We start from the raw sequence: 65,942 nt of genomic DNA, 5'->3' as shown, positions 1-65,942 counted from the left end.
TGCGAAATTCAGTCAAGTGACTATTTCTGCTACAAAGATATGCAAAATCTGAGATCTGAAATATGTATAAAAATTGAATTTCATACTTCAGGTTCTGAAGCCAATTTTCACTCCACAAGGATCTGCTTTCTGGTGAGTGAAGATGTGAGTAGTTCAGCCATATGGGACAATTTTCATCTTCAGAGTAAAATGAAAAAAAAAAAGAGGAAAAGAAGAAAAAAAGACTACTCTTTGAAATTTTCTTTCTTCCCATTGACTATTTTTATATGCTTTACCATATAGAAATCACCAAATAAGTAAACTACCAGAGCTCCCATCACCTCACACAGCAGGAAGAACAAATTTGAGTGAAGTATCCCTAGGAAACACCTGCAGCCTTTTCCTTTCAGCCTGACACCTTAAAATAAAGTTGAGATACAATCTGAAAACCCAAACTACAGACCCAAACTGTCAAGCAGTTTTGCTAATGCAAATATTTAAGCTGTTAGAAAACTCAGATTTGGGTCCATGCTTAATTCTGTCTGCAAGTGACTTTATTTGGAAGTGAGCCCTGTGAAAAGTTGAATTTCATGTCAAAAGCTTGGTACTTGGGCTCCTAATCAAGTTATCACAGCTCAATAAAAAATCATGCATAACCTGAGTCACTACAACTCTCTTCCTTGCAAGCTAAGCTGCATTAACCTTGGTTTTTCCATGACTGAAACGAAACAGTCAGTGGATGGTTGAGCTCTTTCTTGAGATGTTCCTGCTAAAGCTGCTCTACAGTCAAATTCTTTTAAACCTAGGATTTCAATTTTTAAAAAGCGTAAAAGAAAAGCTTTCAGGAAACTTATCTAGCGAACAGTGAAGGCAACAGACATCTTCTCTAGTGGCTTCAACCGTACAAATGTGCCCAAGAAAGGCGTGGTATCCAGAAATGAGTTAATAAGCTCAGGAAACCCAGCACATTTTTATCTTCTTTAGATAGTAAACTGATGGCGTGCTTTCTCAGTCTGGGAAAACAATATAATTTTTCAGATGCTGCAAAAGCACTGATCTGATGCTTTTCTTCTGAGTTTGGGTGCGAGCAGTTGGTTGGTTGGTGATTTGTCAGGGTGTTTTTTGTTTAAATGGGGGCACTAGTAATCTGGTTCATATATCGAAGAAGAGTACCAAGCATGAGGCTGCTGGAGTTGCTGGTTGTCTTAAGATAGTTCCTGAAAGATAAGAAGCAAAATATAACTGTCAGAACCCTGAAACACAGTACATTAAAATCATGATCTTGTAAGGGTAGGAGATAATTTGTCAGCTGCTATGTAAGCTGCCATGCAGAGACATTGATTATTGTTTCATTTTCTCTTGTTTCTCTCTGTTAAAAAAATCAGTCAAGCTAAATGCAATGCTCACCTCTTCACATTTGTTCCACCTTTTGTTTCTGACTTGTTCCACCAATTATATAAATATTTTTACAGTTGGGATTTCAAACCAGGAAAGCAATAGTTACTTGGGTAAAGGAATCATGACAAAGATTACAAAAATTATAAACACAAGTTTCTCTAAAGGCTGGTGTTTTCAAAGATGAGTTCAAGAGCTAGTTAATCACTTTAATCCAAATTTCATATGCTTTCATATGCAGAGATTTAAGCTCTACAGACTATATATATGCATATGTATAGAGAGACTTCTATGTTATCCCATGGAGAAAGTTCAGCAGCTTTAATTCTCATACATAAAAGAAATTGGGCCATTGGAATATTATGTCAAGTTGTGAACTAGATTCTGACAGTGCTCAGATACTTGCTTTAGCAAAAAGCTGATATTTGCATGATCTTCAGTTTGGAAAAAGTGTCTAACAAGGCTGTCTCCTTTTGGCTAGCCTTAGATTCTCCTTTTTGCATTTTCTAAACCACTAGGTGGAGACCACTATGTTAATTTGCCTAAATTCTATAGATACAACATATATTTATATGTATGTGTGTGTATTATATATTAAGATATATAACATTTTGATATATAGATAGTATTAAAATATATAATTTACTTTCCTCAAAGGAAGACGAATGGAGTTTTTCTAAATTCTATGGATATATATTTGATTAAACAAATATGATGTAAATACCTAAGAAATAAAATATAAGAAATGATATATTGCTTTAACACAACACTGCTATAAACCAAGGTTAGACAATTTATATTCTGTCACTGGCTGGCTAAAGCCTTATCTTACTAATCAATACACTCACTGAGCTGTGATAGACTGATCATCTGGATTACAAACAGGCAACGAGAGATTTTCATGTGCTTCTTGTACAGCACAGGAATCACCTTGACCCAAATCTGGGGAAATCCTTCTCAGGGTAGCACCAGTTCTGGGTATTGATGCTAAAATAATTGCCAGCATACAGCAAGAGAACCAATTTACTTCCACCAAATAGGCTTCAAAAGGAATTTATAAATATAATTATACTTATTGGTAACTTTGGGGGGGTTTTTTGAGGCATCAAAGAAAAACATTAAAACATTTTTCATCCAACTAAAGAAATTTTTATGTAAGACCCTCAAGAAGCAGGATGAATTAGCATAGTGCTCAGTCTGGGCTAATCCAAATACGCCCTTCATCTAGCAAAACTCAGATGTATTTTGTACACCAAAAGCTCTCAACCTTTTGGAGGGGAGGTCTCATTGCCACCCCTCCCTTCCTTTCCCTCCTCCATCCCCACCTTCCCCTGCATGGGCTGTACTTTGCCTTTCCCATCAGCATGCACCAGGATGAGATGCACCAGCATGTCATTAAACGATATTTTCATCAACTGAGAAATGAAAGACTACTAAGAGGCAGAAAGGGGAGTCACCTCTCAGTGGGATGAAATGATGACACTGTACAACCCATGGCCCTCTGGCAGTCAGGTATGGCTTCACTATTAAACTTCTTCTCGTGGCTTTGGAGAAGGCATGAACACTGCAACCATGAGGAAGGTGGAAGAGACTCAGAATTTGTGAGTGAGAAGCTGCTGACAGATCCATGACTGAGAAATCCATGTCAGACAATCATCCAAATGCTTAGACATTGCTGTTGATTTAATTAGCATAAAACATATAGGAAGGCATCTTAGGTACCACTCTAAGCTAATGATAAAAACACAGCTCGCTTTGCAACAGTAATCAAAGAAAACAAAGGGTCAAAGGGATAGCAAAGGACACCAGAAGAAAAATGTAATATTACAAGTCTGGTCCCCCTCTCTAAAAAGATGACAATTATTTGAAGTTTTCTAATGGAAAATGAGACTTAAAAAAGTTCAGAAGAGACATGACTGAGGAAAACAGGAGGCAAGATGAATGGCTTGTTTTTACAGGGCCTATCCAATAAGCAATAAATTTTAAAGTAATAGAAAAATTCAAAAATGCCTAACTAAAGCTGTGGAATTAATTGGCACAAATTAGAATTCATGAATTTTTGTGAGATTAGGTACTCAAATTTTTTATAACTGTCAAATTTAAATTAGGCAACAAATCAAGGGAAAAGTTACAGCTAATAGGAGATAAGAAATTTCTTTATGGAGCAGAGTAACCTATAATTGGCCATTAGATCACTCACCTTCTCTTGAGATGTACAGATAATTTATGGAGACAAGACAAAGCTCTATCTGGATCAAGAATTATGATAGACTGTCATAACTCTTACAGGTTGGAGTGAATACTATGAGCTGCCCAGAATATGATAGAAGTGGAGAAATCCCAGCAATACCAAAGAAATAAATAAATCAGACTATAAGTCTCACAGTTTTTCCCAAAAAACCCCCCACGCTCTAAGTTTTCTCTGTACAAGGGAGCTTTTCAGATGAGAATTGGAACATTATGCCTAGTGATAATCATTGGGAAATTGTATGCTAAAATTTCTTGGCTCTTTTAAGAGCTTTGGTACATTTTATTAACTCAATTTTGCAAAGCTGTTATATGATACAAGTTTCAGCCTCTTCTGAACATTCACAGTTTTGCTAATAAGCATTATAAATGAGTGTTAGTAAGAGAGAAAATAATGGTAACAATTCAGCAACAGCAGGAATCAGTATGTCTGGCAAGTTTGTGTATTTCCTATGAACTAGGACAGCTGGTTTCGATTATTTAAAATTTAAGAAGCCTAATAAGTAGGTTTCTTAGATATCCTCAAACTCTATTGCTAAACGGGGTCAGCTTTGCAGACCAAGCTAACGACTTGAAGAAATGGAATCCAAATGAAGTGGGTGATGTTGGCTCGTGGGATGTAGGCAGTGCTGAAGAGATGACTCTGGAATGCAAAATTGTTCACAGCTCTAAGACAATTTATTTTTTTATTTAGAAGTGACAGAAAATTGTAACACATCATACATGATTTCACTGTCATTAAGCTACTCAAAACTACTTTAAAAATAGGATTTTGAAGGCAAAGACATTTCTTTTTTCTTTCAAATGAAAGATATTGATAATACTCCCTTCTATACACAGTATTAGACCATGGATGCCTCTTTGATGGCCACTTTTCATCAATTATGCCATGAACAGCTCCACCAGACCAACAGTAGAGAGCTCTTTCCAGCCCCTCATGATAATGAGTTGTCTTTTAGATTGCTCTTACTTCATGATCAAAACAAAAATGGCAAAGTAGTCAAATATAAAAGCCACACAGCTATGGAGTTCCAGGTGGTAGTTCCTGGAGAGGTTTTACCATTAAATATTGTAGATGGGATCTGAGGTATGTAATGTGGGCATTATCCTGAAGGCAGGTAACTGGCATTTTATCCTCCCATTGCAGGTCAAGATTTCACCCCAAACTTTTACTCAGCATTAAATATCCACAAAAATGCTTGCAGCAGTATGGAAGCAATTGATTACCAACACAAATGAGGGCTAGTTGGAAGGTTAAAAGTTACCGGGACTTGGTCCTTCCTCAGTAAACAGCAGATACAATACATATCGTCAATCTCCCCTTTCTGTGGTCCTATAGATTTATTATGGAACTAACCACAATACTAACGCTATCGCCTAAGAAGAGTGAAAATAAAAACACCTCTACAATTTGTTTTCTGCTTAAAGAAACTGCTCTGTAGGAATTAGTACAATGAATGGGTTTGTCCTGGACATTTATCTGTAATATTTCATCTGACCTACATACACAACTCAATCAGCACATGATCTGCCCTCCTTACAACTGCTTGGGTTGGACCGAGTTCCTACACATTGTCGCTGCTGGTAGTAGATCAGAGTTCCAGTCCCCCCACCCTTAGCCTGGCTTGATTTAGTCATTTAACAGTTACTTAAAGGACAAAAACTTTACAACTTACTCATCACTTCATTTGCATACCTCTCTTTCACAGCAAAAGAACTCCAGCCCATGCCTCTTTCCAAGTCACAGACACCTAGGAGATTTGTCTCCTGCATTATAAAACAAAAAAATAATCTTGCATTGTATTTATGATACCTCATCAAATAACATCTTCACAACCCCTCTCAAAGTCTGTGTTTTTGTCAGCTGGATTTACCTATGGGCTATAACAGAACAAGGATGAAACAACACAAGAGCAAATGTCACAAAGGTCCACTAAGGTGTTGAGGTTGGAAGAGTCGCTTCCTCCAGCTGCCTCTATCTTGGAAAAAGCCAGTTCACCTCTCACCTGCAGGACAGCTTTGGGGGCTACGAAGCTCCTGCCACATGTCAGGAGAAGGCACAGCATTGCTCTACCTCATTTCATTTTCCAACAGCTTCTCAGACAAAAACCAAACTGTGAAGGAGATGTGAGAAGCAGAAAGAGCAGCTAAATGCCAAGCTTTGACCAGCCAGGCTCTGCCAGCTGACCTAAGGTGCATCCTTAGTGCATTAGACTTGACACATAGCACAAATGCCTACAAACATTTCTAGTTCAAGGAAAAATCACTGCTTGAAAAAAACCAAAGTGTAATGGTCAAAAGTTTCTTTATCTTCAGGTGTGATAGTCCACTGGCAATGACACTGCAATCACATACCAGTCGGGTTAAAACTCACTTTTATTTGGTGGAGCAAATACAGTTCTGTCACTGTACTGACTAATGGCTCTGCATCACACATATATCTCAATGCAAACCAGAAAGCAAAACATACATTAGACAGGTAGGTATTAGTCAGTTATTCCTTGTATACCTTCAGCAGAGTGTGAAGAATGCTCATAGATGTTAAATGTTTTCTGTTGTTATGATGGCAGTTGACTTTTTTTAATAGTTCTTTGAAATAATTTCTGTTTCCAGATGCTTCTTCTACATTATATTCCAGTAATAGTTATACACAGAGAAACATGCACCTCAGATTGAAGTCTTGCTCTTGGGTTAATAGTGCGGGTCTGTGATTAATTTTCGAAACTGCAAATGCAGAGGTCTTTTTATTCAGAACAGAGAACGTGTACAAAAAAGGCCTGTCATTGTAACAATTGCATTCAATTAACAGATCCATTCCCAGAATAATGGAAATCATATGCCTACTAGGGGAATAATTACATATTTATCTTCATGCACAGAGTTCTTTATACATATATGTTTATATATGTATGTCTAAATACAACTTTATCTGCCTTACAAGATTTAAAAAATATTTATTTCCATATTCTAATAGCAGTAATCTATAGAATCTAGTAAACTGTATCTCCTTGCACATGTTGGATTAAGCATGACTTTATTAAATTGCACAGACTGAAGTGCTTCTCCAGACCAATTCACTGATTTTAAAATGAAATTATTTATATATTTGTCAAGAGTTTAGTAGTTTGCTTTCTTTAGTTAGAAAGGAGAAGTTTTGTAAATCGACATTGGAATAGTTCTAGTGCTGGAAATATAAACAGGATAGGACAAAGGGGAACGGCTTTAAACTGAAAGAGAGTCAATTTAGATTAGATATTAGGAAGTAGTTCTTTATTGTGCTGGTGGTGAGACACTGGCACAGGTTACCCAGAGAAGCTGTGGCTGCCCCATCTCTGGCAGTGTTCAAGGTCAGGTTGGATGGGGCTTTGAGCAACCTGGTTTAGTGGAAGGTGTTCCTGCCCATGGCAGGGGGTTGGAACTGAATGAGCTTTAAGATCCCTTCCAACCCAAACCCTTCTGTGATTCTGTGAAGTGCAACTGGTACAATTAGCAAAGAGAGATTGCAGCTCCCTGCCAGTTTGGGGTTTTCTACATTCATTCCCGGTTACTGATGCAAAGCTTGTAATAACTATTAGTGTGCTTCCATGCAAGCTGTCTGTACAAATCTATGGCCAAATAATAATAGGCTGCAAATCATAGCTCTTGCAAACTTAGAGCAGCTTAAAAAGTCACTGAGAATAAGTATTTGTGAGTTATTTTCAGACTAGTCCTGTATAAAGCATATTCAGAAATTCTCACACAGCTTAACTAGCAGCTTTGAATGCCTCATGATTTTTTATGATCTTGTTAATACTGAAATGGTGAAGTTCTTTCTGTATTGCTTAGTTTATATTGGCAGTAGAATGGGGAGTTATATTAATCTATTGATTCCTGTATCTTTTTATATACTCTAGCATGGTGTTTATAGGAAAAATATGTGTGATAACATAGGTTCAGAGTCTTTGGGGTCTGACAGCTAAAGCCTCGGTTTACGCATGACTAGATGGCTCAGGTACAATAAAACAATTTGTATTTTAGTCATCCAAAGCAAAATCCACTTTTTTTTTTTTTAAAACCTGGAGTTGTTTTCCACGTTTGAACTGGCCAAATAGCTTCACAGGTGCTCAGGATGTGCTCACAGCCTGCCTGACCAGGTCCAAATTCCTGCTTCTGGCAGATGCTTTCAAGGGAACTGCTAAGAATATAGAGGGAAAATCACATTATTCAGCCTACCTGGTGACTCCATTTCAAAATGACATTAATGCATGAGAACATCCTTTTCCTTAGTCTCGGCTTCTTTTAAGCACAGTTCCCACATCACCTTCACTCCTCACACAGTTCCAGCCCTCTCCTTGTACTGTCTATCACATTGTTTTCTGCTACCAGGTGAAACCCACCACACTGAAAAAACCCGTATATGCAAGAGGCTGCTGCAGAAATGGAGGGCATAAGCTGTGCTCTTGCTGGATGCAACAAGAACTAGCGGGGTTCAATTACAATTTGATTTTTTTATAACAGTAAAGATAGCATGATAGTAGAGTAGATGGCTATGGGAGCTGGGAAAGGTTCTTTTCTGGGTTATACTAAGGATAAATTGTACAAAGGTGGTTTAGATGCAATTAATCCCTCTCTGATGAGGTGCTGGGTGGCTGCCATGGATCTCTCATGGCCTTGTGCAACACCTTCCTGGGGCTTAGAGGTTCAAACTTCTGGAGTAAATCATTAGCCATATGGTACAAGGCAGTATGAAGCAAACATATACACAACACATAAAGTATCACAACAAGGCTATGAAGAGACAGAAACCATTTAGTGAGCAGGAATTCAGTGACAATTTCTCTTACTCTTTGAAGTGCCCCTGAATGCCCATGGCCCTGGCTGAGGGAAAGCTGCAAACAGACAATGCTCGAGCCATGGCTCAGATACAGATATTTCTAACCACATGTGAAATAGCCTGTGTTTCAGCTCCTTTAATCTTTCATCCTTTGCTCTTTTTCCACAAATCAAAGCCTTTGGCACAATTTTCTTAAATGACAGAATACAAGAGATATTTGTCAAATTTTTGAGTGACTTTACCCAGAAAAGCCTCTCTCCTGTTAATCCATATGTTTCAATCTCCAGCAGGAGCAGCCTGTAGAGCTGGTCATTTTTTTACTTGCTCAGAACTTATTTTACCCTGAAATTGTTTTACAGTGCAGCAGGGGAAAAGGTAGCCATAGCCATACTGATTGTATCACTTCTAGCTAATGCTGCTTCAAATGCTGCTAGCTGCTCTCATCCATACATTATCCACAGAGACAGGGTTTGACAGTGTTCCTCCTGACTGTGATGGAAAAAGTCAAAAAAGGAAATCAATGGGAACAGGAAAAACGTTTTAATTAGCATCTAAAATTTAAAATGCTGAACATATTGATTTGGAAAGTCTCTAATAATTACAGCTGAACCTTACAATATAGAAATGGCATAACAGTCAACTACACTGTGCTTTAAAACTGTATGGGGGGAAAAAAATCGCTCGTGAATAATTTTGTTCTCTTGTCTCACCTATAGTGGCAGCAGAGATTTGTGTTGATATTCTGGAGTGGGAGACTCCAGTTTGTATCGTCCAGACAGGTCCAGTGGGTGCCATAAATGCACTCCTCATTAAGGCAGTGTGGGTAAAGGAAGGAGCGAACTCTGCCATCAGCCATCAAGAACTTCCAAGGCACCTTGCTGTGCACTAGGAATTTGGTAGGCACAAGTTTAATCTTCCCAAATAAATCACAATAATATACACTCAAGCAACAAATATCATTCTGAAAATAAACACAAAACAAAGTCTTTTCAATATATATTCCAAATCCCAACATCTGCTTCACAATAAACAGTTGCAGAATATTAGTCCTTTCATTAGCAAAGGTAATCAACTTCAAATAGCTGACAATCTACTTGCAGTAGTTACATAGTGCTTTACCTTAAATAGCTATCTTTTGGAAGAGAGACACCCTATGAAATATGTTTTAAAAATCACCTTTCAACAGCATGCCTACTTCAACTTAGTAACAGTTATAATGTCTGTGTCATGGATGAGCTATGGCCCATGACCTCTCAGCATCTCGGGCATCACTGTGGTGCTGGCTAACACCACACAACAAGAGGTGGAGTCGCACTCTTATGAGAGCTGCCACGATGGGAAGTGGAGAAACATGCCTGCGGGGAGGCTGAGAAAACTCAGGGGCCCACCTGCAGCCCCTGCTCGTCCTCCTCTGAGAGCAGAGCAGTGACACTCCAGAGAAGCTACACTCATCTCTGCTTATCATCTTCTCAAGGTCTTTTTCTCCTGTCAGAGACAGCATTTGGAGTCATGGGTGGGATCTGATGATTCTTTTCCTTACAGAGATTGTGAGATGAAGCTGAGAGGAGACAGGGAAGCTGGCCATCCCTATCACAGCCAACGCAAATCAGAATGCTTCTGAGCAGCAGGGTAAAACCAAATGCAACACAGTTTGCTCAGTGACAGTAGTGGCTTGAGGCAAAAAGGACTATGTGTGGCTCTGCTCCCACTCTTAACTGGGAGTGTAACACCCAGGATGTCACCAGTATGTCACCAGGACATACCCTACCCACTTTTTGCCAGGTAGTGAATCCCACCATAATCTGCTCTGAGGTGCTAGAAACTGCTGATGGAGGTATTTTATTACAATGGTCAATTTTTAATGACATTCAGAGCCAGAACTCACTTCAGTACCAGTGAACCTGGGAATGGAAAGGTCTCTCTTTATTATGCTGTCATTTCTTTTCATTATTACTACAATAAAAGGCATTTTGTAGTGCAGCTGTGGCCAATCCACACTTCATGGCTCATGCCCCACTCCTGGGCAGTTAAAACTTAGCTCCCATTCTCTGTCAGCACCTGAGCACTGGGAAAAACACTGACCCCAGTGCTGCAAACAGAGAGGTTTTGAAACCTGTCTCTTTCTAATAATTCAAAATAATTTTAATACGTTTTATGCTTTGAGCTAGTCTTTCAGGATGTAAACTCAAGCGTCAGCTTTCTGCAACAAGGTTCATGTAGAGATCAAATCTGCTTCAGTCATATTCCTGTCCAGTTGCTCAGTAATCTAATGATCACCCACCTGTTTTACAGGTTACACAAGTTAATTTTAAATAGAAAAATATGACAGACAGGAGGAGAAATGAACCTATGAATTACCTAAATTATTCTTTTCCCATCTTGACATTGCTTATTTTGTCAGAGATACCAGGGTTGCAGAAGCCATATTTTTAATTACTTTTTGCCAGGAATATCAGGCTGCGTAGCTGAGAAATGTGTGCAGTTTGAAGGAAGATTAAGAAAAATAAGTAATACCTGGATACCATGGTGATAAGAGAATGATAGTCTTACACTGCTCCACTCCAAAAGTATTGCCCCAGCTGTAACCAGGCTGGATGCAAGGTTTTGTTTCCACGGTCACGTAAGTAAATTTTAGATTAACAAGCTGAAAAAATAGCATTTTTCTAAAGTAAAAATAATTTTCTAAATTCTGGTGAGACTCTGACTGCTATGTGTCTGTGTAAGTTTGCATATATTGGCCCTGGGTTTATGTCACTATAATGGTGATAAAATCCTGGTCCTCCCCAGAAGAAATGTAAATTTCATGCTAAAATGAGATGTGAAAGATTGAAACTCTCCTGATGATAAAAGATGTTCATATGAGGAAAAGACCTACAGGCTTGCCAAGGTACTGAGAGACCTCCATAAAGGCTGCCCTTAGGCCTGGAGCTGCCTGCCTACTGCTTGCTACCCAAACTGCGTCTTAGGGAGTCCTTCCCTCTCTTGACTATTGGACAGTCAAGAAAGTGAGCCCCACAAGGTGAAAGTGAGCCTTTTTTGTCTCAAACTGCCTTGCAATATGATATTTATTGTGTAAGAAGTGTAGGCAACCACATAACTGAAGAGGTAGAACCCCTTTTTGGGGATTTGTATTGAAATCATATTGGTGTCAAAAGATCAAACGTACACAGACCAAATGATTATTGCTCATTAGATCTCACATGAGCTACGGCCATTCCCATACTTGAACAGACCATATAGGAGCTCTTGCACCATCCCAATCCAAGTAGGAGCTTCGCTCATGACCTGACAGCTCCAGCCCAGCCACAGCAAGATGAGTTGGGAAAGGGAATGCACAGCTTCAGTCTCCCCTCTGGTGCTCCAGCAGACCCCCAGGCAGGGCCAGGGCATGGATTTGGAGGCACAAGAGCTGCACAGTGCATAGCAAAAGATTTTTGCTGTAATTGTCAGTAGTGAGGATTATCAGAAGTGCCTTTCATAAATATTTCTGTATTATTTTATATTACACGCAGAAGCAAGATACTGTATCTTCAGTGCATTGCTACTCTACAGGCAGCTAACCAAAGCTTTATTTTCAAGCATAGCTAATAGCGTGAAAGGCTATGATGAAGCAAGCAATGCCTTTACTGTGTTTTCCCCTTTGTAATTTACTTTAATTTGTACTAGTTTCATGGCTAGAGATGCTGCATAAATGCTGCATTACTGCTATTCATAGCATACAATCTATCTACATACATGTTTTTTTCTGCTAGTAATGTACAAATATCATGTCTTCTGTTTTGAAAATCACTTGACTTAATTTGCACAATGTTTGCAGATCCTTCCAGTCAGAAAATATGGTATAAATATAAATTATTGTTTCCAAGTGCTGTTTTCTTCAAATAAGTATAGACTTCACCTAGACTCCAGTTTTTTTCTTGCTGGATCTTTCTGTTGATTCTTCATCATAATCAGTCTCTGTTGATTCTGTCAAAAGCAGACACTACAGTGTAATGGTAATTATTGCCATTGCAAGCACAGATAATCAGACTATTCAGTGCACAGGTTTTGTGCTTTTTAGAAAAAAAATCACTCCTTCTACTTCTGACATTTATCTAAATGTGCTTTTGAAATAATTTGGCAATAGAATAATTAGTATTGTTTTCTCAGCTAGCAAGATCCATTTTCTGTTTCTCACTGTGATTTTCAGTGAGCACCAATGAATAAGTAAGAATAAAATAAGAAAAATATTTGAATGTGATGGGTTAGAATACCTGGACATGTCTAGTTAATAGAGTTGAAATTTGTTGGACCAGGCCCTATGAACCTTTGTACAATCCCTTTTCCTACCCTCTTCTATCTCCACAGAAAATGACTTGTAAGTTTTTTCTAATAATCTGCTTAAAGTTGAAAAAAAATCTTTAATCTATTTTAAGATTATAAACCCAGAAGAAAAGATAGCACCTTATTGCAGAAGTCATTGCAAAACGGTTTTATTTGCAAGTGCTTTCAGACATTGAACGTGTCGTGGGCTCCAGCTGCAGAAGATCAGGTGAACTATTTGTAAATAGTTTGTCTGGAAGGACAGGAGTGGCAGAAGCTGTTTGTTCTACTGGTATTCCTGGGAGTAAATAACCTATTTAATAGTCCTGTCCCCTATTTATATCCACACACCACCACACTAAACTCTGGGACCCTAGTCCTGAATGCGGTCCCATGTTCCGGGAAAGCCAGCATTCAACTATTTCAGAGCTAGAGCCTTTTTAAAAATTAAGGTATGCATTGGATTAATGTACACACAGGCTCTGAACCACCTGGAATAAACTGACATCCCTCCATTTCCTAGCTACTTCAGATGTAACAGCCAGGTATCTGGAACTGATTTAATTGTAATATTATGGCTGCCAGAGAAAAACATATTTTTCTATCATTTCATAAGACATTTTATAGCATGTAATCAATGTGCATTAAGTTCCACAATTTCTTACCTACAGAGGTCTGAATTCAACTCCCAGAGCACCCACTATTACTACATAATGTGGCACAAGTCATTTCTGGAATCACTGCCCTGTCCTTTACGATTAAATTCAATGTTAGTACATTCCCCACATGCTTCAAAACAAAAACTGTAAAAGATGGTAAATGCTGCAATTATGCCCAAGACTACTACAAAATAATAAACCAAAGCAATTTATGGTGTGTTGGAAACTACCTTTCAGATCACTCCAGAGAGGATATGAGTCTGTTGTGCCAGTAAAGGAAATAAACGTCTCCCTTACTGTATATCTCTCTTTTCACTCCAGCAGAGTAGCAGGTTATAGTTAAACTCTAGAGGACACCATCACCTTGCCCCTCTTTTTAGCCACTAAATTTGCTCTTACACAAGTCACTATTTATTAGGCTCTCCTCCAAAGCCTGACATTCATGAAGCTCTGCACAAAAGTTCTGTTTAACTCTCTAATTTGCACCCTTATTGCAGTGCCAGAATTTGTGCTTTAATTGAAATTCAAATAGGTGATGTCCGTACCAGCTGCTTAGTCTCCAGTGGAAATCTCTTCATCACAGCAAACTGGCTATTCCTCCATACAGCTTCACAGCATAGCCTCTGGTGGGACCAAGGAGTGACTAGATCATCTCCCTTTGCCACTGCTGCCTGTATTTCTGGTCCGTAGTGGGGAAACCTTTGGCTGCACAGCCCCCATCCTGGGGCAAACAGCCATGTGCCACTTTCAAAGATGCTCTCCTTGCAAATCCCACATGGGTCAGGGGGCCAGAGGCGGCAACAGAGGTGCACAGAGGAATGACACCCATCTTGGTGAGACCAGATCATCTGAAAAATAATAATAACTCCTTATGATCTCTGATGGTTAAATCTGAGCCTGTAAATCAAAATGCAACATGCCTGGGCACTCTAACCTTACAGTTGCCTATAGCGCTAAATCACTGTAGAGGTGCCTGGCTCAGTTTTGTCCCATGCCAACTGGCAGCCTCCCAGAAACTTCCCAGGCAGAGTCTGGGAGTTGGGACAAGCCAACAACTGCTTCTGAAGATCAGCTTCTCATTCTCTGTCATTTCTTACTGCAGAGCACTGTGATGAGTTCATGCATCTTGGTAATAGGTCCAATTTCCCCACTTTTGGAGACAATGCTTGTATGTGGCATTACTATCTCTCAGTAAAACTTTCTGGTTACAGTTTTTTCAAATAGAGAGTAGGGAAACGGGGAAAAAAAGAAGTTTCCAGGATCACACTTGTCAATGTTTTCCCATCTGCTGGCCCCTAAAAGCTTTCCACTGGCTACACAGATTCCTGTATGAGACAAAGACCACTGACAATAAAACTACTTTTCTTAGACACTTCCATGTATCTTCCAAAATAACAGCCAATGCCTCAGTGACCAGCCACAGGGCAAAGCCATTTGTCCAAGCGCAATGCTGCACTTATAGGCTGAGGAGAGCCACCTTTTGGTTCACCGTGGTTTTCATACTGTGGTCCAGCTCCCTAAAAGAAAACGGCTGTCTTAAATCTTTGTGATCATCAACCAGCAGCACATGACTCATTTTAAACTAGCAAAAAACTAATAGAGAAAGAAAATGCCAAAGATCCTAAGTTCAGGACTCCAAAAATTACTTTCAATTTGATGAGCATGGGTGGAAAGAGCTCTTCAGCAGACTCTGAACTACAGCTCTGATAGCTCGAGAGCTGCAAAGCACAGGTCGGGCCAGTGAGATATGTATGAAGAGCAATACAGAGAGCACTGACAAGGCATTTGCCTTCACAGAAAAGGAGAGAAAACATTCTGACATAAATCTAAAAAGCCTGATGAGTATTTTGTTCTTAACTGGAAAAGGAGAGGGGTGGATATAATTCTAAAAAAGGGTGCAAAGCCCCGGGAGGAACCTGGAAGACTCTTGGAGGACCTGTACCTGGAAACACGAAACTCTACAGCAACTATAATATTATTAAAGAAGTTCCCTGGGGATTTCACAAGTACATAATTCAGGCTGCTCCTTAGGAATAAAGCTGTTGCTATTCTCCAGAGAATCTCCAATGGGGCACAAATCAAAAGCCTGAAAGCAAAAGGAGATGATTCATCTCAGATGGGAACCCACCTGGCCGAGAGCAACATAGAGGTACCAGTTAAACCCCCAAAGAAGGTGATCAGAGAAAATGGATTGCTGATTAACCTGTCACCAGCTAAAAATACTGTCTGCTGACAATAAAGTTTTCTACAGCTTGTAAGATTCAGTATATGCTCAAGCCCTTAATCAAATTATTAAATTCAGATATTATTGAAAGCAATGACACAGTCTCATCACAGTTCTCAGAACATTTGCCAGTTTGATTTCAAGACCTTGGTAAAGAAAAAATGTCTTCTCTAGAAAGGTCATCCAGTTTGCACTGTTGGGGAGGGGTTCCATTACTGCTGGGGTGTAGTAAGAAAAGCAGCCACATCATTTTTGGCAGAAGAACCACAGCTTTAGAGCAGCAGTGACACACAGCAGCATTAAGCTTAGCTGCATACAGCAGGTATGCACTTTTTGTACCACAAGAAGCTCAAAAGAACAAGATGTGGAAGAATTTAGGGAGTTATCTGTCATATCTTAAAAGAAGCTAACAGCATGCAGGCAAAAAGCTGCAACTAGAATTACATCATAAATATAGCTTACTTGCTCTCTGGGCATTTTCACCTTCAATTCTTAATCTATCTTCCAATGGGACCCTTACTAACTTTCCAAATATATCAGCAGCTTTAAAGAACCATTGTGTCTTTTAAAGTGAGTAGCTTCAAAAAAATAATATCTTCCCCAAAGGTCATTAGTAATGCTCTGCTATTGCAGTAGCTCATCCTTCACACTGATGAGGTGGAGACCTTTTCAACTAGTGTATTATAATTGTATTTTACATCAGAGGAACCCTCTCACAGAGGCTCACTGCAGGTTAAGGATGGCTGCCCAGGCTAGCAAAGTCAAGCTGAGAGACTTCCCTTGCAGGGTGAATAAGAGACTATGGCCAGAGAACCTGCAGAGAGCTGCATTAAAGTTAATGAAAGTTTTGCATGAATGAGAAAAGCTCCAGAGCAAATGAATGAATGGCATGATGACAACTAGATACACAGATATATTTTTTCCCAAATACCATCAAACCTCTGTGATATAGGGAACATCAGTAAAACGCACAAATAGAATCTAGTGAGCTTTCCTTTTAGCTTCTACTACAGTCCCAAGCTGGGAATTCATGCAGTTGTACACAGCTAAGAGATATTTTGCAAAACAGGGTGGAAAAACGAGACCTATTAACGTCCCTGAGTCTATAGGGTCCATGTTTCCAGCTGACTGCCTGTTATGGAGCTGGTAAGGTAATCCATGGACCAGTGTTTTCCCAGCCTTGGTAGAGCATTGTGCACTGCAGAGACACTAGCATGTTCCTGTCCTAGCCTGCAACAGAACATGGGAGATTTGACTGTGGGCACTTGAGAACATAAATGTCAGAGGTTCCTTGCACCCACTATGTCCTTTCCAAGCAATGCAGGACTACAACTCAGCAGCATATCCCACACCTCTCAGCCATGGTTTGCTTCATTCTAAGCATCAAAACTCCCAAACACAGCTCAAAACATTTGCATTATACAAAGCTTGTCCTAATGGCCAGCACTGAGTATAAAATATCCACACCAGCCAGAAGTGAGTACCCGTGCAGGAGAGCCACACCTGAGCTGCTGCAATCTACAGGCCACTGAAGGACCTCAGAGCCCACAGGTAAGGGGACACAGCCTGGCCTCCGGGCTGAAGTACAAAGGAAAGTGTCCAGCTTCCATATTGTGCAAGGACTCCTCAAAAGGGTTACCCAAAAAAAGCCCTCAGCACACTGGGCAGAGCTGTCTAGAGTTGGTGTCGAACACCAGGTCTTGGAGCAGAGCTTGGACCTCAACTCAGGACTGTAAAATGGGTGGATAAGCCTTCAAACCTTGGGGTCCAGAGACCTGCTGGGAAAATGTCAAAGAGCTCTTTTGAACTCGTTCCTTTCTCTGTTGCCCACCTGACATACAGTAACCTGGTTAAAGCACAGCAAGCAGCAGACCTGGATTTATTGCTTTATTTTTGTCTTGAATGGGATGTTCAAACTTCAGCTTCCTAGAACAAATTTAGAAGATCAGCTAAGCTTTTCTACAACATTGCTTAGGCTTCTGCAGACATGCCCCAGGTGTCTTTGTGATCTTTACATCTTCAAATTAAACGAAAAATTGTCTGTCTTTCTAGCCCTAACTAGGAATTGCTGTGTTGCCAGCTCTGCAGTTCAGATCATGACTCAAACCTGACAATCATGAGACAGAGAAATCATCTCCTAGTCTAGGGGGAGCCGGGGGGGGGAAAAAAGAAATCAAATTTAATCGCTAGTCTTTGTAGCTTCCTACTTCACCTCTCTTTCCAACATAGCTGTGATAACTGTCAACATATTTCCTTGCTAATTGCACAGAAGGAGAGTTTACTTTTATTCTCTTCAAAGGAAAATAATACTAACTTTCAATTTCTCACCTGATTAGTTTCTTCCTTAGTTTCTTACCTCCAGTGCATAAACCACCTCCCCAGATACCCTCTTTCTTCCTCCGTACTCTTCTTTGCCTGTAAGTGAGCCCCCTCTCAACACCAATCCAGTGGCAAGTCCTTCAGCTGAGGGCCACACTCTGCTCCTCTCCCACTCCTCCCTCCTGCCTCCAACACTACTCCTCCAGTCCTCGCTGTCAGTGGGTACATCATTAATTTACATTGAAGATACATTAGGGAAGAAGAATCATACTGATCCCTCAAGCCACAGAGAGTCCTTTGCTGTCCCAAACAGCAGCTGTGCCTGCAGTGACAGGACCAAGGTCAGTGTGATGGCTTCCCTGTAAAATGACCAATGTTCAGGAGTGTTCACAAACCTCAAATTTAGGGCAACATCCTTCAATCACTTCAATTTTTAGAAGTTCCTGACATAGAACATGGCCATTTTTTTTTTTTTTTTTCTGTAAAATCCTGAAAAAGTTGACATGAGTGAAAAATTAATGAGTTTTTCAATCCTGGCTGCTGCTTCTCAGTGCTTTGTTGAGAACTGGGGTGGCATTTGCCAGACATACATAAAGGGTATGTAGGCTACCCTCTGTTTGCACTTCACTGTGAAGCTGAGTGATTGCATAGGATGCCGAACTCTGCTCACACCAGGTCATTATGCCCCTGTTACTGCACTAAAATTCATGTATTTTACTTCCTCTATGCCTTTGTAAATCATCCACAGTAATGGCTACAGAGTGACCAACAGGCAGGGGAGCAACACTGGCATCATCAGGGGATTAGTAAAAATAGAAAGATAAACATTACCTGGAAATTTGTATGCTTTTATCATCTTGTGTCATTTTTAGCTGAATTGGATAGAAAATTGTGAAAAGAGGTTTTAGCTTGAATTGAAAATGGATATTTTAAAAATGGCTTCTAAATAAGAACAAATGTAGCTTAACGGAGTGGTGAGTCAAGTTTCTTGAAGAAAAAGAGAAAAGATTTCTTTTTATAACAGTAACGATAATTCCACTGGCATAACTATCTCTGAATGCATGATTGAAGGTAATACTCAGATAAATGTCTGCATCGTAATCACCCAGGAATTTGGGGCATATTCAAAAAATTGCATTTCATCAGATCATACATGCAAACATCAAATTCTTCAAGTCGGTCTGCTTCAGTCTACCTTCACCTTTCTGTTTCCACCTACAGAAGGCACCAGACAGCCATCAGCTCTTCCCCTTCTCTTTTCCTGTTTCCTCTTTTTAAGGCAGGTCTGGCAGGCCACTGGGCTAACATTTCATACACTGTGGTATAAGCAGGAAAGTGGTGGAGGCCATTATTGCCCATAAATAACTAGAGGGAACAAGTCTCAGAAGCTCATGGTAGAGACCCTGTGCCCTGCCTGCCCCCACCCCAGCTGCCTGCGCCTGGGGGTTGGGGTGGTGGGTCATGCAAGCCCCACCCAATATCACAGAGCTCCCTGGGCTTGGGACTGTCTCACCCAGCTGCAATTGCACCTCCAATCCAGCCCTAATGGAGTTTTTCAGCTCTCTCCCTTGATTTGTAACAGACTCTGTCTGTCAGCAAAGATATGCTGTAATTGCTTTCTATTACTATTGCTTTTCTTGTAACTTTTTCTGTTTTAAAAGCAAGAATTTCATATTTTCCTCTGCTAGGGTAATTCCCCTCTTGTATTTAAAAGCATCCACAGTAAAAGGTTACGCTAGCCAGCACAGTGAAATAACAAGGTCCATGAGCATGGTGTTGCTTTTGGTGACCTTATGCTGATGTGAGTGAAGCACTAGGATGATTTTACACTGACAGGTCAGACATAGATCTAGAAGCTGGAAGCAGAACTGTCCTCCAGCGGGACGGGGAAAAGAAAAGGAAAAGCAACAGTGAGAACACTTGTGGGTCAAGATAAAAAATAGTTTAATAATTCAATGATGGAAGAAAAAAAAACCAAAACAAGTGATGCAAAGACAATCATTCACCACCTCCTTCGTGTAGACAGATGTCCAGCCAGTTCCTGACCAAAAGATGACTAACCTGCCCAGCCTCGCTCCTGTCTGCTTTTTTGCTGAACATGACATTATATGGCATGTAATGTCATTATATGTCATTGTTCTGGTCACAAACCTAAAACAGGGGAACATAAGGGGTGCTATGGAGAAAATTAACACCATCCCAGCCAGACCCAATAGAGATGAGCTGATTTTCAGATGAGATGTTCAGCTCAGGCTTTAAATCGCTACATTAAGAACACAGAATTCAGAGCCAGAAGCTGATCATATCTTTTTTTATAGTTATCAGAATTGTCTCTGCATCTTCAAAGACAGATTTAATGCATTTGGATGAGCTGGCCACTGAAAATCTTATGAAAACAATACTAATTTGATGTCAGAATTGTTTATGTAGCACAATTTGCAGAGTTCTATAGTGGATGTGGGTTTGTTCGCTTTCTACAGAGAATGTAATGATAATTCTCTTACATTGTACCTAGCAGCCTAGTCTTTAACTTAGTTTTTTTTTGTGGGGGAGGAAAAGAGCTAGAGGAAATAAAATATTGCTGTCAGAACTTGCTAACAATTTGGCAATCAGTTGAAAAATACAAATTACTTTAAATGCATCCGAGTGAAATATTTTGACTCGAATCCACACATTTCAATTTCTTGTTTGGAGCCTGAGTTACTATCTTTTAGGTTGAGAAGGGAGAGAATCAAACTTAGTGAATTTCTAGACTCATCAGATCTTGGCTGTCAGATGCACCTCAAAATCTGTCAATGCATGACAAATCTTTCGTTATAGGTCATCAGCTTTAAAATCAGATTTGTCCTAAGAAGGATATAAAAATGACAAACCCACTCAGTTACAAAACTACTCAGTTACTGCTATTAGTGCAGGATGCTGCAGTTACTCTTCTGCTGTTATATCTACCTCTAAATTTTAACACTGAAATAAATAGGTTTCCATATTTTATTCTGGGAAGGGAAACAACAGTTGGCCTTTGCATGCAGCCCTGCTTCTTCACTCCTGCCATACCCATATGGCTTCTGCTGTTACTGCCACTCACACACCTACAAAGGCAGGACTGGGGCTCCCATACAACACTGTCTACAACATGTTCTGTCATTTAAAAAAAATGACAGGATTTGCTTCCTCAGCCTAATACTTTTTTTTTCCCTACTAAGCTCTGCATATGAAAGCAGCTCTAATCCTCCAGGCAAGGAAAGAACACTGACTGAAGAAAATTTTTTTAATGCCATGTTATCTGCACAGCGCTGACTCAAATGGTTAACGATGTATGGGAATATTAAATAAAACTTGAGTCATTTTCTTTTATCAGGCCTGCCACTTCTTAGATATATAGTCTAAAAATATAACTTCAATATTTTCCCAGACCTGCATAGGGTAAGATAGTTACTCTCAAAACTTGTCCATAAGATTGAAAATACATGGAAGAAAGGACAATTATCTGCCAAATCATAGAATCATAGAATCATAGAATGGTTTGGGTTGGAAAAGACCTTAAGGTCATCTAGTTCTAACCCCCTGCCTCAGGCAGGGATGCATCACATTAGACCATATCACCCAAGGCTCTGTCCAACCTGGCCTTGAACACTACCAGGGATGGCGCATTTATCACTTCTTTGGGCAATCTGTTCCAGTGCCTCATCACCCTCACAGTGAAGAACTTCTTCCTTATATCTAACCTGAACTTCCCCTGTTTCAGTTTAAACCCATTATCCCTTGTCCTATCACTACGGTCCCTGATGAAGAGTCCCTCTCCAGCAGCCTTGTAGGCCCCCTTCAGATATTGGACGGCTGCTATGGGGTCTCTTCTTTGAGTTACATTGGTGAGTCAAACTCTTCATCTGAACCACACTCCCTGCTTTGATTTTTTTTTTGGCTTTGTTTTTCTTCCAGCTGCTTTGTTATCAAATAGTACCAATGATTCCTATCAATCTATTGCAAAATAAACCCATGCTCTTATGAAGACAACAAAATAAGATGGTGTAAAAGCACCAGAATTCATCTTTGAATCAGGCCTACAGTGGTTACAGGGTGCTTAACCTAAACTAAGGAGGCTGAGCTGTATTAGGGCAGATGTTTTGCACAAGAACTATAAGGGTCATAAGCAAGTCCTCTGAAAAATGTAACTGAAAATTTTGGAACCTTTTACCTTAAAAGTATATGTGCTTACAAACAAACTAGACTGGGAGGTTTTGTTCTCTTTGCCATGCAACATGAGAAATAAGGAGGAATTAGATGAAACAGAAAGACAGTAAATCAAAAGCTGATCATAGCAACCAATTTTTCAAGCAGTGTTTGACATCTGCGGATTTGAAAGTGAAACTGTAATAAAATTCTAGGACTGAGTTGGATCTTAACACAATCTTCAGAAATACCTAAAATTAGTTAAAATGGTAGAGGAATCACTGCTCATCAAGGCTGCAAGGGAAGCACTATTTTATAGCAGGTGGTAGTATCTTTTATTGGCCTCTATGACAAAGACGCTTCCAAGCACAAGCACTTTGCTTCATCAGATACAGAGGCAAAGTAATTCAGATCTGAAGAAGGGCTTTTGTTCCCAGAAGTGTGACTGTTATTGCGTCAGTTAAATATAAGATATTATAGCCTTCTTGGGATTTGTGATAGTCTATGACAACAAAAATCATGGACAGAGTATAAAACACCATGCCTCAGACACCAGTATTTTAAGCACAATTTAACAAGGAACAGTGACAGAAGGGGAAATGCCTTCCTTTTGAGCTGCAGTATTCAGGAGGGTTAGACAAACCATGCACACATCTTACCAAGTGTAACTTCCTTTCTTCTGCAATTTCAGTGCAAGGTTCCTGAAGACCTCAGCAACCTCCCTCCCCACTCCAGGAAAGAGTTATTAGCTCATTTTCAAATACCTTCAACACCAGACCAATAAATAGGACATAAACTTTTTTGACTGTGAAAGAAGTTAAATCTAAGACTTTTCCATACCCACAGGAGGGCTTATTAAAAGTTTGACAAGAGACATTTAAGCCTTTTCAGTGCTCTTGCTCCACTACCTCTTACAGGAAAAACTTTGCGCTGTGGGACTACAATGGTTTATCTTGCACTCAATAGACTTCATTAATCGTATAATTACTAACCACATCTGGATTCCAACTAGAGGCCAAATACAGAGACACTTCGTATAATCCGCTTTCTAGGTATCTTCTGTTGCTGTATGAAATATTTGCTAAGAGGTAGAAGTGGGAGGAAGCAACTGAGGCTGCAATGAAGCCAGAAAGCAATCCAAGTACTGCTTGCTAACCCTAGAAAGCTTCTTGCTGTGGGTTTTTTTCTTTTTCTTTAACTTCTTAAGTGTCATTTTGTCAGGCTGGAATTCTCATCTTTCTTTCTAATCAAATTCAGAGGTTTACCACTGGGGAGCAAATTAAACCAGTAGTGTGGCACAACATGGGCTACAAAAGCCAAGTGTAGAAAAGCATTTCCAACTTCTTTCTAGCTCTCAGTTTTGGAAAATCCAAAATGAGTGAAAGTTGTGGGATGGGAATACCAGCAATTAATTTTATCAAGGACTTTTGGTCTGACCTGGGCCTTTGAACAGATGGGAACCATATCAGGCTAAGTTTTCAAAGCACATTATTTACATTGGGACCAGACCTTATGAGCTCTGCCAGCTGGGAGAGGAGAACTGAACTGAGAAATGATGCCAATGTGCGCCTGGGTGTGAGCTGCCTCTAAATCTGTTCTTGCTGAAGGAAGGAGATACACAAGTGTAGCCAGTTCATAAAAAGCCAGTCTTGCATGGAATGCTGGGACCATGTAAGTCTTTGTGTAGCTATTCACTTTTTCTTGTATTTCGGCCTCTTTCTTTCATGTATAATTTTCTTGTGTATGGACATTCTAATTCATAAAGTTGGAGACTGGTCATAGTATGTTGTTCATCCTGTAGAGGAGGCAAGAAGAAGGCACATGAGAAGACCACATTCCCACTGTTCAAAGCCTCAATAGATACGATATCAGTCCAAAGTTCTGGCAGCTAAGGTATGTGCAGATCCCACCTCCTCCAACAAATTCAGAGACTTAACTGAATAGTTGAGAGCAGCAGAACTTCAAAATCTGACACAAGCAACAAATAAGACCTCCAAGAATTTAGGAAACTGCACATGTCCTTTCTCAAAGGAGAGCAGATTCTCAAGGGGAAATAGTCTGGCTCCAGTACTGGACAAACTTGAAGTCAATACACCACTCTGGTAGCCCTAGAATTGTTCACTCTCTTTTCAGCCATAGGTCAGTTGCAAGTAAACTAGAAGCCCAGTTCCAGTCTGTCCTGAGATCATCACTGCTTGCCAGGTAGGAAGAATACACAGAACCAAAGAGATATTGTCATATGACCTGAGAGCCATTGACTTGAACACAGATCTAGACATGAGTCTTCTCTGAAGTTCCTTCACAGGGAAAAAGAAAAGAGATTTTGTGGAGGACAATTTCTAGCATATAATCTTTCTAGCTGTTGTAGGTGAAAGAAAGAACCCAATGTGAACATTTACAAGCTGCAGATAACTGATATAGAGGAGCAGTATCTGAAATCAGAACTTTTGAACTCTGAAGCAGAAGCCTCCTACTGCAACCAATACAGACAGGTAAATTTTGGTAAAACCTGGCCTGAACTAAAGTGGCACATCCTGAATCCCCCAGTAATTAAGAGGTGTGAAACAGTCACCAGTTAGGAGGCTGAACATGCAGTGTGCTTCTGCACATAGACTGTGTGGTGCTTGGGGTCCTCGAAAGCAGAGGTGGTACAGAAAAGCAGGGTTCCCAAAAAGAAGTAGTCATCTTGGAAAGAAGAAAGGAGCCTGGAAAAAAGAAAGTTGAGATCTTAGCTAGAGGAAAGATCTGGAAAGTAGGTTTCCTCCAGCTGTTGATTAGCAACTCCCTAAGGAGACTGTAAGACACTTCTAGGACAATTTATGCTATCTAACAAAATACAAAATAACTTTCCTCCTGCACCAAACAGCTTTCTCCAACCAATATGCGAGGAAATTAAGAAGGAGAGAAGGGGACAGGCAACAAAATGACAACTTTAGAATGGCAAAGTCATCTCTTTTAAACCGCCTTCACCACTGAATGATCTGTCCTAGTAGATTAAAGTTATAAAGATTGTATTGCTGCCATCACTGAATTCATCACATTCGCTTGTATCACAAGGCACTGAAGCATACCAGTTTTTAAAAAAGCAACTGAAAGTTGGCTGTGCCTCTTTGAGCCACAAAATAAAGCTCTCAGCTCAGAAACATCAAATTAAGGACATGCTTTAGAGTCCTAAAGGAGGCTGCCTGAACGTGCAAAGAGGCACAGATATAACACAAGCTATTCTCCAGCCAGCTCAAGCTGGTGGAAATGTCGCATAGGATGGCCCTCATTTTACATCCATTGCTCCCAGTGCTGCAAAATCCTGCTCCAGGGTCTTTTAATAGCCCCTGTACACGAATGGATGAAGTAGTATGTCAGGGCCAGTGGTTTGCTTCAGCTCATAGTGAGAGAATATGGAGCAGACACTAAACCAAGTGATGCTCACAAGTGAGAAGGGGTGATCCTGCTTAATCTGTGCTTGCAGAGCCATTCATTTTACACACATTTATGTTGTACTTCAAAGTCTGTCCAGATTCATTTGCAACATGTATAAGCATGTTGCAAATGTATTGAGTAAATGCATCTGTAACCTAGAAGATACTAAAATTATTACATTTACATTTATGTGGCATTTAGGCCAACAGTCTTCAAAAAAATCCCACTTCCACACCCAGCAGATTTTCAAGGCAGTATTGTCTCCAAGTGCCTAAAGCTGTGCCACCACATACACCCCACTGGTCTTCATTTTTGCTAAGACACCTTCCCACCAACTATGGAGGGCTGGCACCTGAGGTCTAGTATTCCTGCATTGCTGGCACTTGCTTGATTTAGCAAGCACACTCAGAGCCTGCCATTTAGCTTGACTCAGAAATACAGCCAGTAAAGACAGTATTTGCAATGTGTGTCATAGTCTAGTGGTTAGAGACCCTGCTGAAAACAGAGATTAGATTCTGCCACCTCCAAGGAGAGCTGCTGAGCTGTAGCGTGGGTTGGGGCACTGTCTCCCCTTCTCAAACCTGGGGCACTACTGGGCCAACCCTGTGGTGCTCATGGATCCAGAGGGAGTGCCAGTATGAGATGCTGAGCTTTACCTGGTGCAGGTCTTTGAGTTAACATGGTGAATACATTCAAGCATAGGTATTTTCAATTTTCATCAACAGTACATAAGCAAAGCATTCAAATTTTGGAGTTTACTCTGCAGATCTCTGCAGGCTGTTACCATCACCTGGGTATCCTGACACACACCACTAAAAGGTTGAAAAAGAAAAGGAGAAGCATTCTGCAAAGATGTAAACTAGCGTGAGTCTTGTCTAGTATAGAACTGAAGATTTTCCTATTAGATATGACATGATATCTAAATATTTATTTATGAAGTTAAGCTGTCTCTTAAGTTCATCTCCAACTGTCCCACCACTGTACAAAAGAATCTCTACTAACAGGCAAACAGATAGGAGAAGTTGGTACTTTTGTATTTGAAAAAATACCACTAATATTTGTACTTAGCAGAAATCAGAACCCCCACGTCTTTTGTACTTGCACATTGGCAGATTTGGCCTTGAGTTGCCAAAAGTCAGCTCCACAATGTCATGTTACAAGTCACCAAAGATCAGCTTTTCACAATGAATTTATGCATAGCAACAGATTTTTACTATGTTCAATACCTTATTTGAAGAGATTAAAGAAATCATAATACTGACATTCTCAGCACCAGAGATTTCAAATGGAACTAGGCCCCTTTAGAAAGTTTGTGGAAGACAGACTTGGTGCTAGCAATCCAGCAGAACTAGGACAAACCTCTCAAATGCTCAACCATCAAGCAGCAAAACCAGCACTATACAGCACAGTGGGAAGATGATCATAAGGCCCTCTTCGCTCTCCATCCTTTGACTAAGTATACCTTGCAGGATGATGTAAGGTAACATTCTCCCAGATGTAACTCTAAACATCTGGGAGACTGTGTACTTCTATTTGATTGCTATGATGAAAGAATAATAGTGAAATTGTAAGATCTGACTTGCTTTCTTCTAGATGAATTTCCACATTTTGTATTTAGAGCGAGAGAAACATTTAATTATCCCGTAAATATGATGAAATATATTTTTGTGTATATATATATAAAAGAACATATGCGTTCACAATGAAAACATCCAGTCTTTACTTCTATAAAAAGCTAAAAATTCAACCTCTTGTAGAAAAATCTCTGCTTATCTCTATGCTTAATACTGATCCATTCTCATTTCGTATAATCAAGCAAACTCCCTAAGAGCTTTAAAAAAATTCTATTTACACTTGTCCAATAAACTGTGTTTCTGTTGAATAATCTTGTGTTGAGAAGGGAAATGTCATTTGGGGAAAAGAGAAAAACAACCAAACAAACAACATAAAAAGACCTAAAAGATTCCCTTTGGGTTGGAGACATAATGCAATGTAAGTGTAGCTTGAGGTAGTTCCAGATTTGGTGACAATGAGGTACCCAAGCAGCTAACTCCATGCCAGGAGCTTCTGTTCACTGAAGGAGACTAATTATATGAAGTTAACAGAGAAAACAAAAGGTCAAGGCCAAAGGCTAGAGACGTAGATTTTCAATCTTCCTAAAAACCTTTCCGATTGGAAAAATGAGGCCAAAGGGTAAAAGAGGGCACCCTGAACTTCCTTGTTAATATTGCACTCATGGGACATTTTCAAAACTGCAGCAGGTGAGCTGCAGACAGGACTGAGAATCATAGAATAGTTAGGGTTGGAAAGGACCTTAAGATCATCTAGTTCCAACCCCCCTGCCATGGGCAGGGACACCTCGCACTAAACCATGTCACCCAAGGCTCTGCCCAACCTGGCCTTGAACACTGCCAGGTGTTCTCCAGTGTCCTCCGAAGCAACCAAGCTCAAGCTGGAGTTGAGGTTCATCTTTGCTCTGCAACCACCAGACTCCTCAGCAGCTCAGGAAATACTATAGGAATTTAGGATTTCTTCCATCCAGTATTAGGCCCCTAAACAATGACATATGTGCAGTTCAGAAACAAAAACCCTGAGCAGCTATCGTAGCTATCGTATCCACATCCATTCAAGCACTAACCAGGAAGCAGATAAACCAGAAAGGCTACACCAACCAGATGTCATTTACAGCTACTTTTTTCAGGGCACAACCTCACAAAAGAAAAGTGTGGTTTCTCTTCTATGTAGCAAATGAAAGTCAAAACAGTTGTTAAAAAGTTCAGATTTCCTAAGCATTACATGCAGGTTTTGAGCACCCACCTTGGAAGCAAGGGGTCTACCATGCAGCCAAAGTCTAGGGAGTTGGCATTTGTGGTCAAGGCCAAGGTGCTGATGCATTAGGAATGTGCTTGTGTGCGCATTAGCGCGGCTCACTGCCGCGCAGTCCCCTGCACAGGCTGACTCTCACTGAACCAATTTCATGCAAACAGCCTATCTGTACATGTTGCTAACGTTTCTTTCCATATTTTTCAGATCTTCCTGTTAAAATGAATCTGCATATTATTAGTAGCAGGTTCAGAGCATTCCAGGTTTTTCTGGTAGCAATGAGAGTGCAGTACAAGATATAAACAAGTATTTGTTATTAACAGTGGGGAGTAATTCATAGGAAGAATTTTTAATCTTTTTTTATGATTACTGCAATGTATTTTGCAAACCTCACAAATGTGACTGTAACAGCTGTGATATAAATGATTAAGCCCATAAAAATGTTTATCCTCCTTAAACAGCTATCTGTCCACTATAAATATTATGGAAGGTTATCTCCAGTCACAATTGAGAATGGATTTAGACAGATAACAAGATAAAATCATCTTGTAAGTTTTCTATTAAACTAAACTATCCTGTGGCCGGCCAGCAAGCTCCCCAGAAGAAACCAATCCATCATCTGCTTCAGATGATAATATTATTTCCACTCTTTATACCCTTTATCTCATTATTTTTCACTGCAATCTTACCACTACTACAATAAACAAAACGTTGAAGAAAGAGGCACATCTTTGGTGCCCCATTACTAATGGAAATGCCCTCATCTATAGGTGTGTTTGTGCACATCAGTGCTTTTAGACCAAAAGTATACCCTTCTCTTTGAAAACATCAGCTTAAACCTAGAACGTGTCATTCTGTTCATAAAAGCATAGTGCTCTATATAGTTACCAGGGCACTAAAAATGCAACCAGTTGTGGCAGATCTGAGATATGATCAAAGTGGAGATTCTCTGTGTGGATTCTATGAAGCTCCTGGAAAGATTTAAGTGTCTTCCAAAGTTTAAAAACAAATAAGTAAATCTGAATAAAAGAATTATTTCTGCATACCAGCCAGTGAAGCATTTTGTTCGATGTGCCAACTCGAACATGTCATCACCCACTAGCAGAGAACAACAGTGTTAATGTTCATAAGAAGTAACAGTAGTAATATTCGTAAGAAGCCAGGAGAAATAATTTCATTGCTCTGTGACCCAAGCACACGTCCATCACAGAGGTCTTCTAATGATTTAAATAGGTACTGAATAATTTTAAAGGTCTGATGAATCCAATTAAACAGTAGCAAAAATGATCTCAGAGGAGAAAAAGAAGTCTCTGCATAATTATTAACAACATAGGTGTATACCCTGCCTTCTCTGTGACAGTGACGAAAATGCCCTCTGTGTTAAGAGTGGTGATTTTGGCACACACAAACAGCTGAGGGACTTGTGACCTCTCATGCCTCCATGTCTGATGCATGTTCTGAACACTGCCTCCAGTCTTGTCAGTCTCTTCAAAGCTGAGTTTATACATGATTGACTCCTAAATGGTGTAAGATTGTGCTTTGTGTTATTTCTACAAGAAGCCTTCCTAATTTTGAAGCTTTTTTTTGTTATATATTACAAAAATGCAGGAGTTGTCAGTAGGGAGCCTCCCTGCAGACACGCACCAGATGTGGCTGGAAAAAGCAAAAAACACAAAGAAAACAAAGGGATGAAGCACCTAACTTACAAAAAATATTGCAGCAATTTTTCTCCCTTTGGAAAGTGTTCTGTTTGTGTTCATCTTTGAGAAATTATTCTACATTTCTTTAGCTTGGGGAAAAATAACAAACACTGTACAACCCACCATCCCTTGTTAAAGCCAGAGCTTTAACAAGACCCCCTCCAGGGGGTTGAATAATGGAAGAGTCTTCATGGTGTTTGCAGCATTTTACACAAAACACTGTACTTTCCTGTACTCATTGTCCCAGCTTCTTAAAAATGAACTGACATGCCTTCACATTGTCTGTTCTTTCACTAAAATGAACTCCTCTGTCATTAGTTAACTCAGGCAGAAAACATATTGGCTACTGATACACTGACCCTCCTTTGATATGGAGTTATCCAGGAGTAACAAAATAAGCTGTAACAGAAGATTTGCCTGGCCAAGAAGTAATTTAACAGTGACATGTATTGCAAGGTAAGATTTCTGAACAGTAACACAAAATAGAAACTGGAAATAATTTGGGACCTTGAAGGTCAGCCATCACTCAGGACTAGACTAAGTAATGATGACTCAAAGCCAAACTGCACCGTACATTCAAATCATTAAATTACAAAGGACAAAAAAGAAAACAAACCCAAAACCAAGCTAGCAATAAGTGATCATGCTTAATTAGGAAGCAAAATGTATGACAGGAGCAAGGTGACTTTCATGGAAGAAAACATGTTGATGGGAGGCACAAAACCATTGGCACAGATGAGTTCCAGAGTGACACCACAAGGATATGAGGATTATAAAAATCTGCTTGCACTTCCAGTGAACTCTGCTCTAAGGCTAGGCAGATGCATTAGTCCTTAAAAGACAAACCATTAAAAAAGTAGGGCAGCAGTTTCATCTGAGAGAAACAAGTTAAAACAATCCTTTTGGGGGATGCTTTCATTAAAACCATCAGCCCCTTTTTATAGTTCAAGGCAAGATACACATTCTTTTTAAAAGAGTATCTTACTAATTCTGAATACTCTAGCTTTGTCAGTGGTAGGTAATTAAGACACATTAAAAAGCAACAAATTGTCTCTACGTTGTGAGTCAAAGAAAGGGTTTTCTTTCAGGTGTGTAAGGTCAAGCTGTGCTTCCAGCAAACAAATAGTACCTTCTGTCTGTCTTTTGAAGCAGAAATGTTCCCTTTCAGATGCTCCTGGACTCCAAGAGATGAAGCCCTGTTACAGGTACACATTCCAAGAACAGAGTTTCTATGATAAAGCCACCATCAGAAATCATTTACCAGCTGGAGTCATAAACTAAAAATTAGTAATACAGTTTTCTTTATTGTCTTAATCATGCTCCCAAATTCCGGGGGCATGCTAACAATTGCCTTCCTTCAGATCTAAGATAATACTGATTGTAATATTCTGTGCAAAGTTGTTACATAAACCCACTGATGGAGCTGTCATCTTCCTGCATCCCACCATTAGCCTACCCACTTATTCCAGACACCCAGGCAGGTAAAGCCTCGACAAGGAGAAAAACACCTGTCAAGGCAACGCACTGGCATCTTCTTGTACACATCTACCTCTCCACCACACCTGCAGCGAACTGGATCCGAGGGAACTATCACACCACCAGCACAGGGATTATTTGGAAGAGGAAAGGTTACTTGTGGAGGTGGGGGGCCATCCTCTTCACTGTTACTAAGACTGAAACTGTTCTGCTGCTCTGTTCTGCAGCATTGGACTGCACAGCCTGTTGGCATGCAGGTGCTCAGGAAGAGATCATGTTTTCCCCATGTCCCTGGGCTGCTTCTCATTCAGTATGGACAAAATTGGATAAAATACTGGCGTTGCCCTGGGAGCTGGAATCAGCGCCAGGTGCCTGCACCTCTTGCACCTGAATGTGATAGGCTTTTAGCACAGATCCAGAAAGTTTAACATGCTGTGTCAGCCTCTAGTAATTAGAAAATGCAAAAATATAAATTCTGGTTGGGATAATTCATCACTGCCCCACAAGAAGCAGTTTCCTTCATTTTTATTTGGGAAAATGATTTTATTCTGGGCAAGTTTATCTAACCAGCAGGGGCAGAACTATGGTTAACTCCTGGCAACATATGATTGCTTTAGTAGAGGAACAGTAACATACTTCCTCTCAATTTCAAGCCGTTACTAGGTAAAACCTGGTTATGTGCACGAGATTTGTTTTTCAAGCTTCCCTAAGCCACAATCACAATACCCTTTTTCTGAGGACAGCTGTAGAGGGGTATTACACAAAGATTTTATATCAACAGCAAAGAAAACGCTCAGGTAGATGTCAGTCTTCAGTGACAAACAGTTGAAAAGGGAATCCAAAATGATTATATAACTAATTAATATCGAAGACTTCACACAAAAAAACATTGCTTGCCGACAAAACAGCATTGCAGCAGGGGAAACTACAATAGGATTTCAATCACCTGCCTTCTGAATTTCTTCCACCCCATACCCTAAGGGGAAGTAAGACAATCCCCAAACCAGCATTAAGGGCTTGACTTCAAAAAGGCTCAGTAATACGTCTGTAACATTCACAACTCCCAGCACCTGGTTACATGACTTCTCCTGAATCATGCTGCCTAGTGCGGGTCCTACTTCTACCCCCTACATTATACGGGGGCCTTCAGTTCCCAGTTAAGCAGGATGGGGGAGGCCCCAGGCCAGGGTCATTAGCAGGGAGTACTACTGAATCCACACCTACAATCTGATTTAAATCTGCTCATCTCATGGCATGGATATTTTTAAAGGGTAAATGAATTCAAATGTTGTTCATTTTGTGAGCCAAAACTTGAAATAAATACTGGTATTGCTTTTACTACCTTTGATCATTTGTCTTGGAAATAAGATGACTTTTGATTTCTGAGCTGAAAGCTTACAAATGTTTCTAAATAAAATATTCCATTTGATGTAAATCTTTCAATAGAAACAGTTTAAAATGTTCTTTTCCAATTTTTAAAGACTGCTTTAAAATGTTTTGTAAAATCAAAGCACCTATAGTATATTTAAGTTCTGCTTAATAAGTAAATAAAAAAAAATCACCTGCATTTTTCTTCTCTCTTGGTTTGAATGAGTTCTCTAATGTCTACACTGCGAAATTATTATTATATGATTTTTAACATCATTTTCAAACATAATTATTGGCTTTAGACATATCCAGCTCCTAATTCTGTCACCAAATTCCTCTCATTAATAGTATCTTTAAAAACATTCAAGTGTAGAATTAAGTGGAAAGTTTTCATAGCTTGTGGATATGTATAGTTGATATTCTTAGCTGCAGAGAGGGATACCGTCAGTTATAATACTAAAGAAAAATAGGCATAAATCAAGCTGTAAGAAGAGCCATATAAAAAACTTCATTTAAGTTAATCATTCCTATGAGCCTTGCTTTTATTCCAAAATTGTATATTCTATACAGACTATTTTGCTTTTAAAATAACAAGGTTTAGCTGTTAGTCATTCTAACAATCCAAACAGAAATGTGGAAGTTTGAATACTTGTTATAAACCTTTCAAGGTGACAAATGAAAGATAATAACCCCTTGATCAACGTAACTTTTATTTATTTATCTGGGAACATGGCAAGGATATCATAGGCAACCACGCCGCCTAGGAGAACATGGATTTCACATAAACTGTTTTGGCAGCAACACACATTTAAATAATCATCCTAATCACCACTTCATAGTTCTATCTTAAAAATAAAAAATAAAAAAATAAATAAAGAGAAAGAAAATCAAACTCAAAACCAACAGAGAAAATAAACATAAGATCTGAACAACTTAACAGCCTAGAAGTTTTCTCTGTTTAACATCTCTGCCAGCCACATCTGTCCCTGACTTTAGAAGTTGCAATACTTAGCACTGACAATGGCATCTTTCATTTGCAAACACGTTATAAGCAGGAACTGACTGTAATTATACCACAGTACGTCACCCCAGCTAATCAATACGACTGCCTGGTCCTCTCTCAGCCTGGGGAAGTGCTGAATTAAGCCTGTACTGGCAGCTCCCTGCATGACAGTGTCTACATCCTGCAAAGTGCTACACACAGAAGTGAGTTTAGCATGAAGTGACTGACCAAACTATAGCGTAAAATCAAGCAGGTTTTTCCACTCAGTGCTAATATTTAGTTTTATAATCCAAGAAGAACTGACCAGGGCAGGATGCAATTTAATGTAAACCATTTGAAGTGAAAGGTGTTATTTTGCCTAGTGAAATCTCCCCCTCACAGTCCAGCTCACAGGCAGAGTCAGTTGCAATCTCATGGTCAGGGGAGATCTGGGAGATCCTATCAAAAGGGTCCTCACGATTTTCCTCACAGTCAACCACATTTGGGATCATGTTAACATAAGCCGTCACCATCTCCTTGTGGAAAAGGGTGTCCTGGTTGTAAGACATAAGCTCGTTGCTTATATTAACAGTCTCCACTGGAGTACCAGAGCAAAACTGACCACATCCCAGAAGGTTGGAGAAGACCTTTCTAAAGTCAGCATTGAAGGCATAGATGATGGGATTGAGGGAGGAGTTGGCCCAACCAAACCAGACAAAGATATTAAAGGTGGTCTCACTGACGCAGGGAAGGCCAGCGTGGGGGTCACTGGGTGAGCTCTCGCAGAAGGGAACCACGCAGTTCAAGATGAAGAATGGCAACCAGCAGCAGACAAAGACGCCCATGATGACGGAGAGAGTCTTCAATACCTTGGTTTCTTTCCTGATGGAGGACTTGAGGCTCGTGTGATGGTGGCAGTCAATGTGGCTGCTCCGGCAGCTCTCTGCGTGCTCGACTGCCCTCTCCAGGGAAGAGATACGACGAATCTGCACCTGGGCAATGCGGTAGATTCGAGTGTAGGTAACTATCATGATAGCCACCGGAATATAAAAACTGATCAAGGAGGATGAAATAGCGTAAGTCCTGTTGAGGCTGGAGTCACAGCTCTCTGATGGCGCAGTGAGGGTATCATTGCTGTCAGAGGTCCCATCAGAGGGTCTCATTGCTGCTAATGCCACCCATGTGGTGCTCATATCTTCTGTCCAAGTGGTAACAGCACCTGCTGCTGCCCAGCCAGTGCCAAACCCGTCTCCAATATCACCAGCAGCCACAAGATCCCCACCTTTGTGCCAGTTGAGCTGGACAGGGATAAAGGAGATAAGCACAGACAAAGCCCATGCCACACTGATCATCACCAGCGCCAACCGCTGGGTCATCTTCCTCTCATAGCGGAAAGGGCTGGAAATAGCCCAGTACCTGTCCACGCTGATCACGCACAGGTTCAGGATGGAGGCCGTGGAGCACATGATATCGAAAGCCACCCAGACGTTGCAGAAAGCCCCAAAGGGCCAGTACCCAGCCACCTCTGCCACCGCCTTCCAGGGCATGACTAGCACAGCCACCAGCAGGTCCGAGACAGCGAGGGAGACGATGAAGATATTGGTGACCTTGCTCCTCAGGTGCCGGTAGCGGACGATGGCCGCGCACACCAGCACGTTCCCGAAGAGGGTCCAGAGGATGAGCAGAGCCAGCAGGCTGCCCGCCGCCACCTGCGCCGCCCCAGGAGCGCCCACCGGCTCCCGCGCCCCGCTGGGGGGTCCCGTCGCCGGCGGCAGCGGGCTCCGGCCGCCCCGCAGCATGGCTGGCGGCTCCCGCCGGCGGCGGGGCGGCGGCGGCCGGGACGCGCCGAGCAGCCAGCGCCGCCCGGCCCCATGGGCCCGCTGCCCCCCCGCCCCGCCGCCACCCCGGCCGGATACCCCCCGCGCTCCGCTCCGCGGCTCAGCGCGTATCGGGCTCCGGACTCCGCCGCTCAGCGCGCCCCGCGCGCAGGGTGCCCGTCCCGCGACTCAGCGCGTTCCCCTAAGCGGGGTCTGCGCCCCGCGGCCCCTGGCCGGCGTTCCCACCCAGCGGCTCAGCGCGAGTTCCCCTGCGCGGGGTCTCTGCTCCGCGCCCCGCGGCTCCCAGCGGGGATCCCCGCTCCGCAGTTCGGTGCGTCCCCCCTGCTCGGGGTCTCTGTCTCCAGTGCGGATACCAGCCTCGCGTCCTCTCGCCTGCGCTCCCCGCTGCGCGGCTCAGCGAGCACCCTGTTCAGGGTACTCGCTCCGCGCCCGCTCCTCGAGGTGGCCGCTCCGCGCTGCGCGGCTCCGCGCCTCCGCGGCTCCCGGTGCCGCCCGCTCGGGCTGACAGCTCCGCCCGCTCCTCGCCCGCTGGCGCTCCCAGCGCGGCAGAGCGGAACCCCCGTGGCCGCCCCCCGTTGCCTGCTCCCCGTTGCCCGACACCCGCTCCTCGGGCCGGCCCTTCCGCCCCCGGCCGCCCTGCGAGCATGCTCCGCCGCCGGGGCGCCCCGTCCGGGCCGGCCGCCCTGCAGTGCTCCTCTCCTCCCGCCAGAAACCCTCGCAATTATTTTGCAGCCGTCACCAGCTTTGCGCGGTGGTTTTGCGCTGCTGGAGGCAAGAGCTCGGTCCCACCGCGGGGAACGGGGAATACCCCCCCCAGCATCCCAGGGGGAACGAGCGGGGCTGCCTGGGACGCGCACGGCCTCTCGCTGGGAACGAGAGGGGCTGAAAGTTGCCGTGGGGGGAGTGGAACGGGCTGAGTTACTTCCATTGGGGTGGAAAATGTACCTACATTGGTAACTGTTTCAAAGGATTCTGTTGGATGCCCGAGACGTGTTACAGGCAAGAAACCTGGCAAAGGAAATCCAATTCTCTATCTTTTCAGTTTTTATGGGATGAATCAGTCTTCTTGGGAGGGCTCCAGCACAGCAAGAAAACTAAGCAGTACAGATGTGAATGCTGCGTGGTTTGGCTCGCCATGCACTGATGTCATGCCTGTGTGTTAGAGAACATAAAATCACAGCATGGTTTGGGTTGGAAGGGACCTTAAAAATCATCTAGTTCCAAGCCTCCTGCCATGGGCAGGGACACCTTCCACTAGACCAGGTTGCTCAGAGTCCCATCCAACCTGGCCTCGAACACTGCCAGGGATGGGCCAGCCACAGCTTCTCTGGACAACCTATGCCAGTGCCTCACCACCCTCATAGTAAGAACTGCTTCCTTATATCTAATCTAAATCCACTCTCTTCCAGTTTGAAGCCATGCCCCCTTGTTCTATCACTACATGCCCTTGTAACAAATTCCTTTCCAGATTTCTTGTAGGCCCCCTTTAGGCACTGGCAGCTGCTTTAAGGTCTCCCTGGAGCCTTCTGTTCTCCCGCCTGAACAATCCCAGCTCTTCCAGCCTGTCTCCATAGCAGAGGTGCTCCTTTAAACGTTTTAGCTATTTTTATTAAAAATGTTACAGATTTAGTTTCTCCAAAACTTAATTCTGTTTTAAAACCATGGAGAGATCAAACCCATTCTTGACTCAACAGCCTGTTTTGTCACCAAAAAGGCTGAGAAAGCCACTCTTTGGGGGCCTGCCAGTTACTTCTCCAAGCAAGTGGAGAAGGACAATAGTCACTCTGCCTTGCTGGATCTGCAGTGGCATGAAGGAAGATTTAAATGTTAGAGTTACTAAATACAGAGTAAGAAAAATAAACTCTGCAACCTTTTAGGTAATTTTCTAAAATTCTCACAAGACAAACTGGAGCTTCACTTTAGCTCTTGCTTAAGAAATTGGCACTTTTCCACGTTTAGGCAGAGTTATATTTAATATTGGAGGGAGAATTTAGCTTTTGTCACCACTGAATTCTAAACAGCACAACTAAAGCTGTGATGCTGAGGCAATGTGTTGCTTGCACAAGCTCTGCTTTCCTAAGCAATAACTCCTACAATTCCTGTAAATGAAGAACCACATTGCACAGGTAGCCCTGCATGCGCCTGTTGAAGCCGCTGGTCCAGAAACGTGGGTATTTTATGTAAAAAAGCAATGATCTGATTTGATTGTTTAGCTTATATTCATTGCTTCACCAGTGTAAGGTGATGTAAGCGGAGATGATATATGTAATATGGTATCTATACGTACGTATCTATTTACATGCATGCGGTCAGTATGCACTAACTATTTAAATAACCATATGGGTAGGTATCTGTCTGCTTATTAATAATAGTAGCCCAATAATTAGATAGCCTGCCCACAGCTCAGCAGCACTACGCACACTGGTGGCTTAGAGCAACTTGGTGCTGGTAGTGACGATGTTGGGCTGTGGTTGGGAGCAGCAGAAGCGTGAGTGCATGTTGTCTCCTGACAGCTCTGCTGCGTGCGATGGAGTCAGGTGGAGAGGAGGTGCAAGCAGCTGGGAAAGATGCCTTAAACCATTGAAACTAAAATTGTCAGGATTCACTTGCCAGACATCTAAAGAATGAAATTTTACTACGTTTCCTACAGTAGTGTCTGCAATAGGCAGACCCTAAGTAGAGAGGGGTTTCCAAACTATATTATCAGCCAAGCGTTGCATTTGGTTATCTGGCTCCTGCATAACTCATAATTTAGAAGATATAATATCCTCTCCCACCTATTTCATCTTTAGCAAATGTTCTGGAACTTCAGCTGGTGTGAACTGAAGTTGCTCACCAGAGATCCCAATGGAAAAAGGCCTATCATTGAGCGGGGGGAAGTTTCATTGGCTGAAGACACACCTGTACCTATACATACACTGGTGGTACAGTCTTCAGTGTTGATCTGACATTTCATGCACACTCAAAACTTCCTTTCAAGTCAAAGAGATGCATTAGGAGATCGTGAGTATTTTCAATGACAGTAGAAAAAAATATTGGTATGTGATGGGGTGGCTCATGTTTGGTTCATATTTCATATGAGACTAAAACCCATAAGCTCATAGATGGTGATGAGTTGGGAAGAGGTGGAGTAGGAGTGGGCAACAGGACAGCTTCTTGTACCAGATCATTCATAGCAGCACCAGGTCAGAGCAGCAACTATGTAATGGGGATATTTGTGGTATGTTAGAATATTCCATCCATTGTCATCAACACTTTTGAGCCTGAGATAAAAACCTTTGAACAGTTATAGGTTATTAGTATCGTCCTTTTTTTTTTTTTTACTTTCTGTAGGCAGTTTGCATATAAATCTTATTTTAAGAATACTCCATTAAAACCACAGCTGTCACTTGCTAAGAGATTTGAGGTGGGTTTTTTTTTCATCCTGAAATTATCTTTGCAATGGCTTTTGTGCTTTTCCTTCAGAGCTTTGTCTCGTTTTTCCTTTTTTTTTATTCACCTGTTAAAATTATACTTCTCTCTCACAGCTGGCAGATTGGAAGTAATGGAATTTAACTCCTACTGCAATGGTTCTGAGCAGCAAAAAAAAAATCTTTGCCATTCCTCATTTTAAAAATCTATGTATTACTTGCTCTTTCCCTTCATCGCCACTCTATTCCCATTTCAAAATACACAGACCCACTGTTCTGCCAAATGATATTTATTTGAAAATAGACAACACTCAGAAATTCACACATTCTCTCATCTGAAAGATACTTGATGCAAAGAGGTAAAAAATAAGTAATGCCAAAAGGAAGTTAAAATATATCGACACAGTTGTACCGCTGAGGTTTAGGCTATAAAGGCATCCCATCAAAAACTTCCCATTATGGTTAGGCTCTATAACAGGCAAGAAGAGGTAACAGCAGAGGTGGGGGAAGCTGGAAATCATAGAATCGCTGTACGTGAAGCCAATTTAGCCAAGTAGCCAGATATGTTCTTAACTGTAGAAGTATGCTGAAGCGGAGCTACATTTAGGACCACAGTTGAACGTAGGCTTAAGGTCCGTCAGTTTTACTCACTGAAGCTGAAATGCTTTGCTGCACAGGGATGAACAATGATGTGGGTGTATATATAGCCACGCAAAAATATTGAGGAAGGAAGGGAAAGAACTAGTATCATCAATTTGTTCAGCACAGAAAAATCCTTGCAGACTAGGTTGGGTTCTGCTGTTCGTGTTTCAATTAAACATAAATATGAGCAATTGGAATATGGTCAGAAAAGCATCACAGGAATTATGTCTGGGAAACTTCCTTAGCTGAGCAGAGGGCACCAGGAGGGTTAGAAACAGTTGGCAATATATTACAGGGGGAAATGTTTTCTGATAATAGATAACTTTCAATCTTTTAGGTACGGTTCTAAAAACTGCAGTGGCTATAAACTGAATCTGTGAGAAGTCAGGGTAGAGGTGAGGCACACATTTTTAACAGTGAGGATGTTTAATGGCTGATGCAATCGATTTTGGGTTGTAAAGGATTTGCCATCACTTGCAGCTTGAAAGCCAAGTCTGAATGCATCTCTTCGAGGCTGTGCCTCGGCTCATCCCCCAGCTCTGTCTTGATTCAGATGGTATCAAACAGTGTTCTGTAGTCTGCGCTGTGGGAAAAGTCATTTTAGATAGTTACAGTTATCCCCGCTGGCCTTAAAATCCATTCAAGTTTTTGTTGACTTGGAACTGTGATGGATAGTATTAATTAACCACATGTAACAGAATGAACAGTTCTCCCAGTATCTCCGTTGCTTTTTTCTCTGTAATGAGTGCAATGTGGTTCCTACATCAGCCATTGACCACTTTCTGGGTGAAATCATGAAGTAATTGATGCTGCCAGAGGAGATTGACACAGATTTGTCTTTTCTTTGTTTTTGACTGTGACTTCATTTAAAGCAGTGGTAAAAGATGAATGGTAGGCAAGACCAAAAGCAAAGGGAGCAGGATTTTTGTAAATGTGATTTCCTGGTGGACTTAGTCACTTCCGTGGCTTTTATCTTATAAAAATATTCTCCTGTATTTGTGGATTTTCGTAATTATATAGTAAAAATTAGTATCGTTATTTTTAACATAGCAAGAGCTCACATGATGAAAAATTACTGAAGATCAGTGACATTTGAAGCAAGATTAAAAAAAATGTAAACCCTGATTTGTACAATGGTACAATTTGGGTGTATTATTCACATTCTCTGGCTGTGCATGGCTATAGCTGCCCTAAGAAAATTATCAAGATGAAAAAAGTGATTTTCATTTTCTAATACTGAACATTTCAAGATTTTTAGTTTTTCTTTTGCCGACTATATTCCCAAACTGCAAATAAAAATCAGATGGACTTCATTCCCAAAGAAAACACTGTAATTTTGTCTCTGGCTTAAATAGTACAACAGTTTGTCCTACAGAGTAATTTCAGAACAAATGTCATTGTTCTGATTTCTCTGTTTCTCTAACCCACTATATATTCATGGTACCTATGAATTTTATATTGCATGTGTAAATTGCAGGCTCTTTTAGTTAATAGTTTTTATTGGAACATTTGCAATCAACATTATTTATCTTGGGTTTTTATCCTGCCCATTAACTTAGTGTGAGACTGTCTGCCACAAAATGAGTAGGAAAACGTGATCCTTCATGGAATCAAACAGTCAGTAATTTCCATAATAAAAACAGACACTATTGTGAAGACTTTAAAGTCTGATAGAAAAAGGGGACTCGGAAGACAGAAATCAACAGCTGGCTTTCAGCCTCTTGAGGAACACAGATGATGTCTCATGGAGCCAGACAGTAACTCATCACTGGGCTTCCCTCCTTCCAGAAGGCAGCTGCTTGGTGGAAGGAAATGGGATTGCGAAGCGGGACCTCCAGACTTCATCTGCTTTGCTGGCTCTGTGGGACAGCTGTGTCTCACGGGATAGCCTGTTGCAAATGCTAAACAGAAAACTACAATGCAAGGTAATTTTACAAATGCGTCAACAGTTAGAGCTGATATGTTTTTTGATCTGTGTTTTTAAGAGTTGTATAGGTCCAGGGCTCGATTTTGTAGTTCAGGATTTATTTGGGAAAAGAATTCAGTTTCAAATTTTTAAATGGCAGTGGTAAGAATGAGCAACTTCGTCACTTCAAGATAAACAGCAGTAAATTACTGCTTTTACTTAGTTCTGCTCTTACCTTTTTTTGCCTCAAGTAAGACTTAAAATAAAATGCTCATTTAGAATCAACAAGTCTCGTTCATCTCTGTAGCAGAATTTCAACAGTAGGGGTTAGAAAGTTCTGTATTAAACACCTATTACAATAATGCTTAGGTCTATTAGTGCTATTACAGAACACAGAGGAACAGCTGATAAAGACATCATTAGTCTGCTGACACAAGAGCTGTACTGGAGTTGACAAAGAAAAACTAAAGTGTATTCTTCTGTCCATCTGTGAGACAGCAATAGCTATTTATTCTGAATTGTGAATAGCCTTCTGCATACTGATTAGCGGCATTTCATCCTACAGTGTGTCTAGATTTGTTATCCTCATGGTTTCTCCTTCTCCAACATGCATAAGAAGGGTCAAAGAAGAAATATACACTTTTTCAAGTGCAGAGAGCATCCAGCACCCTCTGTAATGGCCTTTATGATCCCCATTTTTCTGGCTGACACACTGCAAATCAGAGGAGGGAACATACAGATCAAAAAGCATATGCTCCAATAAATCAAGGCAAATACCCCGAATTTAACAAAAAGGCACAGCCATGGTGGATTGGTGCAGCGTGCAACCTTGGAACAAAAATCACCTTTGAAAAGGAAGGAGACAGGACTGTGGCAGCATCATATGGGGCAGGCCCAGGATCTGAATTGGCCAGTCTCATGTTCATTTAGGGAACAGCATGTATCTGCACTCCTCTCAGGGAAGCCTTCTGTTAAAAGTCACAGTGAAACCTAAGTGGTGGCTGTGATACTCGGAGCCAACAGTTTGTCATCCTTGTGGTGGTAACCCAGTAACTCTACCCAGTGAGATTTTCTGTATGTTATTTTGACATTGTTGGTCAATCAGAAGACTCTTATATATACTAACTTTCAAGATATGTTAAAAGACTATTTTTGCCTTGGGAATTCAGCAGAGATAACTGTACACAGGTCAGTCTTCATGAGACATAAAATGTGCATTGATCTGAGATAAAAAGAGTTGCCATAGGGAACAGTGGGTTCCCGAATGTCAAAGCAGAAAACAAAGCCAAGCACAGAAACTATCAATTGAAATATCGTCTAACTGTTTTCATCAAAGAAAATATTGCATATCAGATTATCAGATACTTGTGAACTGTTTGTTGCACATAGACTGTACTGATTGCACTAGTTACCTGCAGTAGTGATACCTAGCTCTGGACCTGAATTTTAATCTTAGAACAATTTGCAACTACTTATTTTTGCTGCTCTGGCCTTTATAGTTAAAAAAAACCCAAACCCTAGATAAAGCAATTCCTTTCAGCACTATTGACTGAGATCTGTGGCCTGAAGAGGGACAGGCTGTTTTACTTTAGCTGTATCTCTATCCAAACATTAAAGGTAATAATGAGAATTCTAGTTGCACAAAAATTTAACACTGATATCTGCTTTGACAGAATATGAAGTAGTTTCCTTTCTTGTATGTTTAATCTCTTAATTGTGCCTCACTAATTTATGTTGTCTCAGTGTCAGGTCCCCACCTAGCAGTGTGCGTACTGGCTTGCCCCTGTCAGGTCTTACACGTACTTGATGGCCACATCTTGCAGGTTCAGTGTTGGCACCACATCTACACACAGAGCTGATGTCAAATGCAGGCGCAGTCACCACATCTTAATATAGTGAAGTTTGGGTTCTTGACTCTTACTGCACTGGAAGGGTTTTCCAAAATGGTGAGCAAAGAAAATTAAAGGTTTGGAGAGAAAAAAAGACAGTCTGATGCTTGGAAAAGAATTCAAGAATGCTTTCAAATGTATGATTGGCTAGTGTTATGTCTTATTAAAGTATTTCTTGGTAATGAAGCTATTTGATTCAAGCAGCCATTGGTGGAAAATGCCACCTGAGAGCACTGCAGGAGTGCCCCTCGTACCTAAGATAGAAGCAATTTGAGGGACAAGGAAGGGGTTTCATGTAACCACCTACCATTAAGATGTTGCTACAAACCTATTGCTTACTAACTCATAGCTTTTAGTTGCTGCCTTCCTACAAAGGTCATTGCCTCTTAGAGGCTAAATTACTAAATTCGGAAGATGATGGACTCAAGTCTGAACCAAACACCAAGTGCAGATTTAGCCCCAGGTATGCTAATTGTTTCCATGTATCTTTAAAAGCATTCTGATCTTCAGTTAAGCCTTGTAAATATTTTGTTGCAGAATAAATTAGAATAAAGAAGTTGCCGTATCTTTGATAATCCTAGCTGTGTGTTGGTGTGGTTTAACCTCAGCTGGAAACTCATCCTCACACAGCCGCTTGCTCACACACACATCCCAGTGTAACGGGGAGAGAATCGGAAGGGTAAAAGTGAGAAAACTTGTGGGTTGAGGTAAAGACAATATAATAGGTAAAGCAAAAGCCACATACATAAGCAGATCAAACCGAAGAATTTATTCACCACTTCCAATGGTCAGGTAGGTGTTCAGCCATCTCCAGGCAAACAGGGCTTCACCACGGGTGATGGTTGCTCAGGAAGACAAACACCATCACTCCAAACATGCCCTCCTTTCCTTCTTCCTCCAGCTTTATACGCTGAGCGTGGTATGGGATATCCCTTGTGTCAGCTGGGGTCAGCTGTCCTTGCTGTGTCCCCTCCCAATTCCTTGTCCATCCCCAGTCTGCTCGCTGGTGGGGTGGTGTGAGGAGCAGAAAAGGCCTTGACTCTATGTAAGCACTGCTCAGTAGTAACAAATACATCACTGTGTTATCAGCACTGTTTCCAGCACAAATCCAAAACACAGCCCATAGCTACTATGAAGGAAACTAACTCTTCCCCCAGCCAGAACCAGCTCATGTGGAAGGGAGCTGTTCCTTACTCTGCTGTGATTAAAATGCTGATGTTGTTCCCTGGAATTAATGGATCTATGTGTGCTTTTCAGAAACTGGCTTTTAATTGCAGTGACATTCAAGCAAAGATGTACTGGAAAATGAATATGAAGCACCCACTGCTTGTGCAAGTCTTGGTAGAAAATCTTGTGTGAAGATAATAAATTGTTTTTGTTGCAAGTGAAGGAGTAAGATGGCAACTGGCTTTCCTGACATCCCTGTTCTTTCACAAATTTCCACCTACTACATTCATCTTTATTTCATAGCATGTTCGTAGGCCTGAATTGTGTTCCATTTTTTTCTGGCAAGAACTAGAAAATGTGTTGGTAAAGATTTTACCAAAGGACATATTTAGAGGGATGAAATTCAGGTCTCTTTTAGGTAAAAATAGTAGCAGAACTGCAGAACTGCAAGTTTTGCTCTAAATCTCAGCCAAAAAGAAAAAAAACCTTTCATGATTGACTATTGACATCAGAGTGAAATTTCCCACTTCAAGATCACATTCATCCTTCAAACCTAATAAAGCCAAGCCTGTTTTTTAAGGTTCCCATTAACAATTGCAGCTGCTTCTATTCTGTTTAAATCCAGATCTCATTTTATTCATGTATGCACAGAATGAGGCCAAATCCTTGGGGACAAGAGTTCTCAGGGAATAAGTGATCCAATGGGCCAGCTGTACATACATCATCTATGATCAGACAGAGCCAGGTAGGAAGATTTTAAAATCAGTGTTTGTATTAAAATCTTGAAGTTTTTTATTTCATAGATTTTAGGTGAAATTTAATGAGTGCATGTATTTTAATAATACATCATATGTAAGATACGATCAACGGTGTCCAGAGACTCATTTTGCAGGATGCAGAAATGAATAATATAAGGCTGTTTGCACATCACTGCATGCAGATACTCATATCTCCATTCATCCTGGATTTTGCATACTGTCAGGTCTCAGAGAATAAATAACATTCAAGTAGGGTTCACTGATTTTGCCAGGCTGCTTTCTGACCTGCCTTACTACAAATTCAACAAGGCCTACTTCAACAGGGCCTGCTCAGATACAAGTAAAGATGTAGTGTTACTGTTAAAATGAGACATCGTTTGTAAAACCAGAGTCAAGTAGTGCCCAGAGAAAGAACAAACCTTTTAAAAAGCCTTTTTCTCTTTATCCTTGCAGGTGTGATTTATAAGCATTTCTTAATCTAATTAAGTCAGAAATTAAATTAAAACTCATATTGGCTACAAAAAACCATTATCTTCAAGTTTGCAAGTAAATTACCCTGGTCACATCATTATGATTGAAATTTGCACTTTGTTTTCAGCTAGAAACAACTCCATCAAGCAGCAAAGCCTTCACCTTAACAAAACTATTATATCTTTAATTTTCTCTTTAACCAAATCCTGCTTTTTTCAGAGCTCTTGAAGGAAAAGGCAGAATAACACAAGCAGGATATACTACTACATATGCTCAGTGCTCCTGCAGGAAAGAGCAGGTCAGATGTTGAAGGATGCTGCTCAATAGAAGAGACAGTCAGCTTTTTTCTTTTTTAATACACTAATTGTTCTCACAAGGACCTTACATTACCTAGTCAATGGAAAGAAGCATGTGTTTAAATTACCTGGATAATTACCCTCTCTGCTGTTCTCTGGAACCATCTACTTCTCTGCACTGATATAGCCTGCTCAAAGTCTATGGACCGCAAGTGGGCCATACAACACAGGAATATTTCCAAAATTATGAAAATGGTTGGAAAATTTTTGAAGTGATTAAAAGAGGAAATTCAAAGCATTGAAAAATACTAGTAAAAGTAATTTTTTTCTTTTAGAAAGACTCCATCATGGTCTTCTTCCATCTTACAGTTAGTGTCACTCACACTAAAAACAACATTGGAAAAATCTATCATCATGCAAATTTGAATCTTCAGGCAAATGCTTGAGGATTGCACCTTAACAACCGTTATTCCTGTGTATACATGAATTTAAATGCTACCCAAGCATATATTATAGAATAAATACAATTATCTAGGGTGGAAGAGAGGGAGTGGAAGAGCCTAACAAAAGGATATGATGAACATCAGAGAATAGCTTTCTGATTAAGATTATGTAGCAAAATTTCAGGATCCTTTGTATATCAAGTGCACTTTGGAGTTGACTAAAAAAATTACCTTTAAAAAAAAAATATCTCTTTTTAAGTAATATTAAATTGGTCTCAAAGACATTCCCTAAAGGTCTCTAAGTAGACCAGCTGTCCCCTAAAGGTACCTCAGGAACACAGCAAGGAGCAGCTGTTAGAGCTCTCTCCTGGGTAAGCCAGCCCTCCTGCCTTCTGCCACATGCTTGAGCAGATAGGTAGGCAGAAATAACTTTGTGCTATTTCTTATATTTTAAAACTTGTGATAAATTAGTATTGTGATATATGCTAGAGAAAAACAAAAAAGAGAAGTTTGAAAGCAGTTGTTTGAGCAAGTCAGGTTTAGCACTGATCAGAGAGCTAGAGCTCACACTACAACAATCTAATTACTGTTCCTGGTTCAAAAATCTATGATTCTAACATGTTCAGAACTTCATACTCACAATTGCTTCCAGAGTAGTTAAACTAGGACCTGCTTGCAGAAAATATTTTGCATTTGGGCAAAACGGTATTTTTTTAGAGAAATCCTGTCGTGAAAACCTCTTAAGCTTCTCAGGTTGTTGTGGTTTAGGCAAGCCTCTGGTCCTGAAACAGCACCATTTAAGTCAGCAGGGTTTCATCAATGCAGCTCAGAATAGAATCTGCCTATTTGCATGTTTGGAGCATTTGTTTACTGCCAGATTGCTGCCTTAATTCACTTTTCTGAATAAACTTCCATTTTAGCATTCAAAATTAATTTAATATTGTGGACAAATTAAATTATTTTAATAGTAATGTTAAGAAACAGAAAGGGCTAAGTAATTGCAGATGAAATGTAACAAAATAAGGATGTTATTTATTTTTGAAACTTCCAAGTATGTGCTGATTGTTTGTAATAGAGCATAGGGTCCTTTCTTGGCACTAGGGATTACCTAGCTCTGCTTTGGTTGAACACAAATATTGGGAATCAGCTAAAGAGCACCAGTTCTAGCTGAAGAATGACATGTGACCCACCCCACAGAGGCAGACGAAGAAGATACAAGCCATCTTTATGAGCACTTAAAAGATGAAGTGGAATTTATGGGCCTCCCTAATTAAATGATTTTTTTTCTGGTATCAGAATTAGTTGGAGTGTTGGTCAAAGAGTTGATCTGGAAGGAAGATTAAAGCTTTATTTGATTATCTGGGTGGCTCTATTTATTTAAAATGGAAGCAGTCTGAGAGGCAATCAAGAGAATTGGTTAGAGCTGGTATTTGCATGGACGTAAGTGAGATCAAGCTACTGTGCTCAAGGGGAACGATAGAAAATGTTACTGTCTACAATGAACATATGAACTAATGAAGATGTGACAAAAGAGCATGAAAAGCAGCCCTAGAGAAAGACAGAGATTACAGCAATGTGATCAGATGGTGGCTTCCTTAAAAACTGCTTTAAATCGAACAGCTAAAGTTGCTTTGCAGCAACACAGGAGTTCTCATGCTCAGGTTGGTTTGTCTAATTCAGATAGATGGTTTATCTAATTCAGACTTCACCTGAGACTTCAGATGGAAGTTGCTTTACTTGATCTGGCTTTTGCAAAAGGTAAAGAAGGTAGCAAAAAAATTCCTGTGTGTACCACCAAATAGAAAAGATTAACTACGATATGAAGCGTGCCCTAGTAGTGATCAGGTAATTTATCCAATGGTCTGTGGTTGCCACCTAGTGGTACAAAGCCAAAGTTCTTGTTCTGCTGCTTAAGAGCAGACAAGGCTGCTGAAACCTGTCTCAGAAGCAGACCTCTCCCGTGCAGATATATGACTGCTTTCAGGCAGATGGTGGTGGCAACTGTTTAACCGTCCTTTAGGAACTAGGGGCAGAAATTTTGCAGCCCTTCACCCACCAGGCTTAGGACTAGATCTTTAATGAGTTATCAAGGGTTATCCAGTAATTGATCTGTAGCTCCCTGTTCGTATTCTGGTCATTGTTCCAGTCTTTCCATCTCACAGGTGCAGATCCTAAGACTATTCAGGCACCCAGCTTTTCCTTGCTTTCTGTGAGAAGTCAGGCAACTAAATATCCTAGGCATTTGAGATTATGTTCTAACAGCTTGTAAACCACACTTATAAACCACACTTCTAAAACCCTCAGCCAAGGGCCCTCCAAAATTCTAGAGGCTTTAGCTATGCTTTACAGCATCCCTGTATGAAGACATATGATTATCTTCCAACCAGGACACTGAACTACAAAGCCATTAACAGCTCATAAAAAAATTGTGCAGGGCGTATACACCATTCTGGCAATGAAACATACATAACTAAACATAAACTGTAAGACAAGTGTTCTCTCTTAAAGCATTTCAAGAATGTGTGAATAAAGAATTACATAAAAGAATTAACTTTATTTCTCAGTTATGTTGTATAGTAAATACAAGACAAGGGGGATGCATTAATAGAAATATATTTTATCAGAAGAAATTATATACAGCATGATACCTAACCATACATGTTACTTCATCTGGGTTTCTTGCTATACAGTTAAGAGAATAGTAACTATATATTCATTTTTATTTTTTTTTAAATCAGTATTCAGGAAGTTTAAATGAATTTCCACATCCCAACTAAATAACAAATATTTTCAGGTTTTACTATAAAAGCATAGCTAGGAATTAAGAGTTGCAGTCTCCATAATATCTCTGTGATCCAGGAACATCACTCGGTTTAGCTGTTCCTAGGATTTTGCCTCCTAAATAATACAGATGGGTTTTTTTAAACCCCAAGCCACAATGAATGAAAACAAAGCAATACAAATTATATAGAGGAGAAATCCCAGATGACTAAAACAAAGATTAATGAGATTGAATTAACTTTACTACATAGAGTCAACGATATTAACACTAATATGATTCTGAAAAGTTTACCTATACAATAACACCACATATATAACAAAATACGTGGAAGGAAAAAATAATTACATGCTATTAGCTACGGTCCCTTCTTTTTAAAACAATTATTGAATCTTCCATGTATTGAGCAGCTGTTGCTATGTTCACTCATTCATTCATCCACCCATTCAGCTGTTACTTCTTTAATTAATTATTCAATCAATTGTTCACTGAGGGACCATATATGATCTATGTCTTACAATTGACCTCAAAGAGTGAGGCAGCTGAATGCATCCGATAGAAAATAGAGAAAGGCATTGCAAGGTTCACAACAATTATCCAGGGTTCAAAGCCAAAAACTATTTCTTCTAGTCCATTGTCATATTCCGGTCGGCACCCAAATGCCGGTGGTATCCACAGCTGCAGGGAAAGAACGCAAGGCCAATATTAATCACCAGCAATACAAGTCAATAGCCCATAATGACTGTGACCCCATCGAACTGCAAATTGATTTCAGAAATCCCTAAGAAAATCCTCCCTGTTGATACTGGGGCACACTGAAGAGGTTTCAGCTTAAAATGCTGCTATACTTTTTGAACTACAACTAAAGCAAGCCTAGGCTCCCAGATTCCATATTTAAATAAACTGTTCCCCAAAGGCATATTCACTTATTCTTCCAGAAGAAGTAGTAAAATTTACTTGCTGCAAACTATAGAGCCCTGTAATTTTAATATACTTATCAGACTTGAAAGGTTGGGAAGCTCTTGGCTATTAACTTGTGAATTATGTTCAAAATGTCTTACCGAAAGGTTGCAGAGGAATAAAAATGCAGCGATGTTCTTCAGAATTCTCCTCTTGTGGTTAGTAACTGAGTTTCTACTGCAAAAGGAGAAATCTGAAGCTGAATGCATGACCGAACTATTTTCCTGACTTGTTTCTTCCTTGGCTCCACCACTACCATTTTCTCTCCCACAGATACTGCCTTTAAACAAGCAGGGTACCTCTCCATCGTCATGAGCAGCTCTGTCACTGTAAATCTCTTTGTACGAGGGGGTAAGTGATAAAGTGTTCCCCCGAGATATAGTCACTATTCGAAGAGTTTTAATATCATCATTCACCTTTTCCTGTTCACGATGTATGGATTCAATGATAAAGAGGTTCTGAATATATTTCTCAATAATAACCAGGATGGAGTAGGGCAGGTTATACCACGTGTATTTTGGGTGCGCTTGGGCACAGATAATGGCGAGGATCGAGCCCCAGGAGAGGAGCCAGGACCCTGCAGCTGTGCCCACCAGCAGCTCTGCATCAAGTTTTCGAGCAGGATTTTTTGAATTATCCAATGATCTGTCTTCCAGTCTGTAGATGAGAAGGGCGACAATTCCAGCTGTACACATGAGAGCCAGCACAAAGATTGCATGCAAATAAAACATAGTCAGTGCTAACTCGCTTTTGATTTTCGAACGTCCAATCTGGATTAAGTACACAACAACTATGGCTATAGTGCTAGTTAAGACAATTAGTCCAAAAATCATTCCAACAGTTATGCCATGGAATTTGAATAGAGTTTTGTGTTGCTGGTGGTGCTCGACTTTGCGGCCAATGTTCTTCCACAGGACATAGAGCATTGTGGATGCTAGGATGTGGTACTCTATATTAAAGGGATATAGGTAATATATTCCTTGAGAAAATATAGAGCAGAGAGTTGTTGTTGTGCAATTGCATTGAGGTGCATGATCATCTAAAACTAAAGGAGATGAAGAGATTAGTTACGTGCATTATAAAGATTTATCGTTTAAAGCAAATAGATAAAATATAAATAAAATAACAAAACATAAAAGGTAATATTTCAGTCAAACAACACATTACGTGACATAGTTAACCACCTAAGAAAAGGTCTTGCCATTAAATTCATTAATCTAACAAAACCTTTACAGGTTCACTGAAGTATAATTCTGACTTCACTGCTCAGGCCTTGAGCAATAATCATATCTTGAACAAATGCTGCACCAAAGTGCACCAAACTTCAGCAGGGTCTTTGTAAAAATGCTTTTTTATGACACTAAAAACCAGATCCCAAAGGCTTTGAGTTCTCAGCCCTTCAGCTTAGAAGGCTTTTATAGAAGCCCAGAGATCCATGGATCAGATCAAGGACAAACTTAACACGGAAAGGGCTCAATTCTACTCTCATTTTTATCAGTTATTTACATAGTGTGGTTTCTAATGCCAAAAGCACTTTATTAAAATGTTGTATATGTGCAGGAAAGAGGTGAAGTAACCACAGATACTTTTACTTAATGTCCCAGTACAGTTTTAAGGTTAAAAAAGATATATTAAAAATCAGCCTTCTCCTTTTGAGAAGAACTAGAGGAATTACGACATCATGTTCTCTCTGCTGTGCAGTCATTTGCATTGTAAACCCCTAAGGCATCTCAATGAACAATTGCTCATATTTGCAAAATACATACATTTAATGTGCATTTATAAACTAAGCAAATAAGGTCAGAAAATTCCACAGTGGTGCAAAAAAAAACCAACCAAAAAACCCCAACTTATTTTCACAATGTATTTATTTATAAATGTGTAAATATATATGCTGAAGAACACACTTATAGGCACTGATCTTAGATTTGTGCCTGGAAGTTTTTTATTTGTTTTCTATAATTTTAGAAGAGAAGAGGAAATGAGAAAGTTGGCATTGTTTTGTCCCAAACACAGTGTTAAGACATGACAAAAAACTGCTTTTGCAGTGCCTGGTATGTTAATGCCAGACTTGTCTTGCAGATTGCTGCTTCATTCCCCCTTCTTTCAGATGCTATTTCTGACTGTTCATAATTGCGTAATGATTCTGGTAGCAGAATAATAGGATGTAATATAAGGCAACTGCTTCTATTTAACAAGTAAAAATATCAAGAAGAGCCACTAACTTCTGATTTACCTGCTCTCTAGTAATGCACCAAGATTATGGCCATAGACTTAAACACAAGAAGTTTCACCTCAACATGAGGAAGAACTTTACGATGAGGGTGGCAGAGCACTGGAACAGGCTGCCCAGGGAGGTTGTGGAGTCTCCCTCTGTGGAGATATTCGAAGCCCACCTAGACACGTGCCTGTGTACCTGCTCTAGATGACCCTGCCCTGGCAAGGGGTTGGACTAGATCACCTTCAGAGGTCCCTTCCAACCTGGATCACATACGTGATAACGATAATGATCATATAACATTTTAGTTATGATCTGAACTGACTATCAGCTCACTACCATTTGTCCAGGAATGACTATGCTGACACAGTCATGAATGACCCAGCTCCATCCTACAGTGACACAGTATTTTGTACAAGAGTGTGTTAGAGCAGGAATTCCAAAATGTACCAACCATTTCACTTACTTATTGTTATGTTCCCAAAACCAAGAGTGATTAGCCTTTCCTTATGTTCATTCAGTTGATGTTTTGACTCTGTTAACACTCCATTTGTCCACAGGAGTAAATTTGTGAACACAGAATGGATAACTCCAAACCTACAAAATAAGGTAATTATTGAAGGAATCTACACAGAGCGTACCTTCATATAGGTTAAATTAAATGGATTAACTTTCTGTAGACAGGCTACATGGCACTATTTATTTGTCAGGTCAGTAGAAAAAGAAATCATAACCGATCTCTAAAGATGTTCTGTAACGGAGCACAACGAATGTTAGAATTCCAAAATTTACAGAAATATAATGGCCTAACATATTAAAACATTAATAGGATGCTGTTACTAATTGCTATGCTTTCTTATGTTATGGGTTTTGTTCTTTGGGCTGGACAAGCTTCATGTTAATGACAGGGATTGAACAGTCTGAGCAGGGTTAATGTTTTGCAAGCCATATCTCACAGCCTTCTGCGGTGCTTCTTCATACTCACTGTGGCTGGTCTTTCTTCACAGATACCTCCTTCTCTAACTTCTGGTCCATGCATTTTTGCCTCCTGGAGAGAGCAGAAGCTAACAGAGGGCTTTATTCCATTCAAAGGACTGGTACAGTGAGGTAGGTCTCCATGCATTTTTGAGACTCCTGGTCTCTGACAAGCCCATTCAGGCTTTGTGAAACAGAATAGCATTGGAGAAAGAAGTGGGTTAATGATTCTGAACTTCCTAACAAAATCCACACAATAGTTCTCTGTTGCCCAGCACTCATCACTCCCCTTTTGTACAAGGCCATCGTACCTCTTTCCTAGGCACAATTCTATCACCTACCATTCTGCCAGGCATTGTTCTCCTGCACCGGAGGCTGATAATGTTTCTTCACCAAGAACAATTCTTTATCACTGCACTGTTCTCAGCGATAAACTTGCAGTTAGAGATTTTTAAAATCTACTTATCAACCAAGCTGATTTCACCAGCTTACATTGCAAAGCCTTCTGCAATCACTCTCCTCGTTGGAATGGGGCTTGAACACTTGCCTAAAAGAGCAATGGAGAACCTTCCCCACAGATGACTTTTCTAAGTAAATTTATTTTACTTCCTATAGAACCTGGTAGCCCATTGACAATTTGAGGTAAGTATTTTTAAAATTGCTGTTTGCTTATTAATCTACATTAATCCACCTTCTCACAAAACCAAAAAATACATCAGAGCTGGCTCTGCTGCCTCAAGGACTAGTCTTCAGTTCTATAAGAAATTTATGTATTCAGCTCTTTCAGGGGACACATCAGTCACCCTGCAAGAACCAAGTTCAGGTGTCAGAAACATGCACAGCCCTTACTGATTTGAGTACATAGGATACCAGCAGGGAGGTTGTGTTTCCCAGTGCATTTGCACAGTTGCATCTACCACAAGTGTTATGCTTGACATGCCTGGGGGATGGGATGCCATACAGAGGGACCTGAACAAGCTTGAGAAGTGGGCCCATGTGAACTTCATGAGGTCCAACGAGGCCAAGTGCAAGGTCCTGCCCCTGGGTCAGGGCAACCCTGAGTATCAATAAAGGGTGGGGGATGAAGGGATTGAGAGCAGTCCTGTGGAGAAGGACGTGGGGGTACTGGTGGATGAAAAGCTGGACATTAGCGGGCAGTGTGCGCTCACAGCCCAGAAAGCCAACCATATCCTGAGCTGCATCAAAAGCATGACCAGCGGGTGAAGGGAGGTGATTCTGACCCTCTGTTCTCTTCTGGTGAAACCCCACCTGAAGCATCATGTACAGCTCTGGGGTTTTCAGTATAGGAAAGACATGAGTGGGTCCACAGGAGGGTCACAGAAATAACCAGAGCAATGGAACACCTCTGCTAGGAGGAAAGGCTGAGAGAGTTGGGCGTGTTTGGCATGGAGAAGAGAAGGCTCCAGGAAGATCTTAGAGCAGTCTTCCAGTACCTAAAGTGGGCTTAGACGAAAGATGGGGACAGTTTTTAGCAGGGCCCGTTGCAATAGGCCAAGGGGTAATGGTTTTAAACTAAAAGAGGGGAGATTTAGACTAGATATAAGGAATAATTTTTTTACAATGAGGGTAATGTAACACTGGAACATGTTGCTCAGCGAGGTGGTAGATGGCCCATCCCTGGAAACATTCAACATCAGATTGGACAGGACTCTGAGCAACCTGATCTAGTTGAAAATTCTCCTGCTCATTGCAGGGGGGGTTGCTCTAGATGACTTTTGAAGGTCACTTCAAACCCAAACTTTTCTATGATTCTATGTTCTAGTTCCAAAAGGTGATATCCACAAAAATCAATAAAAAATACCTCAGATATATTGCACTGACTGCAGATTGCTGTTGCAGATTCCCTTTCAGTAGCTAAATAAAGAAAACATAGTATAGTGCATAGTCCCAAGACACATACATGATGCTTCCTTCCTTCAAAAAAATCCAAATGACACTGTGGTATCATACATTGCCCATTTCCCTCTCGTATGAGAAAAACGTATGTATTCTGTGACTATTGTATGCTATAAAATATAAGCACAGATTATAAGGGTAAATGGAGTTACTTTCTATTTAAGTGTTCTATTTCTTTCTGGTTAACATAGTCAAGAGGAGAATTAATCTCTGTAAACTTTCACTGTCCCTCATACAGTAAAACTGTAGGTGTTGAAGCAGACCTACAACTATTAGCATTCCATGTAAGGATCAGGTTCACTTTACCTTTCAAGTGTTTTGAAAGACTGGATAATATCCTTTGCATGACACCACAGAAAGTAGACCTAAATGAAATGAATACAGAGAAATGTCATTACACCTATGAGCATGTGTGAAACTCAAAAAGGAAAGTGCACTGTAGACAGAAACACTAATGTTTAAATCCTCTGATGATTTAACCAAGGTAGCTCCATCTCCAGGCATATGAAATAACTCATGTTTTCCTGTGACATTCACTTAGAACCTCTCTGGCATGAAGAACCCGAGATTTCTTGTATGCAAAGTCAGTGGTTCAGTACGACTCACCAAAACAGATTTTGCTTCTGTATCTAGAGAGGCTTTTATTTCAATGACAAAGGAAATAAAGCTACCAGAGGTGGACAGCAGTATGATTACTGCAGGGCACAGCTTAAATAATTTATTGAATATATGAAATTTTATTGAGGGAGAGAGATAAGTGAAAGGATGCCAGACTTGATGAATAAAACAAAAAATGGATACCCAAGAAGCAAGAGGAAAGTTTGTACTATCAGTCTGAGACAAACACATTAAGAACACAGCAGTTGCACTCAAAGATAGTGCAGAAAGCTCATGTGGACAATAAAAGAGAGAAATAACAGTACTGAGTTAGCAAGTAAAGGAGAAAGAAGCATAAACTGGGAATGTCTGTTTGTGGGAACATAATGGAGACCTCAGGATAGAGATTGTTGCTGACACAAAACCAGTTTCAAGTGCTGATAAATGCAAGGAGAACACCACCAACATTATTCAGGGATGTTAGGGTGCAATTGGAAGTCCTATTTACTCAGAATAGCTCCTAGGATACTGAGCTTGACAATAGGTGAACTATTAGGAGAGAAATGGTCCAAAAGGTTTCTCTGAGAAACCCGCCTGGTGTTTGGTGTTTCAGAAATGGCTGGAAAGTGTGAAGAACTTTGGGTTCTTTTTCAGTAATTAGAGTAACTGTAAGTCCATTTTACCACCAAATGTGACTATTAATGTAGGGTGTGTATGTCACCCAGCACTCAAATGTTCATTCACCCCCCTAGTGATGTGTTTATCAAAAGGAGGTGTGATGACTGGAAAACCCCAGATGTAAAGACTAGAAGATATCATGGAGGATTCAACTTAAATCAAACAAATTGAAATTAGCACCTTACTCTCATCTAATGTCATGTTCAATTTCCCATTCTGGGATAAATGCAGTAAAATCTAACAGCAGAGGTGAAAGTATTCTTCAAAACTTAAAAAAACATAAGTTTTGAAGACCTGTTCAGACATTAGAATTAAGAAAGTGGGAGGAAATAAGAAAACAAAAGTCAGTAAAGAGATAGCATAAAATACAACATTTGCTCATAGAGTAGTTGTTGCCCCAAAGGGACTTCTGCCCAAAGGAGCACAGGCTGTGCATTATGTGAAAGAGCATTATGCACAGCCTGCCTTGGAAAGGCAGGTATGTGTTAGTTCATTGCTTGCATAGGTGCAGTATGTATATATTTATTAATTTAATGGCACATATCAAGAGGCCTCATTTAGTGTAAAACATAAGAGAATCTGACATATATTCTGTAGAAAACAAATCTTGCAGTGTTCAGATGACAAATAATTAGGAATGTTCTCTGCTATAATTTCATCCTGCGTTTCAAAGACATGAGATTTGTCTGAGGTAAGAGGCATCTATTAAATCACTTTTTAATTTTTTCTTTGATTGCTCAGGCTAACATTCAAGTTTTCATTGTTTTAAGCCAAGTAGATGATAAATTCAGCAACATTGGGTGATGTAAAATTTAAATTAGAACTCTTGTTTGCTTTGTTCAGCATTGTTAATACACTGTTTCTTCCACACTTGAGTTCACAGTAGCTGGAAACCTTGTCAGCTCAGGGTCACTGAATGCAATGAAGAATACCGCATGCAGATCAGCAGGGAAAAAAGGATTAATTTCTTTGGTTTGTTTTCAGAGCTAAAGCGAAGAAGGTGCAAAACATGGAGAGTAGATATTACAAGAATGTGAAATTAAGATTGTTTCAATCAAAACAGAATTTCACCCCCCAGAGAAAAAGATAGAAGAGATCAGTTACTGCTTAAATTTCAATGCTTTTCTCTACAGAAAGCAAAAAAATGAAGGTTGATCAAATGCTCATTTCCATGTAACTACAACTGCTAGGAAAAACTTTCTGTTCTTTTTGAATGACTTAATGATAGCAGAAAGTACATTAAATGACCTAGCTATAACTAGGCATCTTAGTTGAGTGGCTTTTTCTTTCCTTCTTTCCTACAAATCTGTTGACAGGGACTCGGAGGAATTCATGTGGTAAACAATCAGCTATGGAGTATCACCATACAATATAGACCTAAAGCCTCATGACAAACAAGCAGCTAGAATATTTTACAGGAGTCACTGGCTGTGTTTGCTACTGTGCAGCCACTGATAAGCATACCCAAATGCTTCTAGAAGGAAAATTCACATTTGTTTGTTATAAGAAAGGTGTGCAAGTATTTTATAACCAGGTTATAAGGTTTTTTCCCTTTTGAACTATCAGGCCTCCACCCCTAACCACAACAGAGCATCAGGATAGACAGATTGAATTGAACTTGTCTACCAAGTCCTAACTACAGAAACAAGTGAATTGTCTTTAGCCAAGCTGCTCATTTCAGTCTGAAATTTCTGAGTTAAATATGTAACTTGAACTAAAATTAAAACCATGTAACTTCAACTCCAGAAGAGCATTTTTTGATTATTTCTTTTTTTTTTTTTTGAACCCATGTGAATTTTACAGCCGAGAAATTTCAGGTTGTAAAGCCTGAATTTACACATAGAAAGGATATACGTGCACAAGAATTTAGCCCTCAAAAGTATCCTGTGATATGCTTAGAAATTAAATTAGTGTAAAATCCACTGATGACAAGAAGATAAAATATATTTTTGGTAAGAAATACAGATACAATATAAAACTGCGACCAGTAACTTTTACCTGTAAGATGGTGTGCACAGCATGTGTAACAGGAAAAATGCCTTCAGTTGGTGATAAACAGTTTGAAAAATCAATATAATATCCAATTTTAAAAGAGTCCAGAACTAAAGTAATCACTGCAAATAATGTAATCCCACCTACAAATGAAAAAGATATTAGAAAACATTAATATACAGTTATAGTGTCTAGAGACAACATGTGCAATATACTAAAATCTGTTTAGGAAAATAAAAGTCAATCAATATCAGTGTTCTTGCTTAGGGAAATAAAAGTAGATCAATGTTCATGAAGATAGTTGACTCAGTGTAGTAAGTCCGTCTAATTTGTGAAAGCCTCTGCCCAATATGTTATGAAAGCACATCATGGCACACACTTTGCACAGCCAGTTTAGAGGGGCCAGCCCAGCAACGGCCAGGACCTGGAGACACTCAGCATCTTGCAGATGGCTCCCAGCTCCCTCTCAGGTCAGCCTCTCAGGTAACGGTAGCACTGAACAACCATACAGCACATGAATTAATGCTCTATACAGCCCCACTGCAAACTCGACCGTTCCAGGGAGCTGAACAATCATGTTACAGTCTCCTGGCCCAAGAGCTCGACAGTAAGAAGTAACACAATCACTTGGTATGCTTTCCCTGTGGTTCCGGAGGTTATGCTCTAACTCAGAGACCAGAACTACAATGAGCTGTGGGGTTTGTTCTCCTAGCAAGGAACCAAAGATTTAATTTCAGTATCTACTATTTCCAAACACACACAAAAGAAACCCTAATACATTTCTCTATGTATTTTGTATCCTTAAGAACTTTCAAATCACATGTTCCCCCTTGGTTTTTTTTTTTCTTTTTCTTTCAGGAATGTAATTGTGACAAACTTATTCTGGAAAGCTATATGAAAACACAACATGTATTACTAAATTACTGGGTTTGTATCTGTATGGCCAAGCACTACTGGCAATAAAATTACTGAACCAAACTCTGGAGTCTTCATTTGTTTGGGTTTTTTTCCCCTCTTTAGGCTTTCACTGGATTTAACTTGGGCTTATTTGAATTAAGACTGCATAAAAATCTACCAACAGACCTCATGATTATATTTCTTTGTAATGTCCCACAGAGCAAATAACATTACTTGTGTTGACTTTGATGAATATTTATCATTTATAAGGGACCACAACCTACCTTCCTTATAAGCACCACATGTTCCACTTGAGTTGTGTTAATAAAATATGACACTACTATAATAATTTATTTAGTTAATAATACATTTATTTTTAAAGTTGTGTTGATAACAATTAAGTATAAATGTTAAATATACAGTGGGTTTTTGTTTATTATTTCACTGATCCTTTAAATTAAATAAAAATAAACTTCAAAATTTTTTTTAACCACAAGGGTATGAATTTCAGCAGGATTTTACGTTTCTGTTTTACAATCTTTCTATAACAAAAAGAATGTCAAATTACTGATGGAGTGCTTTTTCTAGCAAGAGATAGAAACCTTTGCTTTTATATTTCAAACTCTAAAACCTTGGCTCTGTGCTTCATGATTGTGCATAAGCCCATACGTATTGTTTATATATGCTTATTTTGTCAGCTAATTTGTATTATTTCTGACACATAACAGGACTGGAGCCCACATGTAAATAGATGTGCCATTTTCATTATGCATAAAGTAAATGGCATCACAAAATGAAAAATGCTAGGCTACTATGATCAAATCATACGTTTTCTTCCTTATTTAAAGAATTTTAATTGTTCTAAAACAAATTAGAATTGTTGATTCTTCTGAAATAGCTTTACCTGAGGTAGTTGGACTTGCTCTGGGCAAGGTGTTGAACCAGATGACCTTGAGAAGTCCCTTCCTACCTAAATCATTTTATGATTGGTTCTGCAAGTCATGGTTTATTTAGAAAGTATGCAGGAAATAGACTGTTTCACTTTTCTCTGAAAGATGCCAATAAGAGGGACTCAATCTGCATTATAATTGTTTCCATAACAAGGTAAATGCTATCTTCTGAAGCAAAAAGGTTACAAAAATCTTCCACAATTACTCTACAGGTAATTGTGCATATGTTGCCTTTACAGAGTATTTTAAAAAGGTATTTAATTCCAGAGTCACAACACTAGTAAGTTAATTTCCCAATGAATTCATGGTGTAGGATCAAGCCCTGAGGAACTGCTGTAGTGAAGCAGTAATGTCAGAGCAAAATGGATGGAAAACATGTTTTATAACGTAAAAGTTCTGCATCCTTACTTCCATTACGCATGAGAGTGGCTCAGCAGAATAGGATCACAAGGGACTTGTTAACTAGAAGAAATGGGAAGAGGGAAGGGGGAAGGCAAGGCAAGGCAAGGCAAGGGGCTCCGGTTTAAATTCACGAAAATAAAGAGCAAACACAGATTAGTGATCTGTCTCCTGCACTGTACATGCATCTTGTCTTTCAAGGATGGCCTGTACTGTAGTTCCACACTGTCTTGCTTCCTTTTCACAAGATCAGTGGTCCAGTTGTATAGTTTTACAATTTTACACCCATGTCCACTGATGGGGGGGGAGGAAAGGGAACAGCAATAACAAAAACCCAACAACAGAACAATCTCATAAATTTTCTTTCACATTGAGTACTTTGATTTATGCCTTAGTATCTCCCTTCGTGTTTCCTTTATATCCAGCAGAGATTGGTGGGCTTCAGTCTGTTCCCATTGAAATCTATAGTTATGCTGTTGTCCTCTAAGGATTAGAAGACTTTATATGACTCATTTCTTTTAATATTTGATCATTTTATTTATTCAAATGATATCTCAATGTTTCTGGCAATCACTCAGGTGCTCACACTGTAAGCATATACAAAGTGTCTGACATCAATATTTAAGGAGCTTCAAAAGAGAATGATCATACTAATGATCATAGTAGAATGATTGTACTATTCACTTAGTCAAAAATCAAAACATAACATATAATGACCATATATATGGTATGCTAATGGTTTCCATGTTCACTTTTCCTGATGGGAACTTCAGGATTATGTACTAATACCAAAGACTAGACATATATCAGTAATTATAAATAAGAAAGTTAATTCCACTGTTTTGCTATTTCTATTTGAAATTTAAAGAAAAATGAAATTATTGCTATTGAGCACTGTATTATTAAAACAAAGAGGTATTTTTTTAAATATTCATTGAAACCTGTATATTGCTAAGTGCTGGCTTAATTCTATTAACCATCAAGACAACAAAAAGCCATAATGATACAGTTGCAAAAATGCCGTTCTAAACTTGAAATATTGTTCAAATAATGGATGATCCAATGCAAGAAGGAAATAGATACAAGTTGAAGTCTGCCAAAAGCTTTGTAACTTTTTGTTGACTCACTGTTTATGTGTTAAACAGATGCTGTGCTGCTAGAGAACGTGATAAAATAAAGCCATTGGTGAAGCCAATTGATTTTCATTTTGCCCTCTCTGGCTCACTTGGCTGAACTTCCAAATAATGGTCAGAGAGCTTTTCCAAACAGAAGATGAACTCAGGGGAGTAAGGCAAGGAAAGGACTTCCTAAGCTTCCCTGTGATTATATGGGTCAGGATAACTATCTTATTAAAGACAAAGCCCTCCCTGAAACTTATCCCACACTCAGACTGTAGGAGTGGCTCCCGATCTACCACACAAGCAGGAAGATGACTGTGCTCTAGGGTTCACACAGTTAACGTGTTGGTGCAAAAGGCTTGAGGAAATCTTTCTGCGGGCAATTCTTATAAATTGACCATCTGTCCTTCTAGCATTGTTAACCATGCTGTTACCTCAGTTTTTTGTTAAATCATCTTATTTCAACATATGTCATAGCAAAATGCTCTAAGTAGCCAACTACTACTGCTTTTACTGAAGTTCTATTCACAGTTTGAATGGAATCATGGAAATATATTCATTTTATTCTGCTTAATACCTTATCTCTCACAATGAGAGCAAGGAAATATGCTTCAAATGCAGCTGATAGAGCTAATGAAAAAATGCAGCAAGCTTTCCGTGGAAAGGATGAAAATTTGCCCTCCCCTCCTCCAATTCAGACTTTTAGTCTTTCAGATAAAAGATCGCTATGACAAAACCATTGATAAAGAGGAGGGCAAGGGAGATCTTGGCAGAGGAATTGCCTCCTGAGTTTTTCCTTAGCTCAAATAAGTTTTCTTTTACCAACAGAGGATAAAGGAACTGTACAGGCTTGTTGTAACTACAAGAAACTCCTAAGAATAGGAAAGTGTAGGTCTTTCCCTAAGGGCGAATTTGTTGAATTGCAGCCTAGACATCCAAGAGAAGCCATGGAAGCCGCACCACTTGAGAAGCTAGTACAAAGAGCAATCCTGTGCTGGGAAAAAAAATGGATAAGGTAACCTAGTAGTTCAATCCAGTATCTTATTTCTAAGTTTCTGTGACTCCTTATATCCTGTAGGACAAATGAAATGCTGTGAACGCTGTGCCAAAAGAAAAAGGGCAGGGGTCCTGCTGTAGGAGAGGAAAGGTACCCTCTAAATAACAAAAGCATAGCTTGGTCCAAAATAGGATCAAATTAAGCCTTGCATTAATGAATTTCAGGAGGTTGTAAGCCACATGAGCTAATAAACGAAAAATGACTGAGAGGTGATTATTGTTTTGGAAAACAGTGAATAATCATGGAGATCAATTCAACAGTTGTTACATGAACTCTATACATCTCAGGAAAGAGTCTACAGACCATGGCTCTATGTTAGATATGAAAACAAAATAAGATTTTCCCTGAGCAATTCATACAGCACAATTGTTAACAATTGCAAAGAAATGAAAGACACACAAGCACTGAGACCGAGAACAAACGAAATTTCCACAACACAACCTTACTTTTCAAAATATTCAGGTTTTAGACAATCCTGGGATTTTCATTTAGATAATTCATTAGCTGCTGTGATAATTAACTGCTGTCTCATTGCTAGTAGGTTGGAAATATTTAATTGAAAAGCTGTCTTACACCATTCCACTTAAAATACTTACTTCCCAACCTATCATTTACAATGCTGAGACTGGAAAAGAGGTTGGTAAAATGGGGCTTGCCTATTACTCTACATTGTGCTGATGTAGGTTGTTTCTTTTTCTTGGGACCCAGAAAAGCATAATTGCTCTATTATCCTGTGAGGTTCCCCCATCTACCTTCTCTCAATATACCTTCGTATCCTTACCCCAGTAAGCACCAGACTCTGCAGGTACAGGCCATCACATCCCACCACCACCCTTGCAAACTTGTACACTTTTCCTACAAACTAATGCTAGCTTTAGATTCCTTGTTCGGATGTTTTATATACTAATCTGCAAACTGATCTGGCCAGGGAATTTTGTCCTCTTCTAACTCCAGATGTTTCTAAGGCATCATTGTACGCATATAAATGGGAATCTCTGATATACATTAGTATAGAGAGCACTTGAGGCCTTTTCTGACTGGGTTTAGCCTAAAGTAAGCTGTGTTACATTGTCTGGAAAAGGTGATAATTCCTCCAAATGAGTTGCATGACACCAATAAAATTACCTCTTCCATTAGCCGTATTTTATTTTTCAAGTATTGCCACACCAGCCTGGTAAGGAAAAAAAGGCACTGGAGCTTTCAGCTCTGTAAATGGTAGGTTGGAAACCGAGGATGTTTAGCAAACAGCTTTCCCATACAATTTCCTAGTATGTTCAGCTTATGTATATATTTACTTTAGAGCACACTGCATGCGTGTTAAGTTCATGAATACCAGGATGCCTGCTGGTAGGGATGGAGAGGGTAGCAAAGTGGTAGCAGAGACGGGTGATGGCACGGACGTCCCTGGTGCAATACCACCCTTTGTGCCACTGTCCAGTACTCACACTTCAGCCAGCGGGCTCCGGCATGTGTGTCCTTGTCCCGGATCAGCCTCCTCTGCGTGCAGCTCCTGCAGAGGTACCACAGCATCCACAGCAGCTGGATGAGCATCAGCGTGATGAGGTAGGAGAGCAGGTGGCTCTTGCTGATGCCCACAGCATGCACAGCCCAGGCGAAGGTGAGCAGCAGCCCGGCCAGGAAGAGATTGATGCCGTACTGGCTACTGAGGATCTCGGCGTTTTTCTGCGGGTAGCTGCCTCCCAGGGAGGGGGAACCGGCGGCTTTCTCCATCGCCCTGCCGCCGGCCAGGTGCTGCGGGCAGGCGGCCCCGCTTCCCCCGGGGAGCTCCGAGGCTGGGGGCTGGCCCGTCCCTCACCGGCGGCGGGGGCGGAGCGGGGCCGCCGGCCTTCACTCTACCGCCGGGCGGGGACTGCGGGGGTCCCGGCTGCGGGGCCCGGGCTCCCCGAGGGGAAGGCAGGCTGCCGAGGGGGGGAAGCCTGCCGAGGTTTTGTGGGGAACAAGGGTCTTGGCTTAGGCTCAGCCAGGAGCTAGGGGAGAGAGGAGAATAAGGGAGGTTAGTCGGGCGGTGCCATGGCCCTGCAGAGGGGCAGGGAGCCCCGCGGGGCTGGCCGCGGTGAGGGGCACGGAGCTGACGTTCGTGTTGACCGAGAATGTGAGGAGAACATGTTCCCTAGATAGGGGGACTGGAAAGATAGCGAGAGGTGGACAAAACACCCCAGATAGTTAATGGCTGGCTGGAAAGCTGAGGAACGGCCAACGCGTGGGAGACGTTTGGAGAAAGAGAGGAAGGGTGATGGATGGAGCCTGCCCTGCAGCCCGGGAAGCTAACAGCCAGCAATGCACACGGGTGGCAGTGGGGTCACCCACCATGCGTTCATGCTCTGTGCCCTGCAATCCACCTTCTTTTTGGCAATTGGCACTTCCATTGGCAGGAGATAACCTCGGAGTTCAGGAATTTCCTAGACCCTTCCAAAGCAGCAATTTACCTTATTCTAAGTCCCATTCTGATGAGAGTATTACAGCAATTGCTAGCTGGAGTAGCAACTACTCAGCTCAAAGTAGCAAAGACTTCTGCAAGATTTAGTCCACTCTTTTATTTATTCATTCATTTTCCCAATTTTAATACTCATCTTAAATATTGACCTTTTTTAATTTAAACTGTTCAGTTGTAACTGTGACTTATGTCATAAGATACTAAGGTATGCAAACCTTAAGACTCCGAGCATCAGTTGGCTACAGGGTTGAGAGGA

The 65,942-nt window shown here is 40.4% G+C and overlaps 2 protein-coding genes across 2 annotated transcripts; both read right to left on the bottom strand.

Annotated features, from left to right (window-relative positions):
• Window positions 1–33,585: 33,585 nt before the first annotated feature.
• DRD5 (dopamine receptor D5) lies at window positions 33,586–36,178 on the bottom strand. The gene has a single exon (XM_030491959.1). The coding sequence runs from the start codon at window positions 35,671–35,673 to the stop codon at window positions 34,216–34,218; it is 1,458 nt and encodes a 485-aa protein (XP_030347819.1). The 5' UTR covers window positions 35,674–36,178; the 3' UTR covers window positions 33,586–34,215.
• A 13,802-nt stretch (window positions 36,179–49,980) lies between these two features.
• OTOP1 (otopetrin 1) lies at window positions 49,981–64,962 on the bottom strand. The gene is made up of 6 exons (XM_030492556.1): window positions 64,677–64,962; window positions 58,817–58,953; window positions 55,850–55,908; window positions 53,118–53,248; window positions 50,535–51,478; window positions 49,981–50,151 (listed from the first exon to the last, which is right to left on the bottom strand). Exons 1-6 carry the CDS (start codon window positions 64,960–64,962, stop codon window positions 49,981–49,983), a joined length of 1,728 nt encoding a protein of 575 aa, XP_030348416.1.
• Window positions 64,963–65,942: the final 980 nt, after the last annotated feature.

Source organism: Strigops habroptila, chromosome 7 (assembly GCF_004027225.2).
Source record: "Strigops habroptila isolate Jane chromosome 7, bStrHab1.2.pri, whole genome shotgun sequence".
NCBI lineage: Eukaryota > Metazoa > Chordata > Aves > Psittaciformes > Psittacidae > Strigops > Strigops habroptila.
The sequence above is the reverse complement of the archived record's forward strand: the minus strand, read 5'-3'. Positions and strand labels throughout refer to the sequence as shown.

Coding starts and splice junctions, on each gene's coding strand:
- OTOP1 (XM_030492556.1), bottom strand. CDS start 64,962: ATGGAGAAAGCCGCCGGTTCCCCCTCCCTGGGAGGCAGCTACCCGCAG. Junction 51,479..53,117: donor TTTTGGGAACATAACAATAA/GTAAGTGAAATG, acceptor CATCTCCTTTAG/TTTTAGATGATCATGCACCT. Junction 50,152..50,534: donor TATTCCTCTGCAACCTTTCG/GTAAGACATTTT, acceptor CTTTCCCTGCAG/CTGTGGATACCACCGGCATT.
- DRD5 (XM_030491959.1), bottom strand. CDS start 35,673: ATGCTGCGGGGCGGCCGGAGCCCGCTGCCGCCGGCGACGGGACCCCCC.